The sequence below is a fragment of the Xenopus laevis genome, chromosome 1S, assembly GCF_017654675.1.
Source record: "Xenopus laevis strain J_2021 chromosome 1S, Xenopus_laevis_v10.1, whole genome shotgun sequence".
In the NCBI taxonomy this organism is placed as follows: domain Eukaryota; kingdom Metazoa; phylum Chordata; class Amphibia; order Anura; family Pipidae; genus Xenopus; species Xenopus laevis.
The window spans coordinates 191,633,682-191,705,770 of record NC_054372.1 but is presented as its reverse complement, the minus strand read 5'-3'; the positions used below and the strand labels follow the sequence as shown (position 1 = coordinate 191,705,770).

Below are 72,089 nucleotides of genomic sequence, written 5' to 3'. Positions count from 1 at the left end.
CTAGGAGCAGCAGATTAGCACACCAGTCCCACTCCCCAACACTGCTAGACTAATAGCACTGGCTCTTATAGTAGTAGTAGTAGTAAAACAACAAAAAAATAAATAAAAGCAGTCCTTACAAGGACTACTGTTATTGCAGCAGTCAGCAGATGAGATCAGAAGCAGGACAGCTGCCCACTGCAGCTACATACAGAGCACTGCAGTAGAAGGTAGATTACTAGCCAGCAAAGCTACCTAAGCTTAAATGTCCCTCAAACCCCTGCAGACTTCTGTCCCTCCAATAACAGAGCAGTATCAAAACGATTACTAGCCAGCAAACTTTCAACTGTCCCTGAAATCACTAACAGGCAGCAGCTCTCTCCCTACACTATCTCTTCAGCACACACAGGCAGAGTGAAAAAACGCTGCAGGGCTTCGGTTTTTATAGGGAAGGGGAGTGGTCCAGGGGAGAGCTTCCTGATTGGCTGCCATGTACCTGCTGGTCTGGGGTGAGAGGGCAAAAAAAAGTGCCAACAATGGCGAACCCAAAATGGCGAACGTCGCGCGACGTTCGCGAACTTCCGGCGAGCGCGAACACCCGATGTTCGCGCGAACAAGTTCGCCGGCGAACAGTTCGCGACATCTCTAATGATTAGGCTGAAAAATGTCCATCATGTCCATCTTGTTTAACCTTTGTATCTAACTGAAACCTGACTAATAATTTATCCAGAGGAAGGAGAAATCCCATCTCCACTTTACAAGGGAGGCAGGAACTTCAAGAGGGAAAATGGATCAGTCCCTGGATCAACTCTGTGCTAAAATGCTTAAAGGAGAAGGAAAGGCTGTATTTACGTGGGGGTGCCAAAAGTTAGGCATCCCCAATTGAGTGCCTAACATTTGTTAATGCTAATAGGCCTTTCCTTCTACTTTAAAACCCATCCAACCCTTGAAGCAATCTAATGTATCTGCCAGTAGAGCCACTTCAGGAAGAGAATCATGAAACCTCATAGCTCTCACTGTACATACGTCTTACTGCATCTTTAAACATATCCTTCTTGCTTGTAATCTGAATTAGTGTATTTGTGTCTATGTATGGTCATTTTATAAACAGTTATCATATCTTCCCTTTGCAATGGAGAATTTCCATAGATGAAACCAACTTGATCCCCAGAAGGACCAATCTTTTGTCAAGGGCAAAAGAAAGAAATTCTGGCAGGGTCAATGTTGATCTTAAGATCTAAGACTAGAGTTCCTTATTTGGATTTCCAAAAACCTGCCAAGCCTTTAGCCACACACTTGCAGGTTAATAGGAACCTACAGTTATATAGAACGATCCTCAGTCAGAGGGCCCAAATCTGTGGGATGATGGGAGCTGCTGATGGTTCACAGGGTGAACATTTCTAATGTATATCTGAATTAGGCTTTGAGGGGGAGATGTGCATGAAGAAATTGTGCCTGATCCATCAAAATATGCACAAATTGCATGGAAATTTTTTGGAGTCGGAATTGCATTTCTGCCACAAGGTCTCAATATGTAATTTTCTTTATGCACAGGTAAGATGCCCTTTTGACCTTGGCGGCTGTGGGAATCCCTGGAGCTACCTCCACCTTCAGGGTTTTGCAACATCAGTCAGTGTCAGACTGAAGTACAGGGGGACCATTAGGAACCCCAACCTCTAGGGCCCCCCAAGCACTGCAGATCATCCCACTCTTGATGCATGGTGCACCACTGCAACCTTGCCAACTGCTGAAGATCGCCCAATGCATGCCTCACCAAGCCCATGTGCTGTCAACTGCTATTAACAGCTACTAGCCCCTGCTACCCACAGCTACTAGCCCCTGTTACTCACAGCTACTAATCCCTGCTGCTCACGGCTACTAGCCCCTGCTACTCACAGCTACTAGGTGGTGGGCAAGCAGGCATCGGGACTAATGGGGGCATCAATAGGTGCACTTGTGCACAATTTGCAACTGGAGGCAGTACGGACACAAAGGCACCATGCACAACTATGGTGAGTACATTGAGTGCCTTTGGGTGCAAGTACCTTAAAATTGATTTGCACAAGCATTGCACCCATTTCCGTGCAACCAAAACTCATGCCTGTAATGAAACAATTACCGTTACTTCAACAAACAATGAACTTCACAAAGTAAGTTTAGATAGGTCAGTGCAAGAAGGAACAACCACAGGTTCAATTGCATTTACAACTTTAACACCAATTCATTTCTTTAATGAAATTACGACTGTAGAATGACATTTTGTTTTGTAAAAGATTAGTTTTGGGCTTTTCATTCCATCCCACCAAACTACAACTATATGAAACTCAGATGTTAAGTCCAACTTGTTCTGTCCCCTCTGGCATAGTGTAGAAGAAACTTCCGGACTGTTGTCCCACCGCTGACATGATGATGTCCCTGTATCTTTTATGAATACATTTTATTTCACTTCCAGATATCAGCTCTGTGCCAAGTCCCAAAATAGCTGATGGAGATGTCGGCTGTGAAGGACATGACCATAAGCAAGTCCCAGGGTATTCAAACAAGAAGCTCTATGAATCACTCTCAGAACTAAGGCCTCTTGCTTATATCTCTCTCTCTTCAGTACAGGCTGGAGACAGAGTTGCCGGCAAAATTTGCTGATTTATATACTTTTGGCCACAAAAAAAATTGTCAGTTACATCTAGACATACACAGACTTTATTCTGACACTTGTGTGCTGTGGAGGGACAACAATGGGGGCAGAATGAGCTTCAAAGAAATACTGATACATCGAAGCAACTTCATCAAGAATGCATGACTGTGACGCAGGTAAGTAAAACATTAAACAATTTAAAAACATTAAATAATTTATATTTATACATATATATATGACTGACACATTCATTTTCTACTAGAATTATATCTAAAATCTGATGAAGAAATGTTTGAATAGATGTAGAGGTACAATTTATTGTATCTGATGTATTGGTTTTGTGCCCACCACAGTATTAGCTTTGTGTGCAGTGTTAGTGCTGAATAATTACAAAAACCTTTATAGTTAGGTGGTCCAGGAGGCTGGAGTATGTTCCTACCTTTTAGTATGGTGGTCCCCAGGCCCCTGGTAAGCATCTCCACATGCACCCTCCATGCATCTAAATGAGAGTACATCTTGGTGGGCCCAGGCTAACTGTTACATTCAGTGAATTAGAAAGCAAGGGATCCATAAAGGATAAACCTCCCTCATTGGATTGTATTGGCCAGAAAATGAGAATTTTCTAATAAAACCTAGAAACTATACAGCAAATAGAATATAATATGTTGGACCAAGCACAGCCGTAAGCTTTAAGTCCACCCCTCCACCACCTTCCTCTAGAATGGTTTGACTATGATGGGTATCTATCATTTAAGAATAGTTACTTGTGAGGTCTTAAAAAAAATCCATGAAGCTCTTCTCTGGAAACATTTGCAAGTTGGACGAGAACCCCATCATCGAATGTTGACCCATACAGTAAAGAAATAGTTACTATGCTAAAAGTGGAACCTTTGTTTCACCACCTTCAAAAATCATCATTTCCTCCGGTGCCACGATATGGAAAAAGTTGCTAAAGGTATACTTTCAAGGGAAATTGTTTCTTTCAAAACGCGTCAGTTAATAGTGCTGCTCCAGCGGAATTCTGCACTGAAGGCCGTTTCTCAAAAGAGCAAAGAGATTTTTTAATATTTCATTTTGAAATCTGACATGGGGCTAGACATATTGTCAGTTTCCCAGCTGCCCCCAGTCATGTGACTTGTGCTCTGATAAACTTCATTCACTCTTTACTGCTGTACTGCAAGTTGGAGTGATATCACCCCTCCTTTCACCCTGCCCTGGCAGCCAAACAACAGAACAATGGGAAGGTAACCAGATAACAGCTCCCTAACACAAGATAACAGCTGCCTGGTAGATCTTAGAACAGCACTCAATAGTAAAATCCAGGTCCCACTGATACACATTCAGTTACATTGAGTAGGAGAAACAACAGCCTGCCAGAAAGCAGTTCCATCCTAAAGTGCTGGCTCTTTCTGAAAGCACATGACCAGGCAAAATGACCTGAGATGCACCTACACACCAATATTACAACTAAACACACTTGTTGGTTCAGGAATGACATTTTATATTGTAGTGTGAATTATCTGCAGTGTAAACAGTGTCATTTAGGAATAAAAACTACATCATAAAAATCATAACATAATCACAGTAGATTACAAGTCAGGGGCTGCAAAAAGACAGTAATTTTTTTTGCTGCTGGATTGACAAGGATCCTACACACAGCAGAGATTGAACTGCTAACATAATACAGATGGGGATTGAAGTGTAACAAAATAATTTTTCCAAAGGGGAAAAGAAAAACACCCCACAGAAACTTGTAAATCGTCGGTCACACGTCACCTTCTCCTCTGCCCACCACTAAAACATACAAATTACAAATAAGGGATCAGTGAATCTTATTGCAAACTAAACCGTGGTATCGATTAAATCGTTCCAATCAGCAAGGATCCCATGAAGTTAGGTTTTGATTGGATTAGCATGATTGAGCTATGAGGTGTTATTAAACCTTCGAGGACGAGGTGGCGAACAATAGATGTGGCATCCCCTCGCCTCTATTCAAACTTGGTTTTTCTGTTTTACATATATGGCTTTACTAATTCCAAAATTCATTCTGAATTGAGAAAGCCAGTTGGATGACTGGTGAAACGTCTTCAAGAAAAACACTCAAACAGGACATTATTGTATTAGAGAGGGTACAGAGAAGGGCAACTAAGCTGGTAAAGGGAAAATCTTAGCTATGAGGAAAGACTGGCCAAATTGGGGATGTTCACGCTGGAGAAGAGGCGCTTAAGGGGTGATATGATAACTATGTATAAATATATAAGGGGATCATATAATAATCTCTCTAATGATTTATTTACCAGTAGGTCTTTCCAGCTGACACAAGGTCACCCATTCCAATTAGAAGAAAAGAGGTTCCAGCTAAATATTGGGAAGGGGTTTGTTACAGTGAGAGCTGTGAAGATGTGGAATTGTCTCCCTGAATCAGTGGTACAGGCTGATACATTAGATAGGTATAAGAAGGGGTTGGATGGTGTTTAGCAAGTGAGGGAATACAGGGATATGGGAAATAGCTCATAGTCCAAGTTGATCCAGGGACTGGTCCCATTGCCATTTTGGAGTTAGGAAGGAATTTTTCCCCCTCTGAGGCAAATTGGAGAGGCTTCAGATGGGTTTTTTGTCTTCCTCTGGATCAACTGGCAGATAGGTAGTTAATAAACAAAAAAAAAAAAAAAGGTTGAACTCGATGGACATGTGTCTTTTTTCAACCTTACTTACTATGTTACTATGTTACTATGTTACTATGTTACTATGTTACCTGCAGTCCAGTTGATTTGACTTATTACTACAGATATTCCTGCAGAATGGTTTCACTATGATGGACATCAGTCATTGAAGAAAAGTTACCTGTGTGGTCTTGAAAAAATTCAATCCAGAAAGTTCTTCCCTGGAAACATTTGCAAGTTGAACAAGATAAAGCAATCACCCCGCCTCTCATAGAGAGAAAAACCAGCAATCAGTTCTGTAAAATTTCTTATATTTGTAATATTACAAGTTCTGATTGCAAAATGCCATTCTTTTTTGGATTTATCTTACTTACTTATGTGCTTCCTTATTGTCATGTACAACGAACAATTTTCCTTGCAATCTGCCGACTATAACTAACCCCTTATAAGTATTAAAAATAACAAATCAGACAATGTTCTGACGATGAAAGGGCAGACAGCAAATGTACAAAAGTTATGTCTGACAAATAGAAGTGACAGTCACCCATTGGTATGGTTATCCGACAGAAATCTTCTAACCTGCCCAATCGACGAGAAATATCAGGACGTGCCACGCATAGGGGCAAATTCACTAACCTGCGGAGCTGCGCTAGCGCAGGCTTCGCCACACTTCGCCAGGCGAAGTTTCAGCATGGTGCCGCTAATTCACTAAAATCCGTAATTGTGCTCAAGGAGGCGAACGGTAGTGAAGTTGCGCTAGCGTTAATTCATCAAGGAAAGCGCAGTTAATAAAAATAGTTGTTATATTGCCCTACACATGAGCCCAGTGTATAGTTTAGGTGCCATATGTTAGGAAATGTAGGGGGGAAGGAGGGTAACCCCAAAAAAATTTACGATCTTTTTCAGCCTATCACCCTTAAAAAAGGAAAAGACACCAGTGTTTTTTGGGACTTAGAAAGAATTTCAACTTTTTTTGAAGCAAGTCCTATCTACTCTATTGCAATTCGCCTGGTCTGAGGTGGTGAAGGCAAGTCTGGCGCAAGAGGTAACGTTCAGTAAAATGCGCAAGTTAGTGAATTAGCCTAGTTACGTCCCATCACCATAGCGCAACTTTGCCTGGCGTAAGGGTGCGAAGTAGTGCTAGAGTAGGTCTACTTCGCTAGTGAATTTACGCCAGCACCCGTTAGTAAATTGGCGAAGTAACGGAATGACGTCACACTGGCGAATTTGCGTTAGGCGCTTCGCACTTTAGTGAATTTGCCCCATAGTCTGAAGTAAAGCTGGTCATAAACGCAAAGATAAAGCCATATGAAAAAAAAAGGTTTTTACAACTTATCTTTGCGTCTATGGCCAGCTTTACTTACAAGGCTTCAAACCCATTGGGAACTCCATCCTGAAATCCTGGCAAGGAATTTCATAATAAATTGATTGCCAATACAATAAAGAAATACTTACTTTGCTCAAGGTGGAGCCTGTGTTTCTCCATAAAGAACGTCCTTTTCACCTTTGCCTTGATATGGAAGAAGTCTTCAACAAGTCTTTTCAAGCCTTTGATGGTGGAAGTCACCCATCGAATTTATTCAGTCCAGTCCATCAGGTTTACCTGAACATATTTTTGTAGATGAGGGAGTGACATCATATTACATCATGGGTCACAGCACCCAACTGGATTGTACAAAAACGTTGGCTCCAAAAGACCCAGCTATATTAATTTCATGATATGAATGGGTACAAGAGCTCCCAAGGAACACTTTGGGGGGAATTCACAAAAGCGGAGAGAGACCATTTTTGGAGTAAAAGTGGTGGTAAACTGGAGTAAAATACTTTCTCCATATTCACAAACAGAAATCCGTCTAAATCCAGACTCGACCACCACTTTTTATTTTTTAGTGAAAGAAAGACAGTTTTACAGACACTTTTATGAATTTGTCATTTTAAAAATTTTCTGCTGACATTTTAAAAATGGAGTAAAACTCAGTGTAACTATTCCCCATATGTCAGATCAATTCTAAGATAATCTGCTCTGCTTTGGTTCACACAATCTTCACTTCACATCTCTTGTAGTTGCCCCATTTGAGGGCAGAGACACACGCTGCTATTTCGGGAGATTAGTGGCCCATCGACAAATTGCTTCTTCTTCTTCGGGCGACTAATCTCTCCGAATTGGCTTCCCGCTGGCTAGAATGTAAATCGCCGGCGGGGCACTCAGAGCAATTCATTATCCGAAGTTGCCTCGCAAGGAAACTTCGGGCGACTTCGGAAAGCGCAGCAACCCGAGTGCCATCCTGACGGCGTTTTTTGTGTCTCTTATTTTATTTAAAATTGTTATTCTATTTTTTGTTTATCTACAATCAAACGGATTTCCTATCACAACCAAGTACAGGTTACGGGAGTTTTATTGATTTTTATTCATAGATCCTATATAGATATCATTTTATTTTTAACAGCACTTGAAAGCCCTGAATGTGCTGATCATTGGCCACAAAATTGTATTTATATATAAGTATTTACAGATATGGGACTTGTTATCCAGAATGCTTGGGACCTGGGGTTTTCCGGATATATAACATATATATACAATTTAGTTGAGCTTTGTGAAAGGCATTCTATGTATCTTGTGTTGGTATCTGTGTGTTTATCAGCAGGTACATTTCCAGATTTTATTGAGTGCTATTAGGATCTATTTAATATTTGATTTTTCTTAAATAACGATTTTTTTCCCTTTCTTTCCTTTTTATAAATCCGAATCTGAAACGTCGGCCTATAATCTTGTTGCGGAGTCCAGCACTTTGGTTATTCAGACCACTACCCCTGGTGAGCCTTTATATATATATTACTTGCTTCTGGACTTTAGATTTTTATCAAAGATGAGAAGGTTCTTTGCAGAATTCCCTCATTGCACAAATACTCTCCGTTCTCTCCTCCTGTTGTTAAACTCTGCAGTTTCCTTGCCCCACAGAGAGCCCTATACAAGTGTCATTTCTCATAGGGGTTTGAGAGACTGGATGATCACGTGGGGCATTTAGCATCGGAAGAGGGTTATTTCTCTAGGGTTTTCAACATCTATTTTTCACATGGGTCCAAATATAGTGACTGGAGTTCTACTGACTAATGCATTCTCTCTTTGTACAGATCAATGGCCTCTCATTGGGAAAATAGTCCTCGCAGTAGATCTACTCGTGGCTGTAGCAGCCTTCATACTCCTCTTCCATGGTGCTTGGTGAGTTTGTCATTAACTAAATTGCACGTTGTAATACAATGGAATCTCAGGGAACACAGGGTTTGATTGGTCTGAGCATTTCTATCATCTTCTGTTTAACAGGCAAGAGATAAAAAGCCAGAAAGAAGAGGAAGAGCGGCAGGAGAAACTAAAGAGCACAAACATTAGCCGTAAGTTAAAACACAGGGGTTTTTATAAATAGAAAAGTCTCCCTTTAAGCAGAAGGTGTTCATATATTGTGCATGATGGTAAATAGCAGTGAGAAAATACAGGAAAGACAGCCATATTGTAGCTCATAGGCTATTTATATATGTATAAAACAAACAAGGGAAAGTTGTGCTCACCACTAATATCTAAAACCATTAGGCGGGGGTGCAATGAGGGTGTGACCACAAAATACATATAGACAAATACAAGAGTCCTCTGCACTCAACCCATTATCAATATATTTAAGACAGAGACATTTTGTGCATGCTGCTACTGAAAAATGCCTTACCCTTTAAACAAAACAGGGATTGTTTGTCCATATATTGCAATATATTTAAGCTGGCCAACTACGTCAAAGTCATCCCATATCTGGCCAGTCCTACGCTTAATTTTCATCTGATTCATTAAGAATTCAATTGCTTCATTATACATTTTACACAGGGACTAAGTTTTACCTGCAACTTACTTGCTGCTTTCAAAGTAAAACTCCCAAACTTGGCTGCCCTTTTATTAGACACCAGTGGGATCACCTGACTATAGCTGGGAAGGGTGGGAGCTACTTTGACGTAGTTGTTCAGCTTAAAGGAAAACTATACCCCCAAAATGAATACTTAAGCAACTGATAGTTTATATCAAATTGAATGACATATTAAAGAATCTTACCAAACTGGAATATATATTTACATAAATATTGCCCTTTTACATCTCTTGCCTTGAACCACCATTTCGTGACTCTATCTGTGCTGCCTCAGAGATCACCTGACCAGAAATACTACAACTCTAACTGTAACAGGAAGAAGTGAGGAAGCAAAAGGCAGAACTCTGTCTGTTAATTGGCTCATGTGACCTTACATGTGGTTTGTTTGTGTGCACAGTGAATCGTACGATCTCAGGGGGCGGCCCTTATTTTTTAAAATGGCAATTTTCTATTTAGGATTACCCAATGGCACATACTACTAAAAAGGTATATTATTATGATAATGGTTCATTTACATGAAGCAGGGTTTTACACATGAGCTGTTTTACTCAGTATCTTTTAATAGAGACCTACATTGTTTGGGGGGTATAGTTTTCCTTTAAATATATTGCAATATATGGACAAACAATCCCTGTTTTGTTTAAAGGGTAAGGCATTTTTCAGTAGCAGTATGCACAAAATGTCTCAATGTCTTAAATATATTGATAATGGGTTGAGTGCTGAGGACTCTTCTATTTATTGTTGTTGTTGCAGTAACAAGGGGGTGATGCACCTGACACAGTTGTGGGTCACACATTAAAACACATGTAAATTGTACAGGCGGTTTAGTGTGAGTCAGACGCATTTGCACTGGAAATTTGTGTCGGATGATGTCATATCCAACTCCAAATTGATCCCTGCACCTCTCCCATTGATTCAAACAGCAATTCGGCAGGTTTGAGGTGGCGAATAGTTGAATTTGAATTCTTAAAGGGCCAGAGTATGATAAATCGTGAAAATCAAATTTGAATATTTTAAAAAACTCGAAATCTATTTTTAATAACTCCCTAGTCGAATTTGAAAGTTTTGACCATAAACCATTGATTCCTTATTTTCAATTCAACCTTTAATAAAGCTGCCCCATATATTTACATGATTTTCTTAATGTATGAAGATCCAAATTACGGAAAGATCCGTTATCCGGAAAACCCCAGGTCGCGAGCATTCTGGATAACAGGTCCTATAACTGTAGTCAAAGGGTTAATGGACTGGGAATACTCTGCTTACCCAGTGCTATTTATATTTGAGGAATTTAAACTGTTTTGGCAAAGATAATTTAAAAAAAAGTAAAGTACACACAACACACAGAAAGTGGTTTTAATTAGTTTTATTTTCCATTACATTCACCAGTATCAGCCGGTTTTGGTTCGATAATTTAAAAAAAAAAAAAAAAACATAAAACTTTCCTGGCGAGCAGAATATTTTATATACCTTATAATATTATGAGAGATGGAGTATAAATCTGAGTATTTATTTAAAAAAACATTTTTTTTCTTCCTATCCTACCGTGTGTTGCATTACATGTTCCATGATTGCACCTGATTCTTATTCTTCAAAACGGTACATAATAAAGTGCACCAAGACACAAAATAAAGGCATCATCTCTTGTACAAAGACTTGCAAGTGCTACAAAACGTGTACCAAAATCGTTGTTAAAAATATCACAAAGTTTAGCTTGCAGATATATCAAGGCTTGTGCAGTCTACAGTCACCCAGGCATTGGTGGGCTACAACTCCTAGTATGAAATGGCTTTTACTTTTAGAGGCACATTTATCAAAGGTCGAATTCATATGAGTTTTAAAGGAGAAGGAAAGGTTAAAACTAAGTAAGCCTTATCAGAAAGGTCCATCTAAATATACCAGTAAACCCCCAAAGTAATGCTGATCTGAGCCCTCTGTCAAAAGAAACATCACATTTCTTTCCTTCTTTTGTGTACACATGGGCTTCTGTATCAGACTTCCTGCCTTCAGCTTAAACCTCATTGCCCTGGGCAAGAGCATGCTCAGTTTGCTCCTCTTCCCCCACCCCTCCCTTCTTTGCTGTAATCTGAGCCCAGAGCAGGGAGAGACTCAGGCAGGAAGTGATGTAACACCATGTTAATACTGCAGCTCCTAACCTAAACAAAAAGAGAGTTTCTAGAGCTTTTTACTCAGGTATGGTAATACATTCTACAGAATAAATATAGCATTCTAGATTGCACTGTTGCAGCTAATCTATTGGCAATAAAATGCCTCTGTAGCTTTCCTTCTCCTTTAAAAAATTCCCCTAAACTGCCATGAATTCAAAATTGGAAACTTATTAAAAAAATTAAATTTTTTAAACTCGGATGAATGGAACCAACCCAAAAAGGGTCATGCTCTGGCCATAAAGGGCCAGAGTATGATACATTTTGAAAATCAAATTCAAATTTTTTTAAAAACTTGAATATAATTTGAATAAACCCTAGACAAATGTTACAGTTTTGACCATAAAAAAATTCAAAAATTTGAATTTTCAATTTGACCCTTGATAAATCTGCCCCTTACTGTTGTATGTAGAGACTGTCCAAACCAGTGCTGCCCAACTTGTCCCTTCCCAGTGTGCTGTATTCATTATAACGGGTCCATGAAAGTCGTACAGAGCAGTCTATAAAGGCCCTTGTGAAGTGTGGGGACCATAATAGTCCCGTGTACGGTCCACTGGGTTTCAGTTGGACAGTGTCCTAAACAGTCAACGGAATCTTCTCAAGTGAGCTATAAAAACGTATATGACACAAGATGATAATCTCTATAGAACTGCACAGCTATCTCTGCTAAGTACACAAATAAAATATTGGCTTTAGAATACCAGCTGACTGTGCTCTGATATCTAAAACGTAGTCTTCTTTTTACAATAATATTGCTTTATATTTAAAAATTGTGGACATTTTGGACACAAAATAAAGATTTCCACAGTCATAATAGTATAGCTATGTACAACATACATGGTATCCCAGGAAGGCATTGGCGTGTTGCTTTAAGACAAAATGGAATTGCTTCTCAGAAAGGCCGAGGGATGTCTCTCTCTTTGCATAGGAGACGTGTCGCTGTTCTTAACAGCTGAGGCACCTGCGTGTAACATAAAGACGTGTCAATAGCAAATCAAGTAAAACAGTTAATAAAAGTCAAATAACAGCACTGATTGAAGCCACAGATAAAAACTCAGGGACCACTATATGTGTTGCAACTGCTTCCATAAAGCTTAATTATAAGGCTAATGCCAAACAAAAAATGACGATCCGTTAACGATCTTTCCTGGAAAAGATGTTCCAAGAAAGATCATTTGTTTCAATACAAATGTGTAAAGCTGAATTGTCAGATAAACATATAGAAACAATAGAATTCTACCTGTATCTGAAGTTCACCACTTACAATGGCCGATGTTCTGGTGCCTTCAAAGGCTCCCGATCAAAGTTTTCCGGCCAATCCAACCAATATCCAAGTCTTCTGCCGATATCGGTTGGCTTGTCTCCCACCATACACGCACCGAATATCATATGAAAATGACCACCTTAAGGGGATTCTGTCACGATTTTAATGATGTAGTGTATGAAGTGTATTTTTTTAGTTGTAATATTGGCGTGTAGGTGCATCTCAGGTCATTTTGCCTGGTCATGTGCTTTCAGAAAGAGCCAGCACTTTTTGGATGGAACTGCTTTCTGGCAGGCTGTTGTTTCTCCTACTTCGGATCTGGATTTTACTATTGAATGCTGTTCTTAGATCTACCAGGCAGCTATTATCTTGTGTTAGAGAATTTACTTTTAAATTAGAGTGCTAATTCATTGATTTTTTTAAAAAAAAGGCAGACTTAAAGTGGACCTGTCACCCAGACACAAAAATCTGTATAATAAAAGTCCTTTTCAAATTAAACATGAAATCCAATTTCAATTTTTTCTTAAAGCATTCATAGCTGTTGTAATCTCATTTAAAAATCTCAGCTGTCAATCAAATATTGTCTGCCCCTCCTCTATGCCATGGGCATAGAGGTGGGGCAGACAATTACTTTCACTTTCCATTCAGCACTTCCCAGATGTCACAGCTCTTTCCACATTCCCCCGTTCTCTTAACCATTAAATTGTGTAGCCAGGGCATGGGGATGGACATCAGGTCCCCTATTCTGGTGCACAAACAAGATTGAGATGATACAAAGCTTGTCTTAATAACAGTGTCCACAAAATGGCTCCTGCCTGCTTGCTATCATTATGAGTCCCAGACTGATGGAAACAAGATTCAAATAATTGATATAGTGTAATTTAAGTTCATTTTGCTTGACTAATGTGATAAAATATGATTTTTAATAATTTTTTTGGGTGACGGGTCCCCTTTAATTTATTTAAATGTATTATAAGCCTACCATTTATTAACAATTAATTCAATTGCAATTGATCCACTACCTAAAGTGGATAAGTGTTAAAAATCTACAAAATTACTTATAAAGTGCAAGTGCATTAGTCCACCTTAGGACTTATGCGTAAATAAGAGTTAATTTGTAACCAAATTAATTAAGGATAAATAAATTACCCAGCAACTCGATATAAAAGTAAGAAAATTGATATACAAAGAGGTGGAGTTGTCCCAAATCTTTCTACCTATTGTATTAACTATCCCTGGGACATCACAAAGCAAAGAAAGGCAGGAAACCCTGGACTGTGGTCTTGATTTTTATGCTAGCCCAATCTGTTGTAAGAACTATCTAGACCTCACAAAACCACAAATCCCAGTGCGGGATACATTAGAAAGAGGAGAGAAGAGAATGGGGTTTGAGTGCCAAATTCCACAAAACAACCTCCCCCCTTGACCAATTCTAATAGTTAAATAAAGAGAGCATTAGGCTAATATTTAAAAAAAAAAAAGTTTAAAAGTTTAAATAGCACAGTTCGCCAATGCGCGTTTCACAAGCAAGGCTTTTTCAAGCCGAATTTTTTTGAAAAAATTCAATGAATTAGCACTCTAATTTAAAAGTCACAAATTCTGTAATTAAACAATGAATTTTTAAAGAATTAATATATTCACTATTATTCTTTTAAGATCACATAATAACATGGTTAAGGTGAATTCACGTTCATTTATATTTATTAAGCAAGTTGATTGATTGATTTGAAATTGATTATTAGAAATGGACCATAGGATTATCGGATAGAAGAGGGGTTATTTTTTTTCCTTCTCTGTTGTTACTAAGTTGTACTGATCTAATCAGACCTCTTTCTCTACCGGAGGGATATATCAGTGTTAAGGGTATCTTCTTATTCAATTAAGAGAATTTTCTTTATTAAATTTTTATTTTTAATTTTAAATTTAAATTTTTAAGATCCTTTGCCTTAATTACAAAGCTTTCCCTTAACATCGCATTGGCAGTATATTCAAAAGAATCTACATCTTGGCCTGTTGATTTCTTACAACGTAAATGCCACAAATAATACCTGATTATTGCAATTATAATATACAGTGTTTCCTTATTACACAAACAGTCCCAACTCAGTATCCTGTAGCAGTTTCAGAGAAATCTCTCTCTACCTTTTGGGGAACGAAACGTCGAGTTGTGTATGAATTTTATTCCGGCACAGGGGCAGCTACTAGGTAGCTTTTTTGGAGAAGAGGTGCTTTCCATCTATATCTATATCTATATCTATATCTATATATATATATATATATATATATATATATATATATATATATATATATATATACCGGCACTCTCAAAAAAGTTTATTTTCTGAGCTACAAATTGATGTTTCGGCCCCATCCAAGGCCAGTAAAGAGTGACTGAAATTTATCAGAGCACAAGTCACATGACTAGGGGCACCTAGGAAACTGAAAATATCTCTAGCCCCATGATTTAAAAACGAAATGTAAAAAAAATCTGTTGCTCTTTTTGAAAAATGCAGCACAATTAACCGATGCTTTTTGAAAAAATGTTGTCCATAGACAGTATCCCTTTAAAGCTCTAACCCCAAGTCTAGGCTTGCACGCTAAACTTCTGGAAGAAATGCAGTTGGTGAAAGCTAGAATGATGCTTACATCTACGAAAGGGCAATACACTTTTAAGGTACAAGGGCACATTGAATATTATTTAAAGAAAATGACAGCAGTTCATTTTTTTTTCAGTGATCTTCAACCTGTGGCTCTCAAGCTGTTTCTGAAGAAATCCCAGCACATTAAAGCACAACTTATTGATACAAGTGCTAAGTGCAAAGAACAAACACAAAGCACCATGGTTTTTTATCCATATTTCCATCAACTGCTCATAAATTGTTCATGCTTGATTTGTCCCTAGTCAATGTGCATGTGAATGATATTACTTTTGGTGCCGTGATTGTCCCCAATAGAACCATTACTTTTGAAACCAATATGCAAAATCTTATCTTTAGATATTCTCTTTGGGAATGGTGGCCATTACAACAACATTGTAGCCTCTGTGCAATGTTCATTGCAGGGCTCCCTTGCATCTGCGCACCCTGCATTTTGCATTCGTACTTGTGTTGGAGAATGAGCCTGTTGTACAAAAAGAGAACCACAGGGGGTAGGCTACCGGTTTCCAAGGTAAAAGCACACAGAGCACTGGCGTTACCTGATGAGACTGTTAATCATCCCTGCTGTCCATATAAATGTCTGAGTTCTGAGAGGCTTCCGAATCTCGTGCTAGGATATCAGCCATTAGGGCTTCTTCTAATCTTCTTCGGACATTCTGCACCTTGTCTTCCTGTTTCCTATGGGTAAAACAGATCTCTGTCAAACATACCATTTCTGCAAACAAACCAAATGATTCCTTAAAAAAAAGGAAAGCTACTGAGGCGGAGTATTGGCAATAGATTAGCCACAATAGTGCAAACTATAACTATATTTATTCTGCAGAATGCTTTACCATACCTGAGTAACCAGCTCTAGAAACTCTCTCTGTTTGTTTAGGATAGCAGCTGCCATATTAGCTTGGTGTGACATCACGTCCTGCTTGAGTCTGTCCCTGCTCATTCATAGCTATGGGCTCAAATTACAGCAGGGAGGGGAGGAGGGAGGGAGAGAGGAACAAACTGAGCATGCTCAAGCCCAAGCCCTGAAGGTTTAAGCTGAACACTTGAAGTCTGATACAGAAGCCCATGAGTACACAGTAGAAGGAAAGAAATGCAGAGTTTCTTTTGACAGAGGACTCAGAGCAGCATTAGGGTTTACTGGTGTATTTATATTAGGGATGCACCGAATCCACTATTTTGGATTCGGCCGAAACCCCGAATCCTTTGTTAAAAAAAATTCAGCCGAATACCGAACTGAATCCGAATCCTAATTTGCATATGCAAATTAGGGGTGGGAAGGGGAAAACATTTTTTCCTTTCTTGTTTTGTGATAAAAAGTCACGCGATTCCCTTCTCCACCCCAAATTTGCATATGCCAATTAAGATCCGGATTCGGGTCGGAGGAGCAGAAGGATTCGGCAGAATTTGAATCCTGCTGAAAAAGGCCGAATCCCCAACTGAATCCCGGATTCGGAGCATCCCTAATTTATATAGACCTTTCTGATAAAGCTTACTTAATTTTAACCTTTCCTTCTCCTTTAGCATCAGGACAACTGTCCAAGAAAACCTGCTAAATATCAGTGTATCAGTGCTAAAGTAGGAGGCTCTAGCCCAAAGGAAGGGAGGCCCATAGCAAACAACCTTCTGTTTCAAAGACCAATAGCCTTATTTAGTGTAGCCTTGCACATGATACATGTTGCTCTCAGCTTTCTTTCACCTCTGAGTCTGCAAATAACTACTCGAATGTCTGTCCACAACTCATTCAGCATTCCTGGAGCCCAGAATAGGGAGAAAATGGCACCTTTCCGGCAAGATTTGTTGCGCTGGCGAAGGTCCATGAATGTATTGATAAAATGACCAGGTTATTTGAAATACTAATGAGCATGATGTTCCATAAACTGCTGCAATCCTCACTGTGGGTGATCAAGTCGGTAAGGAAGGGATATTGAACGGCAGGTACCAGATACAACGTGAAGCTGCAGGAGTGGAAGTGAAGTGGAAGGAAACCTTCGGAGAAGGGGAATTCACTAGCAATTACGTGGGAATTATTTCCCCCAGCCGGTAGCTTGTATAAAATTAACTGCCAGAAATTAGTAAATGCATTTTATATTAAGTGGTCAGAAAGAGTAATGGGACTATGTGTACAGATGCCCTCATTTTGGGTCTGAGTACAAAATAATGGTCCCACATGCTGCAGGGAGAAATACTGCAAGTGATTACAAAGGTTGCCACTCTTAAAGGAGGCCATACACATTAAGATGCACCTAAATTCTGGGTCAATTTGGGCTGATCCAATAAATGGCTGCTGCTTTCCCCACCCAGTGGTGTTTTTGAAACCTGCCCATAGATATTTGGAGATCATTCAGCTATTTATTGATGTGGCCCCATATCAGTGGCATAACTAGAGTGTGCCAGGCCCCCTTGTAAAAAAAATCTTCAGAGGGGCCAGGCGCACTCCAATTCCCATCCTCCCACCCACTTCCATCCTGCTTCTGCCCTCCCACATCCCGCCTCTGTCCTGTCCACACCACACCCTAACTCCGCCCACTCCCGCCTGAATTGCATCCCCCCTTCCTCGGCGCAGGTAACAGAGCGGCTGGGGAGGATTTTTTTTTTAATTAGCTATAGAGGAATCAAACCCATAGTCCAGGCCCCCCTGTTCCCCGGGCCCCCCTGCAATTGAGGGGTCAGCATGGGCATATTATAATGAAGGCTTGGGGAGGCTTAACCTTCCCAAACTTGCAGGGTGGTTTACAAAACTGAATATAAGGTATCCACCTTGAAAAAATCCTAGCAAGAACAATAAACCTGCAACCTAAGCATCTGTACCGTCCCAAAGCAGCAGGATTGAGGAGGAGGGAACTCCAGGGAGCTTCAGATAATCGTTCAATGAGTTCAAGTGAGTGTTGCAGCCCATGTGTCTGTATGTATATTACTTATGTATAATAATGTGAGCCGTTTGCTATGCAGTCAGCAGGTCTAAAAGTTATTCATAAGCCTCAAAAAACCTCAGCAATGTTTCAATATAATGTTTGTTTTTTTAAGTAAATATAAAGATATACATGTGCTTGTGTTCCGTTGCCCAAATGATTTAGCCTTTGTCCATTTGATTTAGGTCTGTCTATAACAAGGTGAAGGAGCAGAGCACTGGGGGTAGAGAAGCTGCCCCTGGGGAAACTTGAGGCATCAGTTGTGGATATTTGAGAGATACTGGTATATTTCTGGATGTATAACTACAAATCTCTTCTGAATCTGTGTGCCGAGTCTTTATCTGTGGTTGTGTATCTTTATATCTATCCGAGTCCCCAGTTTAGTTAAGATTTGGATTCTTGTAGAACCTCTGAACTTGGCTATAGCACTAGTCTACAAAAAGCAAGATTTTATTACACTACATCTCCAGGATTTCATTACTGTTCAACCTAAAGTAAAGGTGGCCAGACACGGGCAGATTAAATCTGCCGATATGGGTCCTTTAGACAGATTCAGCATCTTATCTGCCCATGTGGGGGCTTCCGACGGGTCCCCCCGATCGATATCAGGCCAAAAATCGTCCAGATATCGATCGGGCAAGTTTGATTTTTTCATTCTATCCAGGACCACATCGGCTAGTGAATACGGTCCTGCGACCTGACGGCGCCCATTTGCAGGATAGTAATCCGATCGGGCACATCGGGTTAAGATCCGCTCATTTGGCAACCTCACCAAATGAGCAGATCTAATAGTGTAGTATATAGGAAAAAAACAGGCGGGTCTCTGCCCTCGTGGGCCCGGCCAGCCCAGAGTTACGGCGGGCGAGGGGTACCCTATAGTTGTCTCACAATGCAGCTAGTTCCAATAATTCCAACATCACTGTGTCCATAAGGGGGTGTCATCAGCTTTGGAGGTGGGAGTAACTCCAGGGTTCCCCTGTGTCAAAATTTATTACAAAAGGCCGAAGCCCCAAGTGCAATTATTTGGATGTCACAACACTACCTTAAATTAAACCTCTCTAAAACGGAAATGGTTCTCTTCCCTCCAACTAACACCATTAACATCCCGGAAGTATCCATCATAGCTAACAATTCCACTATCACCCCATCTCCCCAGGTGCCTTGGGGTTATCCTAGAAGCTGCCCTGTCCCTCACTCCTCATATCCAGTCACTTATTAAATCATGTCACTTCCACCTAAGGCACATATCCAAAATACCATCATTTATCACCCAAGATGCCAGCAAAATTCTTTTTCACTCTCTCGTCACATCACGTCTAGACTACTGTAACTCTCTTTTAATTGGCCTTCCCCACCAGAGACTGTCACCTCTCCAGTCCATAATGAACACTGCTGCGAGGCTCATACACCTCAGCAACCGCTCCTCCTCTGCCTCGCCATTCTGTCAATCCCTGCACTGGCTTCCGCTACATTTCAGAGTAAAATTCCAATGAATGACCCTGACATTCAAAGCACATTCATAACTTTGCCCCACCCTACATCTCTGATCTCATCTCTAGATACTCACCCAACCGCTTGCTACGCTCCTCTACTGATGTGTAAAAGAAAACGGATCCGCACACACACTGATTAGTGCAGTCGGGGATTATCCCCCTTTATTCAGCCACCAAACATCAACGTTTCGGGGGGGAAACACCCACCCTTCATCATCAGATCCTGATGAAGGGTGGGTGTTCCCCCCCGAAACGTTGATGTTTGGTGGCTGAATAAAAGGGGATAATCCCCGACTGCACTTATCGGTGTGTGTGCGGATCCGTTTTCTTTTACACATTGGTTGCTAAGGGACCCGGCCGGGTCAACGGAAGGAACGCACCACCAGCTTGCAGGAGTGGTGAACTACAGGTGTGCGGTAGGAGAATTACATTGTAATCAAGCTCCTCTACTGACCTGCTCCTCAACTCTTTTCTCATTACCTGTGATTTACTTGTATAAACACATTGGGGCAAATTCACTAAGCGCCGAAGCGCCGAACGCTAGCGTCAATTCGCTAGCGTTAGGCATTTTCGTTACTTCGCAAATTACGCCAGGCGAATTTTCGCTACGGATGTAACTACGCAAATTCACTAACGCGTGTAGTGTACTGAACGCTACCTTTCACGCTAGACTTCCTTCGCCACCTCAGACCAGGCGAAGCGCAATAGAGTAGATAGGGATTGCTTCAAAAAAAGTTCAAATTTCTTCTAAGTCCCAAAAACGCTGGTGTTTTTTCTATATCATTGGTGATAGGCTGAAAAAGATTGAAGTTGGCGAAGTTACGCCTGGCGCAACTAAGAATCTTAGTGAATTTGCCCCATTTACTTTACAGCGCTACGAAATATGCTGGCACTATATAAATAAATGTTAACAATAAAATGTGGAAATTCAAGGCACGGCACAAGTACAATAGAGAACTAGCTGCACTTACTGTGTAAAATGACCCCTTATATCTAATTGCACACAAGTACAAATCACGTTACATATTTTCTAGTCCTTTAAATAGTGTGGCCCATAAATAACCATTGTCAAAGAGCAAATGTACATCTGATTTCTAATCATAAAGATAGACTGACAAACAGACTAACAGAACACTTTGCAGTGAAGAAATCGCTGATACCAGCTGGGTTCCCTCTGTCAATGGCACCACCTGCGATCACTTGTGACAAAAATACATATTTGAGCATTTCAGGACAAAAACTGCCTGTCGTTAACATAGAGATATATTTCACTGATGCTTCTCTCTCCCTCGGCACAAGCTTCTCTGCTGAGAACAGGTTTGGCAATCACAGAGTTAAGCTCATTAGTACCCTGGGATGAATACCATCCAGCCCGAACCTTTGTTTATCTTTATATTTTCTAGTCTCTTTTGAATTTCTCCTTGCTTGAACCATGCATCATTTGTTGAATTAATAGAATTGGGGCTATTTAGAAGGAAACCTTCATTACTTGGTTCATCATTTGCATAGACACAAATTATAATATCCTTATCATTTACAGTAGGGGGTACATTATGCTTTATAATACATGAGTGATACTCAGAGTTCCCTGTATAACTCAGCCTGCAGCCTTGTGTCTTTATATGGTCACAGAACAACCCCTCAGTGACTTCTAATATCCTTATCATTTACAGTAGGGGGTACATTATCCCTTATAATACATGAGTGATACTCAGAGTCCCCTGTATAACTCAGCCTGCAGCCTTGTGCCTTTATATGGTCACAGAACAACCCCTCAGTGACTTCTAATATCCTTATCATTTACAGTAGGGGGTACATTATCCCTTATAATACATGAGTGATACTCAGAGTCCCCTGTATAACTCAGCCTGCAGCCTTGTGCCTTTATATGGTCACAGAACAACCCCTCAGTGACTTCTAATATCCTTATCATTTACAGTAGGGGATACATTATCCCTTATAATACATGAGTGATACTCAGAGTTCCCTGTATAACTCAGCCTGCAGCCTTGTGTCTTTATATGGTCACAGAACAACCCCTCAGTGACTTCTAATATCCTTATCATTTACAGTAGGGGGTACATTATCCCTTATAATACATGAGTGATACTCAGAGTTCCCTGTATAACTCAGCCTGCAACCTTGTGTCTTTATATGGTCACAGAACAACCCCTCAGTGACTTCTAATATCCTTATAATTTACAGTAGGGGGTACATTATCCCTTATAATACATGAGTGATACTCAGAGTTCCCTGTATAACTCAGCCTGCAGCCTTGTGCCTTTATATGGTCACAGAACAACCCCTCAGTGACTTCTAATATCCTTATCATTTACAGTAGGGAGTACATTATCCCTTATAATATAGTGAATAAAGTACCCCCTCTTGTAAAATATAAGGATATTATAAGTCACCGAGGAGTTTCATGACCATATAAAAGTACGAGGCCGAAGGCCGAGTGTTTTTATACAGGTCATGGAACTCCGAGGTAACTTCTAATATCCTCATATTTTACAACTGGGGGGACTTTATTTATTATAATACACAAATTTCAATGAGTCATGTGACTGAAATGACATCAGAACTCACCGTTTACTGTATATATGATGACATCAGAACTCACCGTTTATAAGGATATCATTTACAAGATATTCATGGCTTTTGTGTATTATACATATATAAAACATTTTATATAATGTGTGAAAGTTACTATGGAGAGGTGTGCAAGGAGGAATCATAATACAGACAGTTTTAGCATATCCGTCTCCATGTACAATATATAATGAATAAAGTACCCCCTTTTGTAAAATATAAGGATATTATAAGTTACAGAGGAGTTTCATGACCATATAAAAGTACGAGGCTGAAGGCCGAGTGTTTTTATACAGGTCATGGAACTCCGAGGTAACTTCTAATATCCTCATATTTTACAACTGGGGGGACTTTATTTATTATAATACACACGTTTCAGTGAGTCATGTGACAGAAATGACATCAGAACTCACCGTTTATAACTGATGACATCAGAACTCACCGTTTATAAGGATATAATTTACAGGATATTCATGGCTTTTGTGTATTATATAAATATATATATATTTCTCTAGTGTGTGATGCATTTCATGTTACAAATTCAGCATCTCTAAATATATTTCTTTGGGAGAAAGCTTTGGATCATCAAAAAACATTTATACATTAATAAAAAATGTCTTTACATTTGCCTTTACAGCCCAAAAGAACATTTATAGCAGTTGTATTTGCCTCTCTTACGCTTCTCATAAAATGTCTACGTTCCACTGGTGTTTTTATCTGATACAGTCGGCTTCTTTGTTTTTGGGCAGTAGGAAACTGCCAGCGTTTGTATTCAGTGTTCGACTGGAACAGCCATATAATGCCCAGAAGATTCTGCTGAAAAAGCTCCATATATGGGAGACTTATCGCTGGCATAACATTCTGCAACAGGAGCAGCGACCAGACATAAAAAAACTTCTGCTTTAGAGAAAAATCACAAAACTTGGCAATATTTAATTACTGTGAAATGAAAGGATCGCTGTACATTCTAATTCATATTTCCTCTGCATTTGTCCAAAGGAAACATTACAAGATGGAGGTATAAATAATCTTATATGTGTCTTTAAATAAACTTCTGGTTTTTGCTTTCATGTTGTGGCACAGGTAAGGGACCTGTTATCCAGAATGCTCGGGACCTGGGGTTTTCTGTAATTTGGATCTTCTTTCCTTAAGTCTACTAGAAAATCATATAAACATTAAATAAAGCCAATAGGCTGGTTTTGTTTCCAGTAAGGATTAATTATATCTCAGTCGGGATCAAGTACAGGTATGGGACTAGTTATCTAGAATGCTTGCGACCTGGGGTATTCTGGATAAGGGATCTTTACATACTTTGGATCAGTATACTTTAAAGTGGTAGTTCACCTTTAAGCTAACTTTTAGCATGTTAGAGAATGGCTGATTCTAAGCATTCAATTTCTCTTCATTATTTTATTTTTTTATATTGTTTTAATTATTTGCCATGTTCTCCTGACTCATTCCAGCTTTCAAATAGGGTCACTGACCCCATCAAAAAAAAAAAAAGCTCTGTAAGACTACAAATGTATTGTTATTGGTACTTTTTATTGCTCATCTTTTTATTTAGGCCTCTCCTATTTATATTCCAGTCTTTTATTCAAATTAATGCATGGTTTCCAGGGTAATTTGGACCCTAGCAACCAGACTGCTGAAATAGCAAACTAGAGAGCTGCTGAGTAAAGATCTAAATAATTCAAAAACCACAAATAATAAAAAAATAAAGACTACTTGCAAATTGTCTCAGAATATCATATTAGAAGTTAATTTAAAGGTGAACAACCTTTTAAACCCCCATATGTGATCTAAGGAATAGGGATGGGCGAATTTTTTCGCCTTGTTTCGCCGAAAAAACAGCGCCCATAGACTTGTATGGCGTTGTGCGTCAAAATAAAAAGACGCGCGTCAAAACATTTCGCCGCGATACAAAATTTTTGACGCCCACAGACTTTAATGGGCGTCAGCGACATTTCGCCGGCGGCAAATTTTTGGCGAAGCAAACAGGTAAAATTCGCCCATCCCTGCTAAGGAACTATCTTTGCCCAGGGGCAGTAACCCATAGCAACCAATAGGATGTTTGCATTTAAACAAGTGACCAATAAATTCTACCTGTTGATTGGTTGCTATTGATTACTGCCCCGGGCAAACTTAGTGCCTTTTATTACATATTTCAGTCTACTAAAAAATCATTTAAACATTAAACAATCCCAATAGGATTGTTTTGCCTCCAATAAGGATTAATTATATCTTAGTTGGGATGAAGTACAAGCTACTGTTTTATTATTACAAATATTATTACAAATATAAAGGAAATCGTTTTTGGAGTCTATGGGAGATGGTCTTCCCGTCATTCAGAGCTTTCAGGATAACAGGTTTCGGGATAACCGATCCCATGCCTGTATTAACCATACCAGCATTGTTTCAGCTTGCAACTCCCAGAGGGTAGGCTGCAGAATGAAGGCTTCCAGGAAGGGGAATTCAAAACAGATTGCAAGCTCAGTGGGCCCTTTTTTAAGCAAAGTACCACTCTCTGAGTCAATAATTTGCACTAACATAAGACATAAAAGAGTGTGGTGGTAAAGGAAGCACCAAGAATTTCATCAAATAAAACTGCTATGTTGTCTGTACTTTTGGTGGAAACATGAAGAAGATATGGAAAGGTCGCCATCTTGTGATGGACTTGCAGAATAACAGAGCAGATATTGTGAATAAACAGTATTGGGATAGAGAATGATTTAGCCTCTCTGAGCTGATACTATACAGGAAACATGAAATATAAGCTGTAAATAGAAAGACTGCCAACTCACATAGACTGAACAGAGAATGTGAAGTGTTATCATGTCCTATGATGGGGCAGACAGGAGTAGAGAGAGCCATATAAACCCATTAGCGTACGGAGATGTCTAGGGCTGCCACCTGTCTGGATTTCACCCGGACAGCCCGGTTTTTGGAAACCAAATTATGAAATCCGGACAGGACATTGAAGTGAATGAAATGGTGATCAGCCAATTGCTGATCACCATCAAGTGCCGTAAATAGAGGGGAGCGGGCCCTGGTGCGTGACACACAACCGGTCCCCGCCCCCTCCGTACACACCGGTTTCAGTGGCGCGCAGGCTGCCGGGGGGCCCGGAGGGGGTGCGGACCCTGGCCCGCTTGCACCCCCTGCTCCCCCGGTAGTTCCCCACTGTCACAATGTCATCAGTCCCTCCCCTGAAATCACCCACCCTGCCCCCATCAAAGGCCCACCCTCCTGCCCGTTTTCACACACAAAAAAGTGTCAACCCTAGAGATATCAAATAAGCAGTCAACCACATGCTGGCCCAGAATAGGGAGACCCAAATGCCTGGCCCCCAGGGCAGCATCAGATCATATTGTGGGCCTATGATGACCCATTAGGAAAGGATACTATCAGCACACTGTATGGTGCTTATCTGACAGGGTTTTCTAATCTACCCAATAGATATTGGGCTGATTTTCGGACGGAAATTGGTTGGACAGGCTGTGGAAAAGGCCCCAAATACTGGCCAATAAGTTGCCAACACAGTCTGAGGAGACTGAGCTTGTTTATAAGCCCTTCTATGTGCCCCTTAAGGTAAAACTAAAGCTTAACCAAAAGAAAGTAGGCTAGAAATATTGTATATGATGTTTTGTGCTTCTGTACCAGTCCAAGGCAACCACAGCCCTTTAGCAGTAAAGATCTGTGTCTCCAAAGATGCCCCAGTAGCTCCCCATCTTCTTTTCTGCTGATTCACTGCACATGCTCTGTGCTGCTGTCACTTACTGAGCTTAGGGACCCACTCACAATATACAGTACACATAGAATAGAAATGTCACAATATAAGGCTGATTAGTAATTAATACACATAATTACTACATGGCAGCACAGAAACCAGTGCAATTAGCATCAGAATTTAATAATCAGCAAACCTGTAGCATCAGCTTATATTACAGCCAGGGAAGCTGATTTTCTGCTGGATAATTAGTGACGAGCCCTAAGCTTAGCTTCTCAACAGCCAATCAGAGCCCACTGAGCATGTGAGTGTCACAGACACTTTCCAAGATGGTGACCCCCTGTGACAAGTTTGAAGTCCTGGATCATTGCTGCTATTGACAAGCTCAAACTTTAGCCTTGTGCAATAAGTTCAGTATTTAAAATAGGGATGCACCGAATCCACGATTCGGTTCGGGATTCGGCCTTTTTGAGCAGGATTTGTATTCAGCCTGAATCCTTGTGACTGGCCGAACCGAATCCTAATTTGCATATGTAAATTAGGGGCTGGTAGGGACTTTTCGTCACAAAAGAAGAATTTTTTCCTCTTTTTCCTTTCCTGCCCCTAATTTGCATATGCAAATTGGGATTCGGATTCGTTCGGTATTTGGCCGAATCTTTCACCAAGGATTCGGGGATTCGGCTGAATCCCAAATAGTGGATTCGGTGCATCCCTAATTTAAAATATTGCATTTTTAGCCATAATCATTTTTAGGGTTTAGTTCTCCGTTAAGTCTGGTGACAAATCAGTCTAAATGGGAATGTAAAAGCCAGGCAAGACTTACCGTATATCTTCATCTGTAACTAAAAAAGCTTTGCAAAGTGGCTGGAATGTGTTTAGCCATACGGATGGGTTCTTTTCTACAGCTGCAGAGAGCTGCCCCGTGATTGGTGCAGAGCTTGTGTGTAAAGCACTTGCGATTGCTGCAAGGAGAGTTTCCTCATTATTTCTGGGCCCAACACCTACAGCAAGAGCACAAAATAAAGATTTTACAGAAATATCCTTCGTTACATCAAATGATCCTTTCAGTAAATATAAAAAGACCCCAGCACTCCAGATTCCTCCAAACCATTTAATAGACACCACATCAAACTGAGCCTAGGTCGCCTCCTGACACATTTCAAACTGGAGGCAGTTACAAGCCTGGTGGAGCACAGAGTAGAGTTACACATTTTATAACCTTACAAAAAAAAACTATTCCTGGAACAAAACTGAGATGTTGTTATTGCACCACTGGCCAACACTGCTTTATAACATTTTTATGGTTTCCTCTTCTGACTCACGCAGTTGCCTTTTTGTCAGGGAAGAAATCATGACTTTGTAGTCTCTGTACACAACAATGAACATAGTATTTGTAATTGGATCTGTTACTGGCTAAAAGATAGATTACAAAGAGTGGTGGTAAATGCAACTGTGGTGCCTCTATTCAAAAAAGGATCCCGTTCTCATTTTCAAAACTATAGGCCGGTTAGTCTGATATAAGCGGTAGGAAAGATTTTCAAAGGGCAATTAAGGGATAAAATACTTGACTTTATTGCAAATCATAATATTATGAGCAAGCATGCATGGTGTTATGGGTAATAGATCTTGACAAACAAATGTTATTACCTTTAATGAGGAGGTAATCAGGAACCTTGACTCTGCAATGGCAGTGGATGTGATCTACTTAGACTTAGCTAAAGCAGTGCTACAAAGAAGGTTAATGGTTAAATTAAGGAATGTTGGCTTGGAACTTAGTATTTGTACCTGGATAGGGAATTGGCTAAAAGATAGACTACAGTGGTGCTAAATTGAACATTTTCTAATTGGACCAGTGTTGTTAGTGGAGTACCGCAGGGCTCTGTACTAGGTCCTTTGCTTTTCAACTTGTTTATTAATGACCTGGAGGAGGGTATTGAAAGTACTGATTCTATTTTTGCTGATGATACTAAATTGTGCAGAACCAGAGCCAGATTAAGACTAAACAGGGCCATAGGCAAGGTGCTTCCCCCCCCCCGAACCGCCTAAAGTTACAGTTGTTAAAGAAGCACTGCTATGCAAGAGCATCAAAAAAAATTTTGACCATGCCCATTTTTGTGGCCACACTCCCTAATTATGATGTTCATTTTATAAAATTTGTAAAATAATTCTGCCTTTTTATAGGTCCCTGGTGAAGCCTCATCTGGAGTATGCAGTGCAGTTTTGGACTCCAGTCCTTAAGAGGGATATAAATGAGCTGGAGAGAGTGCAGAGACTAAGTGCAACTAAACTGGTTAGAGGGAGGGAAGAGTTAAATTATGAGGGGAGACTGTCAAGGTGGGGGTTGTTTTCGCTGGAAAAAAGGCACTTGCGAGGGGACATGATTAGACTTTACAAGTACATTAGAGGACATTATAGACAAATAGCAGGGGACCTTTTTACTCATAAAGAAGATCACCACACCAGAGGTCCCCTCTTCAGACTAGAGGATAATAACTTTTATATTATTATTTTTTATTTTTTATTATAACCTGCCGGGTGATGTTGTGATGCTGATTCTGTTAATAAGAGGGACTTAATGATTTCTTGGACAAGCAGAATATCCAAGGCTATTGTAATACTAAACTCTACAGGTAGTATATGAGTATATATGGTTTATGTGAAGGTATGGAGAGGTGTATGTATGGATGCTGGGTTTCATTTGGAGGGGTTGACCTATTTTCAACCCGATCTAACTATGTAACTATGATAAAATGAACTATTTTATCATACAACTAAGCATTGCAACAGTTACCATTACAGCAGCAATAATAGCAGACTGCCTGTTCTAGTTTTCGTTGCTGCTCTTAAGGTGGCCATAGACGTTCTGATTTTTAAAAGATCTTTTTGTTATCAGAAGTCCAACCTTATCCTAAAACGATCATTTAAATGTATGATTTGTCCCTCAACTAGGGATGTAGCGAACGTCGGAAAAAAAGTTCGCGAACATATTCGCGAACTTGCGCAAAAACGCGAGCGGTTCGCGAACGGTTCGCGAACCCCATAGACTTCAATGGGAAGGCGAACTTTAACATCTAAAAAAAAAATTTCTGGCCAGAAAAATGATTTTAAAGTTGTTTAAAGGGTGCAACGACCTGGACAGTGGCATGCCAGAGGGGGATCAAGGGCAAAAATGTATCTGAAAAATCTGCCTGTGTGTGCTTGGAAGAGATAGTGTAGGGGGAGAGCTGTTAGTGATTTCAGGGACAGATGATAGTAAGTTTGCTGGCTAGTAATCTGCTTGATACTGCTCTGTATTGGAGGGACAGAAGTCTGCAGGGATTTGAGGGACATTTTAGCTTAGGTAGCTTTTTTTACGTCGTTGACCTTGTAGGCATTGTTTGCCCAGTTTTTTTGGCCGCAGCCACTGAAGCACAGAGGCCAGAAAAAATATGCCATATAAATGCTGAAAATAGTCATTTTTTGCCATACATTGACTCAACGTATATGGCAAAAAATGACTATTTTCAGCATTTATATGGCATATTTTTTCTGGCCTCTGTGCTTCAGTGGCTGCGGCCAAAAAAACTGGGCAAACAATGCCTACAAGGTCAACGTCGTTGACCTTGTAGGCATTGTTTGCCCAGTTTTTTTGGCCGCAGCCACTGAAGCACAGAGGCCAGAAAAAATATGCCATATAAATGCTGAAAATAGTCATTTTTTTGGTCGCAGCCACTGAAGCACAGTTGCCAGAAAAATTATGCCATATAAATGCTGAAAATATGCATTTTTTTGGTTGCAGCCACTGAAGCACAGAGGCCAGAAAAATTATGCCATATAAATGCTGAAAATATGCATTTTTTTGGTTGCAGCCACTGAAGCACAGAGGCCAGAAAAATTATGCCATATAAATGCTGAAAATATAAATTTTTTTGGTTGCAGCCACTGAAGCACAGAGGCCAGAAAAATTATGCCATATAAATGCTGAAAATATGCATTTTTTTGGTTGCAGCCACTGAAGCACAGAGGCCAGAAAAATTATGCCATATAAATGCAGAAAATATGCATTTTTTTGGACGCAGCCACTGAAGCACAGTTGCCAGAAAAAATATGCCATATAAATGCTGAAAATAGTCATTTTTTGCCATACGTTGACCTTGTAGACATTGTTTGCCCAGTTTTTTTGGTTGCAGCCACTGAAGCACAGAGGCCAGAAAAAATTAAACCAGTAGGGTTTGCACCCTAGTTTGTAACGGTGGCGGAGGGAGGAGGAGGACGCTAAAGGACAGCTGTGTGTGGAGTCATGAGGCTTGAAGAGAAGGACAGCTGCATAGAAGTCAGAACAAGTCTTCCGGCGTGCAGTAACCCTCCGAGATCCACCCCTCATTCATTTTAATAAAGGTCAGGTAATCGACACTTTTGTGACCTAGGCGAGTTCTCTTCTCAGTTACAATCCCTCCTGCTGCACTGAAGGTCCTTTCTGAGAGCACACTTGAGGCTGGGCAAGACAAGAGGTTCATGGCAAATTGTGACAGCTCTGGCCACAGATCAAGCCTGCGCACCCAGTAGTCCAGGGGTTCATCGCTCCTCAGAGTGTCGATATCTGCAGTTAATGCCAGGTAGTCCGCTACCTGCCGGTCGAGGCGTTCTTTGAGGGTGGATCCAGAAGGGTTGTGGCGCTGCCTTGGACAGAAAAACATTTGCATGTCTGACGTTACAGACTGGCCAAAGGGCTTTGTCCTTGCAGGTGTGCTCGTGGCAGGATTACTGGCACCTCTGCCCCTGGAATGTTGATGAGTTCCTGAAGTGACATCACCCTTAAAAGCATTGTACAACATGTTTTGCAGGCTGGTTTGTAAATGCCGCATCTTTTCGGACTTGTGGTATGTTGGTAACATTTCTGACACTTTATGCTTGTACCGAGGGTCTAGTAGCGTTGCGACCCAGTACAGGTCCTTCTCCTTAAGCCTCTTGATACGGGGGTCCTTCAACAGGCATGACAGCATGAAAGACCCCATTCTCACAAGGTTGGATGCAGAGCTATCCATCTCCGCTTCCTCATTATCAAGGACTGCATCATCCACGGTCTCCTCCCCCCAGCCACGTACAAGACCAGGGGTCCCCAAAAGGTCACCACTAGCCCCCTGGGAAGCCTGCTCCTGTTGGTCCTCCTCCTCCTCCTCCACAAAGCCACCTTCCTCCTCTGACTCCACTTCTGGCACCTCTCCCTGCGTTGCAGCAGGTGCCTGGGTTCGTTCTGGTGATTCCGACCAGAAATCGTGCGCTTCCAGCTCCTCGTCACGCTGGTCTACAGCCTCATCTGTCACTCGTCGCACGGCACGCTCCAGGAATAAAGCGAAGGGTATTAGGTCGCTGATGGTGCCTTCGGTGCGACTGACCATATTTGTCACCTCTTCAAAAGGTCGCATGAGCCTGCAGGCATCGCGCATAAGCACCCAGTAACGGGGGAAAAAAATCCCCAGCTGTGCAGATCCAGTCCTACCACCCAGTTCAAAAAGGTACTCGTTGACGGCCCTTTGTTGTTGCAGCAGACGTTCCAACATAAGGAGCGTTGAATTCCAGCGAGTCTGGCTGTCAGAAATCAAACGCCTGACTGGCATGTTGTAGCGCTGCTGAATGTCAGCAAGGCGTGCCATGGCTGTGTAGGAACGTCTGAAATGGGCCGACACCTTTCTGGACTGGGTGAGAACGTCCTGGAATCCTGGGTACTTGGAGACAAAACGTTGGACTATTAAATTTAACACATGTGCCATGCAGGGCACATGTGTTAAATTGCCTAGTCTCAACGCTGCCAACAGATTGCTTCCATTGTCACACACCACTTTTCCGATCTGCAGTTGGTGTGGGGTCAGCCACCGATCGGCCTGTGACTGCAGAGATGACAGGAGTACAGATCCGGTATGGTTTTTGCTTTCCAGGCACGTCATCCCCAAGACAGCGTGACAACGGCGTACCTGGCACGTCGAATAGCCTAGGGGGAGCTGGGGGTGCACAGGTGTGGAGGAGGAGAAGGAGGACCCAGCAGCAGAGTAAGAAGAAGAAGAAGACGAGGTAGAGAGCGATGGAGGAGTAGAGGTGGTGGCAGAACCGCGTGCAATCCGTGGCGGTGACACCAACTCCACTGTTGTTGTTGAGCTACCCATTCCCTGCTTCCCAGCCATTACCAAGTTCACCCAGTGGGCAGTGTAGGTGACATACCTGCCCTGACCATGCTTGGAGGACCATGCGTCAGTAGTCATATGGACCTTTGGCCCAACACTAAGTGACAGAGATGCGGTAACTTGGCTCTGCACATGTTGGTACAGGTGTGGTATTCCCTTTTTAGAAAAAAAATTGCGGCTGGGTACCTTCCACTGCGGTGTCCCAATTGCTACAAATTTGCGGAAGGCCTCAGAGTCCACCAGCTGGTATGGTAAAAGCTGGCGGGCTAAGAGTGCAGACAAGCCAGCTGTCAGACGCCGGGCAAGGGGGTGACAGTCAGACATTGGCTTCTTACGCTCAAACATGGCCTTCACAGAAACTTGGCTGGTGGCAGATGACTGGGAATGGGAACAGGTGGTCAAGGTGGAAGGCGGAGTGGAGGGTGGTTCAGACGGGTCAAGGAGAGCAGAGGTAGAGCAGTAAGATGCTGGACCAGAAGGAGTGTGGCTTTTAGTTTGCCTGTTGCCTTTGAGGTGTTGCTCCCAAAGTGCTTTGTGCTTGCCGCTCATGTGCCTTCGCATAGAAGTTGTACCTATGTGGCTGTTGGGCTTACCAAGGCTCAGTTTCTGACTGCACTCATTGCAAATTACAATGCTTTTGTCAGAGGCACACACATTAAAAAAATCCCACACTGCTGACTTTTTGGAAGTGTGCGATCTGGCGGTAACAGTAGAAGTTGGCGGCATTGGCGGCAATGGCGGGTGCGTTGGCCGGCTGAACACAGGTGCCGATACATGTTGTTGCCCTACTGATCCCTGCGGGCTGTCCTCCCTGCTTCTTCTAAGTCTTATTCTCCTACTGCCTCTCTGACTCTCCGTCTCTCCATCTGAACTACCCTCCTCTTGCTCTCTTCTACTAGGCACCCACAAAACATCAATCTCCTCATCATCATTCTCCTCAGATGCATCAATTTCTTCTGACACATCACAGAAGGAAGCAGCAGCGGGGACCTCCTCCTCATCACTCATTATGTCCATCTCTGTCGTGTTCTCTGCCAGAATTAAATCTGGTGTAAGGTCCTCATCTCCTTCATCTTCTTCTGGCAATAATGGTTGCGCATTACTCAGTTCAAGAAACTCATGGGAAAATAACTCCTCTGACCCCAGTGAAGAAGGGGCACCGGTGGTGGAGGAAGTGTTACGTGGGGTGGCCATAGCAGTGGAGGATGAGGAGGATGTTGTGGTAAAGTTAGAAACGGTAGAGGATGGGGTGTGCTGTGTAAGCCAGTCAACTACCTCTTCAGCATTTTGGGAGTTCAGGGTCATTGGCTTTTTAAAACTGGGCAATTTGCTAGGGCCACAGGATTGCATAGCAGCACGGCCCCTAGCACGGCCTCTGCGTGGCGGCCTGCCTTTGCCTGGCATTATTTTTTAAAAAACAACAACAACAACAAAAACTCAGTTGGTTTTTCTGGAAACGATAATACACACAGCTAGATGGCGGGTTGAAGAAAACAGTGTGCAAATAATGCCTACAAGGTCAACGTATACACTACTACAGCGGTGGATACGGATTACGTAAAATATATTATGGCTGCTTGAAAAAAGTCACTCCGGTGTTTTTCTGGAGACGGTAATATTATGGATATTTAGACAGAATGTGAACAAGGTCACACAGCTAGATGGCAGGTTGAAGAAAACAGTGTGCAAATAATGCCTACAAGGTCAACGTATACACTACTACAGCGGTGGATACGGATTACGTAAAATATATGAATGCTGCTTGAAAAAAGTCACTCCGGTGTTTTTCTGGAGACGGTAATATTATGGATATTTAGACAGAATGTGAACAAGGTCACACAGCTAGATGGCGGGTTGAAGAAAACAGTGTGCAAATAATGCCTACAGGGCAAATAATGCCTAAAAGGTCAACTTATACACTACTACAGCGGTAGTAAAATAAAAAAAAGTAAAATAAAAAAAAAATGAATATTAAAAAAAAAAATTAAAGTTGGTGCTGCTGAACTACTAGGAGCAGCAGATTAGCACACCAGTCCCACTCCCCAACACTGCTAGACTAATAGCACTGGGCTCTTATAGTAGTAGTAGTAGTAGTAGTAGTAAAACAACAAAAAAATAAATAAAAGCAGTCCTTACAAGGACTACTGTTATTGCAGCAGTCAGCAGATGAGATCAGAAGCAGGACAGCTGCCCACTGCAGCTACATACAGAGCACTGCAGTAGAAGGTAGATTACTAGCCAGCAAAGCTACCTAAGCTAAAATGTCCCTCAAACCCCTGCAGACTTCTGTCCCTCCAATAACAGAGCAGTATCAAAACGATTACTAGCCAGCAAACTTTCAACTGTCCCTGAAATCACTAACAGGCAGCAGCTCTCTCCCTACACTATCTCTTCAGCACACACAGGCAGAGTGAAAAAACGCTGCAGGGCTTCGGTTTTTATAGGGAAGGGGAGTGGTCCAGGGGAGAGCTTCCTGATTGGCTGCCATGTACCTGCTGGTCTGGGGTGAGAGGGCAAAAAAAAGCGCCAACAATGGCGAACCCAAAATGGCGAACGTCGCGCGACGTTCGCGAACTTCCGGCGAGCGCGAACACCCGATGTTCGCGCGAACAAGTTCGCCGGCGAACAGTTCGCGACATCTCTACCCTCAACTAGAAAGACCATTTCAAGTGATATTGTCTAGTTGAAGCTGTGGGTTGCTGCCTGCTTGGCCCTGCAAACAACTGGACAATGGATAAACTTCAATGTGAGCGAACGCACTACAACAGGTCGTTAGAGAGAAAAAAATCTTAACGTCTATGGCCACCTGGTATTTAATTAATTCAGCTTTTACCCAATACTCCATGTAATATTTATTTGATAATAATGACACACTGTGCGTCTTTAATGTTTCAGAATCAGACTCTGGGACAGAATGATCTATTATAAAGACAGCTACAATGTGAGCCGTAAAGCTAAGCAGGACTGCTGATTACAGTGGGTTCAGATTTAAGAGCCCATTTAGTCTGCACCCCTTTTGGCCCAAGCGCCCTGTCATTTTGGGATGTGGGCTATTGTGGTGAATTTAAAATTAATAAGGTATAGAGTCATGATGTTAGGATAAAAATTAGCCTTGTAGTTCACCTTTGTTACCTTTAAATATGTTATAAAATATCCTATTCCTATAGTTTTGAACTCTGGTTGTAGTGTCTGGTCTCTGACAATTCTATTGTTAGTATTAACTCTCCATTTAGGCCCTTTCTCAATAAAATATTACTGTAAATTGCAAGAGCACTCTGAGCAACTGTACATAGTTTTATATTATAATGTATATATCCCCTTTAAGAACCTTCAGTTGTTGTCGAACTCCCCCTAAATACAATTGCTCCACATAGCATACAGGCCAGAGTAGCCCCAATCTGAACCCCTATAAAATCTTTTTGGGTTGCAGTTGATTTCACCCCTGGGAAAATCCAAGTTCTCTATCAGCATTGCAAGTCCCAATATGGAATGCATATCTTGAAAGCACTATATAAATAAATGATGATGATATACAGGTATGGGACCAGTTATCCAGAATCCGCGGGACCTGGATAAAGAACCTTTACCGAATTTGAATCTTCATACCTTAGGTCTACTAAAAAAAATGTAAATATTAAATAAACCCAATAGGATTGTTTTGCCTTCAATAAAGATGAATTGTATCTAAATTGAGATCAAGTACAGGTATAGGATCCGTTATCCGAAAACCTGTTATCCAGAAAGCTCAGGATTACGAAAGACATTTTATCCAAATAATCTAAATATTTTAAAATAACTTCCTTTTTCTCTGTAATAATAAAACAGTAGCTTGTACTTGATCCCATCTTAGATATAATTAATCCTTATTAGAAGCAAAACCAGCCTATTGGGTTTATTTAATGTGTACATGATTTTCTAGTAGACTTGAGATATGAAGATCCAAATTATGGAAAGATCTGTTATCCAGAAGTAACTCCAGGTCCCGAGCATTCTGAATAACAGGCCCCCTACCTGTACAAGGTACTGTTTTATTATTATAGAGAAAAATATATATTTTTTTTGATTATGAGTTGATTATGATGGAGTTTATGGGAGGAGGCCTTCCTGTAATTCAGAAGTTTCTGGAAAATGGATTTCTGTATAACGGATCCCATACCACTGCCATCAACCAAGCAGTTCTACTGGTATCAGTGAGGGCAGCAATCAGTAGGATCTCTGCATAATGAATGCTTCACTGAACTCATGGGATCTACATGGAGTCAGATACATCATACAGGGCCTGTCTGGGCACCTTTTGTAAAAGGAACTCGCAATTTAGATTTCTGCTGAGAAAGTCACCACTGTAGGAAGTAGTTTCCTCCCTTTATCACAAATGGAAACTCTTATCTCCTCTGTGCGATTTGTATTATTGCAAATTAATGTTCTTAAAGGATGAGTAAACCTTCAAAATAAGTGAATGCATAATTGACGAGGGGGCTATTCTAAGCATTTTTGTCATTTACAATCATTGTTTATTTTTCTTTAATTTCAAGATATTAAGGCAGTGGCTTGGAGGCAAGTTTTGGTTGCATAAAAACCAAGCGTTCTGCCAAATAGAGCCTCCTGTAGGCTACCAGTCCATATAGGGGCTACCAAACAGCCAACAACAGCCCTTAATTGACATTTCCATGGAATTTTTCATGCTTGTGTTGCTCTCCAACTCTTTTTTACATTCAAATGTGGCTCACGAGTAAAAAAGGTTGGGGAACCCTGTATTAAGGAATACATGTACTGTTAATATGAATGGTGTTTCAACAGCGCCACCTGCTGGTCAGTTTCTGACCAGTCTGACCACCAAGTAGTCAAGGAAGTTGTCAGGAGAAAGAAAGAGGCTGCTCTGATGTTCTTCTGCTTAGAAATAAAATAAAATTTCTCACATCTTTCAGCAGCCTCTTTCTTTCTCCTGACAACTTCCTTGACTACTTGGTGGTCAGACTGGTGGGAAACTGACCAGCAGGTGGCGCTGTTGTAACTATATTCATTCATATTAACAGTACATGTATCTCTCAATATCTGTGAATTAAAGAAAAATAAATAATGAATATACAATGCAACAGTGCTTAGAATAGCCCCCTCTTCAATTTTACATTCACTTTGTTTACTTATCCTTTAATAGGCACGGAACAGTTTGTACTCGATCCATGATCCCCACAGCAAACAATGCCATGAACATAAGTGTGAGTGGGATCAGGAAGCAAAACAAACGGCTGTGATACAAATTGTGCTTCTGTGTTGAGGAACACTGGCTTCACATTAACAGAGAAGTTGATCCCTGTGACTCATGATGACTACGTGGCTTTAATTCAAGCCTTTGTGTATGGCTTCATTCTGGGAAAGACTGGCGGTTGCCAGGAATTCCTTTGATATGATCTATAAAAGGTCATTTCCAGCAATGCTCAGCAGATACTGGAAGTAATGTTCTTCCATGACACCCTTTTGGTCTCCAGTGGGGGATGGACAGTCACCTAGCAATAATAATGCTCTCAGTCTTGCAGCTTGGGCCACTCAGATTCAACCTGGAGCTCTCCAGCCGTTTCTGAACTTCAACTCACACCAGATCATATTTGGAGTTGTGCTTCAAAACCAGCTGAAGAGCCACATAATTTGAGGAAGAAAAAGAAAATTAAGCTACAGTACAAATGGCACACTTTTGTTTTGGACTTCCGAACCAGCCAAAGGAGCCTGGGAAATGTTTTTTTTAAAGGCAAGCGCTAAAAAATTGATTTTCTGGCATTAAAAAAAGAAATACTTATTAACTTTTTTAAGACAAAGTCCTGGGAGTGCGCTACTGTTTGTTCTACGATTGTGTGAGATTCCCAGGACAGCGTCCGGGTATTAATGCAGAAGCAAGGCCAGATTTCTAAAAGATGACATGCTCGAACACCCCCTCAGTGTTGGACTGGCCCACCGGGATACCAGGAAAACTCCCAGTGGGCCCAGGTGTCAGTGGCCCCTCATGCTGCTAAACATTTGGCCTATTTCATGGCCATTCCCTATTTCTTTATGGGAACAAAGAGGCTAAATAGATGGAATAATTTATTATAGTATGTAAAGAATAGAGATTAGGAGAATAGAGGTTGAGTGAGGAGAGGAATAATAAAAGTACTGAGAGTGGGCCCCTGGTTTAATGTTTTTGGTGGGCTCCTTTAAAGGTTTTTGGGTGGTCCTCTAGTGTCCCAGTCCAAAAGTGCACCCCCTGCACACCCTGATTTGCGTGCAACCCTTCAACCGCCCCCCCCCCAACTCTGTGGGGGTTATTTATTAAATTCTGAATGGAAAAAATATTCGAGTTTTATTCACTAGAAAACATGAATTTTTAGAGAAAAAAAACCCTCGAATTTTTCGTGATTTATTTTACCCGAGGCTGCTAAAAGTCTGAATCCGTTCATACATCTCCGAGTTGTCGGGGTCCTGTAGAAGTCAATGGAAAAGGTCCCATTTCAAATTTGAAGACATCATGGTCTGTGCTGAGTTTCGGCCACAAATTCAAAACATTCCTGGGGTTAGAGCAATCTCACACAAAATCCGAGCAATTGGGCATAAAACCTGAAAAATTTGGGCTTTTTTTCCCACAAAAACCCAAGTTTTTGGAGTTTTTTTCCGCACCAATTTTATCATGTTTTTTTAATGATAAATAAGGTCGGACTTTTATTACTTAAAAAATCAGAAAAAATAAGTCACCAAGAAGTTCCATGACCATATAAAAGTACGAGGCCGAAGGCCGAAGTTACCTTAGAGTTCCATGACTTATACAAGTCATGGAACTCTAAGGTAACTTCTAATATCCTCATATTTTCCAACAAGGGGTACTTTATTTATTATAATACACAAGTTTTAGTGAGTCATGTGACAAAAATGACATCACTACTCACCGTTTATAACTGATGACATCACTAGTCTCCATTTATAAGGATATCATTTACAAGATATTCATGGCTTTTGTGTATTATATTGTAGAGATGCACCGAATCCACTATTTTGGATTCGGCTGAACCCCCGAATCCTTTGCGAAAGATTTGGTTGAATACTGAACCGAATCCAAATCCTAATTTGCATATGCAAATTAGGGGTGGGATGGGGAAATGTATTTACTTCCTTGTTTTGTGACAAAAACTCACGTGATTTCCATTCCCACCTCTAATTGCATAGGATTCGTTTCGGCCGGGCAGAAGGATTTGGCCGAATCCGTGATTCGGTGCATCCCTATTATATTGTCATTACTTTAAAAGACTTTCATTTTTTGGTGTTACTGTTCCTTTGATAAGGAATTCAATGGATGAATAACCCTTAATCCAGTTTTTAGAAATCATACCTTGAAGGCCTTTAGGAAGCTCCATGGGTTTCAGGACTTGTTCTGTTACATCTGAGGCACTGAGTCCCTCCAGCCTCTTTTCCCAGAAAAGCTGAAATACATTAAAAGCAGAATAATTAGTGTAAAATGACAAATCAGCAATAGAAATGTTATGAAGAGCCACTCTTCATAACTTAAAGTGACACAGTTTGTTTAGACAAAATTTGCCTTTTTTCATGTCTTAATTTTGTGTTCTGGGTGAACTTCCCCTTTAAACATATCAGTGGACATTTTAGCCCAGGGGTCCCCAACCTTTTTTACCCGTGAGCCACATTCAAATGTAAAAAGAGTTGGGGAGCAACACAAGTCCCTTGGGGTGCCAAATAAGGGCTACTATTGGCTATTTGGTAGCCTCTATGTGAACTGGCAGCCTACAGGAGACTCTATTTGGCACTATACTTAGTTTTTATGCAATTAAAACTTGCTTCCAATCCTGGAATTTAAAAATAAGCTCCTGCTTTGAGGCCACTGGGAGCAACATCCAAGTGGTTGGAGAGCAACATGTTGCTCACAAGCTACTGGTTGGGGATCACTGTTCTAGCCTTTGGTAGTCCCATGCATTTAATAAGCCACTTTCATTAACCCATGTTTAGCAGTGTCTCTGTGTTACCCGTTAATACCTTCCCACCAATAGTGATGAGCGAATCTGTCTCACTTCGTAGAAAGATTTGTGAAACTCTGAAATTTTTTTCGAAATGGCGAAATTTCGCGAAATGAATTGAAGTCAATGGGCGTTTTTTCTTTTGGCGACTTTTTTTTTCCTAATGTATTAAAGTTAATGGGCTTTTTTTTCTTATGGTGACTTTTTTCTACAAATGCATTAAAGTCAATACGGATATCACCTACAGTGGGCAGCTGAGCAGTGCAGCTAAATGCACGATATGAATCCTGTAGGTACAAACCACAGAGAGACAGACGTACTTTCAGTTCTACAGTGGTTTTCTACATGCTCAGTGGTGAATGCATTTCCTTTTCTCTTATGGGAAATTCTTTTTATTCTCATGGGGAACAGCCATTGAGCAAGGTGGGGGGGCGATTGCATGTGTAGTTGTGCAATGTCAGGAGGTGTTGGCACAGGCACTGAGCTGCTTCCGGCTTATCTCCATTTATTACTGCGTGGGAAGGAGAGGAACACAAGCCATCCGTTACCATGGGTGGAATTTGCTCTGACACCACCATATTGCAGTCACCAGCTGAAGTCAGATGCCAGTGCTTGAGCGGAGAGAAACTGACCCATCTGTGTTTAAAGGAGAACTAAAGCCTAACTAAAGAAGTAGCTAGAAATATTGTTCATGATGTTTTGTGCTTCTGTACCAGCCTAAGGCAACCACAGCCCTTTAGCAGTAAAGATCTGTGTCTCCAAAGATGCCCCAGTAGCTCCCCATCTTCTTTTCTGCTGATTCACTGATTCACATGCTCTGTGCTGCTGTCACTTACTGAGCTTAGGGACCCACTCACAATATACAGTACACATAGAATAGAAATGTCACAATATAAGGCTGATTAGTAATTAATACACATAATTACTACATGGCAGCACAGAAACCAGTGCAATTAGCATCAGAATTTAATAATCAGCAAACCTGTAGCATCAGCTTATATTACAGCCAGGGAAGCTCATTTTCTGCTGGATAATTAGTGACGAGCCCTAAGCTTAGCTTCTCAACAGCCAATCAGAGCCCACTGAGCATGTGAGTGTCACAGACACTTTCCAAGATGGTGACCCCCTGTGACAAGTTTGAAGTCCTGGATCATTGCTGCTATTGACAAGCTGAAACTTTAGTCTGGTGCAATAAGTTCACTATATAAAATATGGCACCTTTAGCTATATGAATTTTTAGAGTTTAGTTCTCCTTTAAGATATCAATGGGTATTGCTATATGCACAACAGGCGGCCATGGTTTCTAACATGAGCCTGTTATAGATGGTGCACTTCAACTTTTCATTATTTTTTAGCCTACAGCTAAGAATGTCACATGGCTGTGGGCTGGGGGAGTCGGTGACCCCTGGTAACCAAACAAACAAGCTGACTGTGAGGGTTACATGTTATTGCAGTTCTTATTTCTAATTGCTTATCTTTATGTTACGCTCTTCTCTTACTGATCTTACATTTTGACTTCTAAATGATTGTTGCTAGGATAATCCAGCCCTAGAAACCAGACAGCAGAGGAAATTCCTGTCCTGAGTGCTGTACACAGATCATGCATATCCACAAAAATAAAGCAAACATCCCAGTTGGCAGCATGATGCCACCATTTTTTTCTATATATATTTTTTTTTTGCCTTCCTCTTTCTATTTCTACTGCTTCAGCAAATCAGGGAAAATAACCACAGCCGCATAAAATCAATGAGAGACTACAATTTTATTGTTACTTTTTCTTACTGACCTTTCTGTTCAAGCCCTGTCCTACTGATCATTCAGTCTCTTATTCAACACAATCCTTGGTTTCTAGGATAAACTGAACCCTAGCAACTAGACAGCTGCTAAACGTTCACACTGAAAAGCTGTGAGAACCAAATCGTTTAAAAAAATTGCAGTTGCAAATAGTCTCACTGTCTGCATCACACTTAAGGGGATATATATTAAAGTCTGAATGCCAAAGACTCAAAAAATGTGAGTTTTTTTTACTATAGAATCAAATTTTTTGGGGAAAAAAAACCTTGAACTTTTAGAGATTTATTATACCCCGAGGCTGCAAAAAGTCTGAATCCGAAAATCCACCATCTCAGACCTGCTGAGGTTGTATAAGTCAATGGGAGAGGTCCCTATCCTATTTGGAAGTTTCCTGGTCTGCACTGGATTTAGCTAAAAAAAAAATCAATTTTTTCTGGCAAAAATCTGAAAAATTCAGGCTTTTCGCGAAGAAAACCAAAAAAATATATAGCGTTTCTGGGAAAGAATCTGAAAAAATTGTACGATTCAGATTTTCACGCAATTTTATTAAGTTTTTCCCCGATAAAATCGAGCTTTTTAAATAATAAATAAGGTCAAATCATGGATTCTAGTTTGGTCAGACTTTTTTTAATAATATAATCAGAAATATTCAGATTTTGATTAATAACCCCCTAAATGTTACTTTAAAGGTGAACTAAGCCTTTAATGTCTACAAAATATCGACCCATAAAATGCTTTTAGGTATTTTTTTTCCAAAACTTTGAGTTTTTTTTTACTATAGAATCCAAATTTTTAGTGGAAAAAAACTCAAAGTTGTCGAGCTCTATTATACCCCGAGGCTGCAAAAAGTCATAATCCGAATATCTTCCATCTCAGACCTGCCGAGGTTGTATATAAGTCAATGGGAGAGGTCCCTATCCTATATGGAAATGTCTATTTCTATTTAGGGCAAAAATCTAATCTTTTTCAAGAAAAAGCCCAAAAAAATTGAGCGATATATAGTTATAAAATATGAAAGAATTGTACGATTCAGATTTTAGCTCGATTTTATTGATCCAATAAAAATCGTGCTTTTTTTTAACAATAAATAAGGTCAAATCGTGGATTCTAGTTTGGTCGGACTTTTTTTAATCAGAAAGATTCCGATTTTGATTAATAACCCCCTAAATGTTACTTTAAAGGTGAACTAAGCATAGTAATATAGTAACATAGTAAGTTAGGTAAAAAAAAAAGACACAGGTCCATCAAGTTCAACCTTTCAACTATTTTAACCTGCCTTACTGCCAGTTGAACCTTTTGGGGCCCATTCACTTAGTTCATGTGAAGGAATAGAAGAAAAAAAACTTCGAATTTCGAATGTTTTTTTTTGGCTACTTCGACCTTCGACTACGACTTCGAATCGAACTAAAAATCGTTCGACTATTCAACCATTCGATAGTCGAAGTACTGTCTCTTTAAGAAAAAACTTTGACCCCCTAGTTCGCCACCTAAAAGCTGCCGAAGACACAGGTCCATCAAGTTCAACCTTTCAACTATTTTAACCTGCCTAACTGCCAGTTGAAAATTTTGGGGCCCATTTACTTAGTTCGAGTGAAGGAATAGAAGAAAAAAAAAACTACGGATTTCGAATGTTTTTTTTTGGCTACTTCGACCATCGAATGGGCTACTTCGACCTTCGACTACGACTTCGAATCGAACTTAAAATCGTTCGACTATTCGACCATTCGATAGTCAAAGTACTGTCTCTTTAAGAAAAAACTTCGACCCCCTAGTTCGCCACCAAAAAGCTGCCGAAGTCAATGTTAGCCTATGGGGAAGGTCCCCATTGGCTTAGCAATCTTTTTTTGGTTGAACAAAAATCGTTCGATCGATGGATTAAAATCCTTCGAATTGAACGAATAGCGCTAAATCCTTCGACTTTGATATTTTAAGTCGAAGGATTTAACTTCAACAGTCGAATATCAAGGGTTAAGTAACCCTCGATATTCGACAATAATATATCGACCCATAAAATGCTTTTAGGTTTTATCAATGCAAAGAGAAACTTTTTTTTTTTTTTACTTTCACCATTTGATACATTTGTCGCATCGTGTTCTGTCAATATGGGGGGCCACGTGGACAACCACACAGAAGACAGGGACAAAGGCAATAGTTTTGGGGTACCCCGTAGCTGCACAATTAAGCCCCTAACAAACAGATGGGACTGCTTCCACAGTGAGGATTGTGCAGTCCAGGAAGAGTATAGTGAAACAGCTGAGTGTAAGGAATAGAAAGAGCAGCAGCAATACTATTAATGCTCACACTTTGCCAGGAATAAACTGTTCCAAAGTAGAATTGCACTGAGAATGTTCATCAGATCATTACCCGCCGTGCTCTTTATTCTTCTTCTGTTCTCACCCTCATTACTGAGCGCAGTCAAAACCATTTCCTGACAGTGGCTATTACACTGTTGCACCTTGTAAGGGGAATAGCATAGAAGCCAGCACTATGATAGCACCGATGATTTCTTAAAAACATTCTATTAATAACATGATCATTTTTTAAAAAATGCCATTTTTTTAAAGGAACAGTGTAAAAATAAAAACTGGGTAAATAAATAGGCTGTGCAAAGTAAAAAATGTTTCTAATATAGTTGGTTAGCCAAAAAATGTAATGTATAAAGGCTGGAGTGACTGGATGTGTAACATAATAGCCAGAACACTACTTCCTGCTTTTAGGCTCTCTAACTCTGAGTTAGTCAGCGACTTGAAGGGGGGCCACATGGGACATTTCTGTTCAGTGAGTTTGTAATTGATCCTCAGCTTTCAGCTCAGATTCAAAAGCAACAGATATGACCCATGTGCCCCCCCCTCAAGTATCTGATTGGCTTCTGCCTGGTAACCAATCAGTGTAAACCAAGAGAGCTGAAAAGCAGGACTTGTGCTGTTAACCAATCAATGGAAACCAAGAGAGCTGAAAAGCAGGACTTGTGCGGTTTTGATAATTTATGATGATCCCGAAGCTTAACCTCGGAACTAAAACCCAGACTACACTGAGCATGTGCACAGTCTTGGTCTTGCAAATATGTATAACAAAGTTACAAGATGGTGACCCCCTGTGGCCAACTTTGAAAGCATAAATTATTTGTTTGATTAGGCTTGTGGTGCAGTAAGTTCATGTTTATGTTTAGTATACAAAATACAGCATTTATAACCTCATTCTATTTTAGACTTTACTTCCCCGTTAAGGAGACCCTGGCGATGACTGTAAATGTAATTTACAATGTAGTTTAAATGCAAACTGCTCTTTAAAATGACTTTTCAGGCAGAAAAAACACCTGTGCCAGAGGTGACATGTTTCTATTAAACCAATCTCTTTATAACAAAAAACAAAGTTCCATGTAAGATAAGTAAGGTTATGTTTAGGGATGAACCAAATCTATCTTGGATTCGGCCAAACCCCCGAATCCTTTGTGAAAGATTCGGCTCAATTCTGAACCTAATCCAACTTCTATATGCAAATTAGGGGTGGGAAGGGGAAAAATGTTTACTTCCTTGTTTTGTGACAAAAGTCAGACTATTTCCCTCCCTGTCCCTAATTTGCATATGCAAATTAGGAGTCGGGTTCGGCGTGGCAGAAGGATTCGGGTGAATCCAAATCCTGCTGAAAAAGGCTGAATACTGGCAGAATCCTGAACCGAATCCTGGATTTGGTGCATCCCTAATTATGTTATCGTCACTTAAGGCACCAAGGCTAAAAGTTTTTTTTTAATTGTTCTTCCTAAAAATGATCCAAAAATTAACCAAAAGAGCTTCTAAACGGAAAAGGGGGTATGAAACACAAGGTATATAAGGATGGGCAAGATCAAGGGGCAGATTTATCAGGGGTCAAATTGAAAATTTTTGATTTTTATTAATGGTCAAAACTGTCAATTTCGACTAGGGAGTTATTCAAATTTGATTCGAGTTTTTCAAAAAATTAGAATTAGATTTTCAAGATTCATCATACGCTGGCCCTTTAAGAACTCAAATTCGACTATTCGTTTTTAAAATCCAAATCTAATTGGATTCTAATTCGATTCGAGTTTTCGGATCGATTACATTCATCCAAGTTTTGAAAATGTGATTTTTTTTTAAATAAATTCTGATTGGTGGAAGTTATGGGAGTTTATGGGAATCTTAAATAACTCACATGAATTTGAAATTCGACCCTTGATAAATCTACTCACAAGAGTCAGCAATATCAGAGATGTGGCACTGAGCTGTGAGCACTGAATTTCATAGGTGGTAGTAGCATATGGTGCATTTAGAAGAAAAGATAGGTTAGGATAGACTAGGTTAGGGTAGACTAGGGTAGGCTTCGATTCGCTTTCTTACAAAAATTTAAAAACTCTACTATAGGTATGGGACCTGTTATACCTGCTCGGGACCTGGAGTTTTCCAGATATTGGATCTTTCCGTAATTTGGATCTTCATACCTAGTTCACACGAGGAGATTCGGGGAGATTTTGTCGCCTGGCGACTAATCGCCTCGTCTTTTGAGCGACAATCTCCATGAACTGCCTCAGCGTGTCTTCCCATAGGCTATAATGAAAAGTCGCCTGCGCTAAAGCACACGCGGCGATGCGTTTTCAGTAGTCGCCAAAAGTTGCCTCATGGAGGATATTTCGGGTGACTTCAGAAAACGCATTGCCGCGTGTGTTTTAGCGCAGGCGACTTTTAACGAAGAAGAACTGAATCATATGAACACTATGGGGGTTATTTATTAAAGTCCGAATGCTAAAAACTCTAAGATTTTTTTTAACTAGAAAATCAGAATTGTTAGTGGAAAAAAAACTTTTTCGAAGAATTTTTCGAGATTAGATACAAAAAAAATCAGAATCCGAAAATCCGGCATCTCAGACCTGCCGACCTTGTGTATAAGTCAACGGGAGAGGCTCCTATCCTACTTGGAAGCTATTGTGGTCTGCACTGGGTTTAGCCTGTAAATCCGATCATTAAAATTGTACGATTTCAATTAAGGAAAAAGCCTGAGAAAAAAATGAACATATGATTAGGGGAAAAGCGATACGATTTTTCATGCATTTTTTGGGGATTTTTCCCAGAACTGATTAATTTGTGCCTTTTAAATAATAAATAAGGTCAAATTGTGAATGCTGGTTTGGTCGGACTTTTTTTATTTAAAAAATCCGAAAAATTTGAATTTTGATAAATCACCCCCTAACAGTGCAGTCTAAAACATAGTGCCTGAAGTTTAGATGTTATTCTGTTTGTAGCTTGGGTGTTTTTCTTTATTCTATATAAAAACATAACCTGCATGACGGGAATCCTTGGGTGTGGTTGTACAGACTCATTATTCTGTGACCTGATGGGAAGGCAGGTTACTCACAGTTTTATATTAGCCTTATTTCAAGGCATACGGTATTGGAGAGCTAATGGAGCAAGTGTTGGGGTATCAAGATAATGTGCTGGGCAATTTAGGTGCTGGGCCAAGTATTATTGCTTTGGTTGTAAACACTACTAGTCCAGTCTCTGCCTGAAATGATTTCATGGATAAGTCTGCCGTGTAGCTATTGTATTCACTGTAAAGTAACACCAAAAAATGAAAGTGCTTAAAGTAATGAAAATATCATGTAGTGTTGCCCTGCACTGGTAAAACTCATGTGTTTGCTTCAGAAACACTACTATAGTTCATATAAATAAGCTGCAATGTAGCAATGGCGTAAATTAAAAAACGGCTATTTGGCACAGGTTAAAAGTGGATAACAGATAACACCATTATGTTCTACAGAGCTTATATGTTATCTGCTGTGTATCCTGAGTCTTTTCTCCTTTGAATAGCTGCCCTATGGCTACACAGCAGCTCGTTTATATAAACTATAGTAGTACTTATCTTTTATCTACTGTGTATCCTGTGCTTGAATGGCTGCCCCCATGGCTATATAGCAGCTTGTTTATATAAACTATAGTAGTAATTATCTGTTATCTACTGTGTATCCTGTGCTTGAATGGCTGCGCCCATGGCTACACAGCAGCATGTTTATATAAACTATAGTAGTACTTATCTGTTATCTACTGTGTATCCTGTGCTTGAATGGCTGCCCTCATGGCTACACAGCAGCTTGTTTATATAAACTATAGTAGTACTTATCTGTTATCTACTGTGTACCCTGTGATTGAATGGCTGCCCCCATGGCTACACAGCAGCTTGTTTATATAAACTATAGTAGTACTTATCTGTTATCTACTGTGTATCCTGTGCTTGAATGGCTGCCCCCATGGCTATATAGCAGCTTGTTTATATAAACTATAGTAGTACTTATCTGTTATCTACTGTGTATCCTGTGCTTGAATGGCTGCCCCTGTGGCTACGCAGCAGCTTGTTTATATAAACTATAGTAGTACTTATCTGTTATCTACTGTGTATCCTGTGCTTGAATGGCTGCCCCTGTGGCTACATAGCAGCTTGTTTATATAAACTATAGTTTATATAAAACGAAAGTTTTGGGGCACACAGGGCCCTTTATCAAGGCTTGATAAAGGGCCCTGTGTGGCCTGAAACTTTGCCATGTTTTTAAGTCTACAATGAGCCAATAAAATCACCTTTTGCATTCACTAAAACAGATCAGTGTGCTACCGCGATTTTGGATTTTGTTGCAGAATGGGTAACTCTGGCATGATCCTGCCAGAAAATGCACTGTGTGTGTGTATATACATATATTTAGGACACACACAGATATCTATATATCGACTTAAAGAAGAAAAGGCTAAATTAAATAAACTTTATCAGAAAGGTCTATATAAATACACCAGTAATCCCTCAAAGTAATGTTGCTCTGAGTCCTCTGTCAAAAGAAACAGCACATTTCTTTCCTTCTATTGTGTACTCATGGGCTTCTGTATCAGACTTCCTGTTTTCAGCTTAAACCTCCAGGGCTAGGGCTTGAGCATGCTCAGTTTGCTCCTCCCTGCTGTAATCTGAGCCCAGAGCTATGAGTGAGCAGGGAAAGACTAAGGCAGGAAGTGATGTCACACCAAGCTAATATGGCAGCTGCTATCCTAAACAAACAGAGAGAGCTTCTAGAGCTGTTTACTCAGGTATGGTAAAGCAGAATAAATACAGTGTTATAGCTTGCACTATTGTGGCCCATCTATTGGCAATAAACTGCCTCGGTAGCTTTCCTTCTCCTTTAAGATAATATAAAAATAAAGACAGTAATGAGGCATAACAGGTGTCTGGAAATACCTCCCAGTAAAACCGACTCTCGTCTGCTTTTATGTTGAGATTTCACCTGCGAGCAGATGAAATATATATATACAGTATATACTGTATATCCTGCACGGAATCACTTGTTCCACCTAGTCATCGGTAAAGACATAAACATCATTTCCAATGCACTCCTCCATTAAAAGGGGCTGGTTCAATTTAAAGTTAACTGTTAGTATGTTATAGAATGGCCGATTCTAAGCAACTTTTCAGTTGGCCTTCATTTTTTATCGTTTTTGAATTATTTGCCTTCATCTTCTAGCTCTTTTCCAGCTTTCAGATGGGGGGGGGGTCGCATGACCCAAATCTAAAAAACAAATGGTCTGTAAGGCTACAAATCTATTGTTTTACGTACTTTTCATTACTACTCTTTTTTATCCAGTCCTCTCCTTTTCATATTCCAGTCTATTATTCAAATCAATGCATGGTTGCTAGGGACATTTGGACCCCACCAACCAGAGTGCTGAAATTGCAAACTGGAGAGCTGCTGAATAAAAAGCGAAATAACTCACAAAAACCACAAATAACAAAAAAAATTGAAAACCAATTGCAAATTGTCTCAGAATATTCCTCTCTAGCGGGTGTCTGTAAAGCCACTTACCTGCCGGGGTTGTTCAATCACCCTCTGGGGGTCTGATTTCACTTTGTTACTGGGGTGGTTGGTAATTTTGGTTACTGGCTGTTTAAAGATTGAGGCAGTTTGTCGAATAGGCAACGTCGTGTTTAAGTCTGGTTTACTCTGCAAGACAAAAGCCACAATAGTGTAATTGGTATAAAAATACATCACCACTAACAGTATTGGATAAAAGAGGGCAATAGCATTACAGTTCTTAGTAGGATGCACCGAATCCATTTCAACACGATTCGGATTCGGCCTAATCCTTCTCCCCGGCTGAACCGAATCTGAATTTGCAAATGTAAATGAGGGGCAGGGAGGGAAATCGCGTGACTTTTTGTCACAAAACAAGGAAGTAAACAATTTTTTCCCATTCCCGTCCCTAATTTGCATATGCAAATCAGGACTCGGATTCGGTTCGGCCGAATCTTTCGCAAACGATTCGGGGGGTTCGGCCGATTCCAAAATAGAGGATTCGGTGCATCCCTAGTTCTTAGAGAAGTGGTTTACCCACACAATCCAATGACTGACACATGGGGCAAATTTACTAAAGGGCTAAGTGACTAACGCTGACGTGACGTCATTTCGGAACTTTCACGATTTACTAACGGCCGCAGGATTCACATCGCTAGTGAAAGAAACAGACGCTAGCGATCATTCGCATGCTATCACCAGGCAAATTTTCGCTCTCGTGAATGGACGTAACCACGCAAATTCACTAAAATGCGGATTTTACTGAACGTTACCCGTTTCGCCAGACTTGCCTTCACCACCTCAGACCAGGTGAAGTGCAATAGAGTAGATAGGAGTTACTCAAAAAATTTAGAATTTTTTTCTAAGTCCCAAAAAACGCTGGCGACTTTTCAGGTTTTCGGGGTGATAGGCTGCAAAAGATCGTAATTTTTGGGGTATCCGGCTTCCCCCCTACATTTCCTAACATATGGCACATAAACTATACACTGGGCTCATGTGTAGGGCAATATAACAACTCTATTTTATTTTATTAAGGTTCCCTGGACTTGTGTAGTGTAATGTATTTGCTGCAACATATACGTCCATTAAATTTAACTTCTTGGCGTATGCTAATTAGCCAACGCTAGCACAACTTTGCTTTGCTTTTTCGGCGCCCTGGACGCAACTTCGCATTTTAGTGAATTAGCGTTGTCCTGGCGAATTTTCGCCTGGTGAAGTGTTGCGATGTGAGTGAAGCCATCGCTCGAATTTTCGTGGGTTAGTGAATTTGCCCAATAGGGATGTCGCGGACTGTTCGCGCGAACATCGACCGTTCGCGTCCGCCGAATGTTCGCGAACGTAACGCAACGTTCGCCAATTTGGGTTCGCCTTAGCTGGCGCTTTTTTTGCCATTTCTCCCCCAGACCAGCAGATACATGGCAGCCAATCAGGAAGCTCTCCCTCCTGGACCACCCCCACACCCCCTGGACCACTCCCCTTCCATATATAAACTGAAGCCCTGCAGCGTTTTTTCATTCTGCCTGTGTGTGCTTGGAAGAGCTAGTGTAGGGAGAGAGCTGTTAGTGATTTGAGGGACAGTTGATAGTAACTTTGCTGGCTAGTAATCTACTTGATACTGCTCTGTATTGTAGGGACAGAACTCTGCAGGGATTTGAGGGACATTTTAGGTTAGGTAGCTTTGCTGGCTAGTAATCTACCTTCTACTGCAGTGCTCTGTATGTAGCTGCTGTGGGCAGCTGTCTGTCCTGCTGCTGATCTCCCATCTGCATCTGTTCTTCAAACCACTGCCACCTAGCTGTGTGAGCTTTTTCACATTCTGTCTAAATATCAATAATAATACCGTCTCCAGAAATGCCACCTGAGTGACGTAGTGTGATTTCTGCCCTTTACAGCACAAAACGCAGCGCTGTGTCAACAATGGATTCTTTAGAAACATATTTGCCCTTGATCCCCCTCTGGCATGCCACTGTCCAGGTCGTTGCACCCTTTAAACAACTTTAAAATCATTTTTCTGGCCTTCGCCTTCCCATTGAAGTCTATGGGGTTCGCAACGTTCGCATTTTTGTCCGGACGTTCGCGAACATGTCCGCGAACATTTTTTCCGACGTTCGCTACATCCCTATTGCCCAATGGATGGGAGATTCCCAATGGAATACAGGCAGTCCCTGGGTTACGTACGAGATAGGGTCTGTAGGTTTCTTCTTCAGTTGAATTTGTATGGAAGTTGAAACATATACATTTACTTATTAAATGCAGCATAAGGTGGCCATAGACGTAACAATTACGAAAAGATCGTTCCAAGAAAGATCGTTAGTTTCAATACACACGTGTAGAGCTGAATCGTCAGATATACAGGTAGATATACGGGAAGAAACAATAGAATTCTACCTGTATCTGACGATTCAGCACTAACAATGGCCGATGTTTGGGTCCCTTCAAAGGCGCCCGACGAGCCGACGGATATCCAAGTCTTCTGTCGATATCAGCCGGCTCTTTTTCCACCATACACACACCGAATATCGTACGATAATTTGTTTCGTACAATATTATCTGTGCGTCTATGGCCACCTTTAGACCGATGTTTGTCTTAAAGGGATACTGTCATGGGAAAAATGTTTTTTCAAAATGAATCAGTTAATAGTGCTGCTTCAGCAAAATTCTGCACTGAAATCCATTTCTCAAAAGAGCAAACAGATTTTTTTATATTCAATTTTGAAATCTGACATGGAGCTAGACATATTGTCAATTTCCCAGCTGCCCCATGTCATGTGACTTGTGCCTGCACTTTAGGAGAGAAATGCTTTCTGGCAGGCTGCTATTTTTCCTTCTCAATGTAACTGAATGTGTCTCAGTGAGACATGGGTTTTTACTATGATGATCTAAATTCTGTGATTAGATTAAAAAACAACCCTGATCATTTTTCATTTCTACCATATGAAGATTTTGTTTCAAAAAACGTAGTCATAGTCATAACTAAACATGACAGCAGTCGTTTTATTTTCTCGGAATGGGACTGCCCAGCTTGCGGCTGTGGGTTTCTATACTGATATGACAAAATAAACTAATTTTAGTTCTTCATTTCACGGACTCTCTGTCCTTTCACATTTGTGTGATGAGGAAACTCTGACACAATAACCACAAAAGTAGCTGACACTGGTTTTCTGAACAGTGCTGGATAGGAATGGCCACATTATCACTGTTGCTGAACTACACCTTCCAACTTGTCACCATTTGCTTCAGGGTTTGGAAAGTTGTAGTTTAACCACCAGAGCTTGAGACCCTACACTTTAGAATAGAGATGCGTCTTTGCAGAAGATTTATAGGGGTTGTTCCCCTTTCTGACACTTTTCTTCAGTTTAGTTGTTATTAGATTGTTTGTTTGCTTCCCATCTTTATTTTTTTACCGTTTCCCAAAATTATAGTTTAACAATGGCCAAGCTCTAGGGGCAGATTCTGAACTGTTATAATTTGTTACATATAGTTGATACAATTAGGGGGTTATTTACTAAACTCCGAATGCAAAAATCACGAAAATTTCATGATTTTCTTTTTTTATACTTTTAAAAAGTCACGAATTTTCGGGAATTTATTAAACCCAGAGGACGGAAAAGTCACAATCTAAACATCCGACATCTCAGACCTGTCGAGGTTGCATATAAGTCAATGGGAGAAGTCCCAATGATTTTTTGATGTGCGCTGGGTTTCGTGCAATAAGGGTGAAAATTATGAAAAAAAAAAAACACGAAAATCGGATGGAAAAAAATATGAGAAAATCGTGAAAATCTGTTTTTTTCCAACAAAGCAAATTTTCGGGAAAATGTAATAATAAATAAGCATAAAAAACCCGAGTGGATTTGATCCGAGTTTGTAGCAGAAAGTGTTGAGACCAATTCGGACTTTGATAAATAACCCCCTTGGTTGATCCATTTCTCAGCAGTATCTGTGGAATATCAATTATTGTATCAATTCTAACAGCTGCCTTTAAAGGGGTAGTTCACCTTTAAGTTAACTTTAGTATATTATAGAATGGCCAATGCTTAGCTACTTTTGAATCGGTCTTCATTATTTATTTTTTATACTTTTTGAATGATTTGCCTTCTTCTTTTGATTCTTCCCAGCTTTCAAATGGGGGTCACTGACCCCATCTAAAAAACAAATGCTAGGTAAGGCTATACATTTATTGTTGTTTTTATTTCTCATCTTTCTGTTCAGGCCTCTCCTATTCATATTCCAGTCTCTTATTCAAATCAAAGCATGGTTGCTAGAGTAATTTGGACCCTAGCAACCAGACTGCTGAAAATTCAAACTGGAAATCTGCTGCATAAAAACAAAATATCTCAAAAGTCTCATAGTATAATAAAAAATTAAAACCAATTGCAAATTGTCTCAGAATTTCAACCCCTTTAATGAAACTCAGGGATTTGGCTCAGCAGGGCCAAGAGAAGAAATGTCTCAACTAAATGTATCCCCCTCCCAGAGCTAAACCAGAAAGACATAAGAAGGTGAAAAATGAAACTTGACATTTTGGGGGGTTATTTATCAAAGGTGGAATTTTGAAAAAAATTTTTAAACTCTAATAAAAAGTTTATTCACAAGTCTAATGGTATGTTTTTAATGAAAAAAACTGTGAGCATTTAAAATTCGATCAAATAGTTCTGACCCAAAAACTGGAATCAAATTCGAATTGCGGTTTCATCCGAAAAAAAACCCTCAACTTTTGTGCGTACATTTTTTTTTTTGTTGGTGGTTTTAAATTTGAACTTTATAATAATTATTATATTATCACATGCCTATGATAATTAGCCTTTTTATTTCATTATATTAGTAATGTGGTAAATATACACAAAGTGGTTGTTTACAGCTTGATCACTTTTGCCTTTTTATTCACAGTATAGGGGAGTACACAGGCTTAAAATTAGGCATGCGAAGAATCCACTGATCCGGTCGAACACCGAATCCGTATCCTAATTTGCATATGTGGAGGTGTGAAGGGGAAAACATTTTTTACTTCCTTGTTTTTGTTTTGTGAAAGTCATGTGATTTCCCTCCCCGCCTCAAATTTGCATATGCGTTTCGTGTCCCCAAAGGACACTTAATCCTAGGCCTATGATTAAGTGTCCTTTGGAGACACGAAACGCGTCAGGCTTTTAATTTTTATACATGATGTAAATAAAGACTTTTGTATTATTTCACAAAAAAATTTTTGATACATTTTGTGCAGTTGATTACCTCTCATCTGCATGAAACTGCATTGGATACTGTTACTCCAAAGTTAATGGGCAATATGGAGTGTTTTGTCCCCCATGTCCCCAGAGCTACAAAATCGGCCCATTGTTACCCATGGGAGCAGTCAGTTGTACAGAGCAGAGCCCAAAACATACACACGATACAACTTGCTAGAAGTTCATTGACACTGAATGGCTACAGAAGGAAACTTGCACAGCAGCCCTAGAGAATAAGTAAAATGTGTGAAAAGTTAGTTGCTTTAGCTGACCTTTAAAGGGGCTGTTCAACTTTAAATTAACTGCTAGTATGATGTAGAGAGGGATATTCTGAGACAATTTGCAATTGGTTTTCATTATTTATTATTTGTGGTTTTTGAGTTATTTAGCTTTTTATTCAGCAGTTCTCCAGGTTGCAATTTCAGCCATCTGGTTGCCAGGGTCCCAATTCCCCTAGCAACCGTGCATTGATTTGAATAAGAGACTGGAATATTAATAGGAGAGGCCTGAATAGAAAGAGGAGTAATAAAAAGTAACAATAACAATACATTTGTAGTCTTACAGAGCATTTGTTTTTAGATGGGGTCAGTGACCTCCATTTCGAGAGCTGGAAAGAATGAGAAGAAAAAAGCAAATCATTTAAAAACAACCAATTGAAAAGCTGCTTAGAACTGGCCATTCTATAACATACTAAAATGTAACTTAAAGGTGAACCACCCCTTTAAAGGAGAAGGAAATAAAGGAGAAGGAAATGAAGGAGCTGGAAGAGGATTGCTCAGTCGTGCTCACTGGAATAACCCCCGGGCCGGTGCAGTTTTCTGCTGTAAGGAGCATCATCCCGGGGTTTCAGGTAAGTAAATGTGATCACTTGGGGGTGCCTAACTTTTGGCACCCCCAAATAAAAAATACTTTCCTTCTCCTTTAAAGGGGTTGTTCACCTTCCAACACTTTTTTCAGTTCAATTGGTTTCAGACAGGTCACCAGAAATAAAGACTTTTTCCAATTACTTTCTATTTTCTATGTGTGACTGTTTTTCTAATACTGAAGTGTAAGTCTAATTTTTCACCTTTCTAAAGCTGCTCTGGGAGGTGGGGGTCGCCGACTCTCTAAATTGTTCTAAATTGATACATTTAGTTGATACATTTCTTATCTTTGTCCTTGCTGAGCAGAATCCCTGAATTTCATTACAGTTGTTAGGGTTAGGCCACACTGGGCGTTTTGGGGAGATTTTGTCGCCTGGCGACTAATCGCCTCATTTTTGCGGCGACCAATCTGCCCAAACGCCTTCCCTCACTCTGCTCTGGCGACCAAATTTCCCCAAAACAACCAGTGTGGCCTAACCCTTAGAATTGATACAATAGTTGCCAATACTCCAAAGATAATGCTGAGATATGTATCAACTAATTGTATCAACTGAATGTATCAACTGAATGTAGCAACTAAATGTAGCAACTAAATGTAGAAACTAAATGTAGCAACTAAGGGCAGTGACACACCAGGAGATTAATCGCTAGCGAAAAATCGCTGCTTCTCTGGGCAACTAATCTCCTGCACTCTCCAGTAAAAAGCTTTCCCATAGGCAATAATGTGAATCCCTGGTAGTAAAACCCATGCGTCGCTCCAGTCTCCCAAAATCGCTTGAAGTTTCCTCTTGTAGTTGCCTTCGGGCGACTTTTGACAACGCAGCGCCGCGTGTGCTTTAGCGCAGGCAACTTTTCATTATAGCGGATGGGAAGACACGAGGAGGCAGTTCGGGGAGATTGTCACCCAGAAGGCGAGGCAATTAGTCGCCAGGCGACAAAATCTCCCCGAATCTCCTCGTGTGAACTAACCCTAAATGTGGCAACTAAATTTATCAACTAATTGTATCAACTAGGAGGCAGATTTATCAAGGGTCCAATTTCCAATTTGAAAAACTTCGAAATTCATATTCAAAAAGAACAACCGAAATTAAGTCAAAGTTTTTTTTTGGCCGAATACGTCAAAAAAACCTTCGAATTTTCAAAGTTCACCAATTGACTCCAAATAGGTTATAGGAGGTCCCCCATAGGTTAAAACAGCAATTCGGCAGGTTTAAGATGGCGAATGGTCGAAGTCGAAGAGACAGTACGTGATAAATTTTGATATTCAAATTTTCACATTTTTTTCAAATTGGAATTGAATTTGGACTATTCCCTAGTCGAAGTATACAAAAAATAGCTCGAAATTAGATTTTTTTTTTTCATTCGAAAATTCACCTCGACCTTTGAAAAATTTGCCCCTAAATGTAGCAACTAAATGTAGCAACTAAATGTAGCAACTAAATGTAGCAACAGTGCAGAATCTGCACCTGAATTACTGAGCTGCCAGACTCAAGCACCAGAGACATTAAACTTAGATTTTGGAAAAACGGTAAAAAAGTAAAAAAAAAATGGAAAGCAATTTAAAAAAACTCTATTTCTGGTGAACAATCTACAAACAAGTGAAAAAGTGTTGGGAAGGTGAACAAGCCCTTTAAGGGAAAATCACCATGAGATGTAAGCAGCTTATAAATCGGGTTTATAGTATATTTGGAAGCAGCTGATGGAAAGGAGTTTCAGAAAAGAGAATTAGTGCAGAGAATCTTATTGAGGCTCTATATGAGCAGCAGGGCTTCTAACAAACCTTATTTTGATTGAGAGGATCATTTCTTAGTCTCTGTTTGTTCTTCTGCAATTTACTGGGCATCATCTTTCCCGTTCTGAAGTCAAAACTGTTGAGATCAACACTGTTTCCCAGGTACCTTGCCAACTGAGGCTTGCTTCTGAATTTCTTACCATTTGGACTAAAAAGAAGAAAATACTTTTACAACTCTTGGAAACCGGAGAACCTGCTTTCAGCTACAAACTTAACTATTTCAAAAAAAATCAAATTTGGCTGAATCTGGACCTATTCCATCCAAAACTGATCTATTCGGCCAAAAAAAATTAAATTCAGTTGGTCTTTTTGAATTAGAATTTCAATCTTTTCAGATTCAGAATTCAACCCTAGATAAATATGGGCAGATGTATCAAGAGTCAAATTTCGAGTTTATGGGAGTTTCTAAAAACTCCCATCAACTCCCATAAACTCAAAATTTGAAAAAAAAGAATGAAAAAATGGGTGAATATGTTTGAGCTGCAAATTTGAATCATATTTGAATCGAATTCGATCAGATTCAATTCAAGATTTTTTTTAAAAAAAATGTTTTTTTTCCAAAAGTCCACCAAATAACTCCAAATTGATTGTAGGAGGTCCCCCATGGGCTAACGCACCAATTCGGCAGTTTTTAGATGGCGAATAGTCGAATTCAAATTCGTAAAGGTACAGTACATGATAAATGTCAAAATTCGACTAACAATTTTTTTTTAAATTCAAAACGAATTTGGACGATTTCCTATTTGAATTACACTAAAATAAACTCAAAATTAGAATTCAAAAATTCTAATTTTCAATTGGACCCTTGATAAATCTGCCACTAAATAAAGCCAATAGGCTGGTTTTGCTTCCAATAAGGATTAATTATATCTTAGTTGGGATCAAGTACAAGGTACTGTTTTATTATTACAGAGTAAAAGGAAATAATTTTTTGATTATTTGGATAAAATGGAGTCTATGGGAGATGGCCTTTCGATAATTCAGAGCTTTCTGGATAATAGATCCTATACACGTATCTGTCTGGCCCCCTTCTATTATCTGCCCTGGTGGATCAGTCAGATGTCCGTTAAAAGGAATGTCAACCAAAAAATTATTATTTTTTGCCTAATAAAAGAAAATAGGATCCTAAGCAACTTCACAATATATATTTATTACAAGTTTGTGTGTACAGGTATGGCATCCGTTATCCAGAAAGTTCCGAATTACAGAAAGGCTCCCATAGACTCTTTTTCTCTATAATAATAAACCAGTCTCTTGTACTTGATCTAAACTAAGATATAATTAATCCTTATTAGAAGCAAAACCAGCCTATTGGGTTTATTTAATGTTTATATGATTTTCTAGTAGACAAAGTATGAAGATTCAAATTATGGAAAGATCCGGAATACCCCAGGTTCCGAGCATTCTGGCTAACAGGTCCCATACCTGTATATGTGTCCCTTTTTATTATTTGCACTGGTGGTTCAGACTGTTGAAACAATGTAAGACATGGCAGCTGACTTTGCTGGGAAACTAAGACTTTTGCAAAATGGTTTAAAAAGTAACAGCCAGGAGTTAGGCAAATGCTGCTTTCAATAGCAATTGATTTTATAAATAACTTTAAAAGCACTAGAACATTTTAAATAAATGTATATTGGAACGTTGCTTAGAATTTTGTTTTCGTTTATTTGGCAAATTTTTATTTTGGGGTTGACTTGCCCTTTAATTAAAGGGGCTGCACACCTTAAAACAAATTTTTAAAACTGAATATAAACTGCTATAAAAATATTTTTCGTGTCAAACTTTTTTTTTTTTTTTGGAAATTACGTCTTTTCAAGAAATCTACATTTCTCAGAAAACTTAAGTGGAGGCTTTTTTCAGATTTGCCTGAAGATGAAGTCCATTTTAATAGCCCTGGGAAGAAATGTGCCAACTTCTGCTACAACATTTAAAACGATTGATTTCCTTTTAGTTTTTGGTTAGTATGATGTAGAGAATAAGGGTAGGACTCCACGAACGATTTTGTTGCGATGCATCACGTGCGTTTTGTCGCAGCGCATCGGATCGCGACAAAATCGTTCGTGGAGTCCTACCCTTATAGTCTGATACAATTTGCAATTGGTTTCATGGTTTATTATTTATGGTTTTTCAGTTATTTATGGCAGAGTTCCCCTGCTTTAAAGGGGTTGTTTACCTTTCAATTAACATTTAATATGATGAGAGTGATATTCTTAAACAATTTGCAATTGGTTTTCATTTTTTATTTGTGGTTTTTGAGTTATTTAGCAGCTCTCCAGTTTGTAATTTCAGCCATCTGGTTCCTAGGGTCCTAATTCAACGCTGCAACACCATCATACATTTCTCTCTTACCTTATTTCTGTCGCATGCGATTTGCCACCAGCGTCTTGTTGCAGTGCGTCGGATCGCGCTGAAAAAGTCCATGTAGTCCTACCCTTACACACGGCCATTTTTTCCTGCGCTCCCCTGCGTTGTGCTTTCTTCCATTCAGGAGTAGAATCAGTCAATTATTCTGAAGGGGGCTGAACTCACACAAACGCATGTATGCGCCGAACACAGGTGAAATGCAACATGCTGCGTCCCAATTTGTGTTTGTCGCTTACATGCGTCTGTGTGAGTACAGCCCCCTTCACAATAATTGACTGCGTCTACTCCTGTGCTCCCCTGCGGCTGAACGGAAGAAAGCGCAACGCAGGGGAGCGCAGCAAAAAACGGCCGTGTGTAAGAGCTCTAAAGGGGGTGTTCACCTTCCAAACACTTTTTCCAGTTCAGTTGTTTTCAGATTGTCCACCAGAAATAAAGACTTTTTTCAATAGCTTTCCATTTTTTGTTTTTTATTGTTTTTCCAAAATCTAAGTTTAAAATTTAATGTTAGAGTCTGGCATCTCAGTGATCCAGGAGCAGATTCTGAACTATTACAATTTGCAACATTGAGTTAATACATTTCTCAGCAGCATCTCTGGAGTATTAGCAACTATTGTATCAATTCTAACAGCTGTCTGTAATGAAACTCAGGGATTCTGCTCAGCAGGGACAAAGATAAGAAATGGATCAACTAATGGATCAATTTAGAACAGTTTAGAGGGTCCTCCCAGAGTTGCATTAGTGCTCTTACACACTGCAGTTTTTTCCTGCGCTAACCTGCGTTGCACTTTCTTCTATTCAGCCACAAGGGAGCGCAGAAATAGACGCACTCAATTATTGTGAAGGGAGGCTGTACCCACACAGACGCATGTAAGAGCCAAATGCAGGTGGGACGCAGCATGTTGCATTGCACCTGCGTTCAGCTGCAGGGGAGCGCAGAAATAGACGCAGTCAATTATTCTGAAGGGGGCTGTACTCACACAGACACATGTAAGCGCCACATGCAGGTTGGGACACATCATGTTGCATTTCACCTGCGTTTGGCGCTTACATGCGTCAGGAAAAAACACGGCCGTGTGTAAGAGCCCTTAGAAGGTAAAAAATTCAATTTACACTTACACTTCAGTATCAGAACAGTCAGTCATAGAAAATAGAAAACAGTTGGAAAAAGTCTTTATTTCTGGGGAACTATCTGAAATAGGGATGCACCGAATCCACTATTTTGGATTCGGCCAAACCCCCGAATCCTTCGCGAAAGATCCTAATCCTAATTTGCATATACAAATTAGGGGTGGGAAGGGGAAAACATGTTTTACTTACTTGTTTTGTGACTAAAAGTCACACAATTTCCCTTCTGCCCCTAATTTGCATATGCAAATTAGGATTCGGATTCGGTTCGGTTGGGCAGAAGGATTCGGCCGAATCCGAATCCTGCTGAAAAAGACAGAATCCCGAAACAAATCCTGGATTCGGTGCATTCCTAATCTGAAACCAACTGAAATGAAAAAAGTGTTGGAAGGTGAACAACCCCTTTAAGGACTGCAGCAGCGGAGGAGCAGATTCGTGGCCTGCATTTCTCTGGCCAAGATCCACAACACCTGAGTCCAGTCTATGAGTAATTTCCAAAAATTCTCTTAGGGCTCTTACAGACGAGCGTTTTTAGCTGCGCTAATGCATGTTGCATTGTTTTCCTGTGTTCGTCGCTTACATGCGTCTGTGTCAGTACAGCCCCATTGAAAAGAAGTCAGTGTGTCTACTCCTGCGCTCCCTGCGGCTGAACCGGAGCACAGCTAAAAACGCACGTCTGTAAGATCCCTTAGACACCATTACCTTGCTCGAGAAGCGACATGAAGTCCCAGAATCCATCACTTCACAAGGGAACAAGGCATGGGTGGGGTTACATTGCTGTGTAAGATTAGCGGGTGGTGGGGAACAGGGATATATTATCATGGTTTCCTTTCAATCTGTGGAATCAGGTAAGTTTGTATGGAAAAAAATATATATTTATATTTAGATCTGAAAGTTAATTTAGTATTTATACACCTTTTCTATATAAGCCCAACTGAATAAGCTCATGTAAATATATTTTCGCTTTAATTTATACTGGAACTTTGAATGAGGGCTTTTTATTATTGGGTTTACATTCAGTTAATTAACTTTCCTCCCTCTGGAGTTTCCCAGTGGCCGCTCCCCTATATCACGTTGCCTTCTCTGAACAATGTTAAAATCTGCTACTTAGATGCATTTCTCTCCTGCATCAGAGGATGCAACAAAAGTTTAAACTGCTTTTTATGGCTGAAACTGCTGCTGATACTAAAGTAACTAATGTATAAAATTGTAAAAGTTTGAAGAGTCAGCGACCTACTCACCCTAGTGAGCCGCTCCTGGGGGAAATGAGGGTTAACAAAATTACACTTTAAAGGGTTGTTAAAGCAGCTGGGGGGGGTCGTCGACTCTGTAACTGTTCTAAATTGATACATTTAGTTGATCTATTTTTTCTCTGTCCCTGCTGAGCAGAATCCCTGAGTTTCATTAAAGGCAGCTGTTAGACTTGATACAATAGTTGCTAATGCTTATGGGGTTGTTCGCCTTTAAATGAACTTTTAGTATGATGTAGAGCAGGATATTGTGAGACAATTTAGAATTGGTTTACATTTTTTATTATCTGTGGTCTTTGAGTTATTTATATGTATTTATTACTCACACGCGACTGGTCCGCATCTATCCTCGTGGTGGCCCTCAGTCAGCCGGACTCCGCACCTGGCAAATTGGCAACATCCAAGAAAGTGAGATAGACTGGAGCCAATAACCACGGGATATTAGAGTAAAAGAAAAAAGTCTTTATTTCCAAGCATCTTTAAAAACACAGACAGGCATTCTCCTGAGGCTGTACAACTAAACCATGACGTGTCTAGTCACCTGACGCGTTTCGTGCCTCTCTTTGGCACTCTGATGAAGTGCCAAAGAGAGGCACGAAACGCGTCAGGTGACTAGACACGTCATGGTTTAGTTGTACAGCCTCAGGAGAATGCCTGTCTGTGTTTTTAAAGATGCTTGGAAATAAAGACTTTTTTCTTTTACTCTAATATCCCGTGGTTATTGGCTCCAGTCTATCTCACTTTCTTTGAGTTATTTAGCTTTTTATTCAGCAGCTCTCCAGTTTGCAATGTCAGCCATCTGGTTGCTAGAACCCACATTACCTAGCAACAATGCATTGATTTGAATAAGAAACTGGAATATGAATAGGAGAGACCTGAATAGAAAGATCCGTAATAAAAAGTAGCAATAGCAATATATTTGAAGCCTTACAGAGCATTTTTTTTTTTAGATGGGGTCAGTGACCCCCATTTGAAAGCTGGAAAGAGTCAGAAGAAGGCAAATAATTAAAAAAAAAAAACGATAGAATTGACCAATTGAAAAGTTGCTTAGAATCGGCCATCCTATAACATTCTAAACGTTAACTTAACATTAAACTTAAATGTTGGAAAAACTATTAAAAAATAAAAGATGGAAAGCAATAGATTATTTCTAAAAACAGCTGAACTGAAAAAAACTGTTTGGAAGGTGACCTTCCCCTTTAAACTTAAATTTTTGGAAAAATGGTAATAAAAATGTTTCTTTCGTTTGAAAGGTGAACTACCCCTTTCTACAGTGGGGCATTAATAACCTCTGGGAATTCCCCCCTAGCAAACAAAGATTTTGAGCAACACCCACTGCATTCAGAATTTCAGACCACTCCCCCACTCTTCCCCAGCTTCTCTCGTGGCCCTGGAGTGAACTGTTAGTATGACGTAGAGAGGGATATTCTAAGACAATTTGCAATTAGTTTTATTTTTTTATTATTTGTGGTTTTTGAGTTATTTAGCTTTTCATTCAGCAGCTCTCCAGTTTGTAATTTCAGCCATCTGGTTGCTAAGGTCCAAATTCCCCTAGCAACCATGCATTGATTTGAATAGGAGAGGCCTGGGTAGAAAGATGAGTAATAAAAAGTGGCAATAACAATACATTTGAAGCCTTACAGAGCATTTGTTTTTTTTAGATGGCGTCAGTGACTCCCGTTTCAAAGCTGGAAAGAGTCAGAAGAAGGCAAATAATTCAAAATCTATAAAAAATTGAAAAGTGTCTTTGAATTAGCCAGTCTATAACATACTATATGTTAACTAAATGGTGAACCGCCCCTTTAATACTAAAGCTTTTCCCTCAGATTTGGGACCCAAAGTTTCTTGAGGTAGAACAGAATAACTGCTTGTTTAATAGGTCCCAAGAAAAGGAATTTAGCGCTGGTATGATACAGCTTTGTGGTCACATGTTGATGCATACCTCCCAACATTTTGGAAATAGAAAGAGGGACACCCTTTGGCCACGCCCAACTTTGTGACCACACCCCCTAATTACCATGTTCATTTTACAGAATTTGGCAGGTTATGAAAGTTTGAACACATTTCTCTGGTTTTTATGTGTTATTACAGTTTTGCTAATGAAGGTGAATTGCCCTTTAAGCTGCAAGTCACAGTTTCCCCAAGAGACCTGCTTATCTTAAATAGTAACAATTGTTTCTTTGCTTATCTTAAATTGTTACAAAAGTATCTAAGTGTAGCTGCCACGTATTCTCGGTTCTCTGCCAAAAGCCAATTAGGAAACCAATTTAGAAACTTTGTATATTTTTCTGGCTGTTCAGTGCAGGACATCAAAGAGAAAGTCAGGACATTACGGTAACAATCCGGGACTGAGGGTTGAGCTGTCAAAATCAGGACTGTCCCACGAAAAACAGGACAGTTGGGAGGTATGTTGATGCACCTTCCCAATATTCTTATCTTTCTCTAGCTTCAGAAAAAGAATTATGGATTAAATTAGGAATGCACTGAATCCAGGATTGAGTTCGGCCTTTTTCAGCAGAATTCGGCCAAATCCTTCTACCAGGCCGAACCGAGTCTGAATCCTAATTTGCAAATGCAAATTAGGGGTGGGGAGGTAAATCACGTGACTTTTTGTCACAAAGCAAGGAAGTAAGAAAAGTTTTCCCCTTCCCAAAATCCAAAATAGTGGATTCGGTGCATCCCTAGATTAAATAAAATCAGGGTTGGACTGGCAGAAAAGAGCAGCAGAGGACTTCCCAGGGGGCATAGGCCATAGTCTTATCACAGTTCCCAGCAATCAATCACTGTGTTGCCTGCATAAAAACCTATATAAACCATATTTACATTACAGGTATGGGACCTGTTATCCAGAATGCTCGGGACCTGTGGTTTTCCGGAAAACAGATCTTTCTGGATCTTCATACCATAAGTCTACTAGAAAATCATTAAATAAAGCCAATAGGCTGGTTTTGCTTCCAATAAGGATAAATTATATCTTATTTGGGATCAAGTACAAGCTACTGTTTTATTATTACACACAAAAAGGAAATCATTTTTAAATTTGGTCTATGTTGATAAAATGAAGTCTATGCAAGATGACCACTCCATAATTTGGAGCATTCTGGATAATGGGTTTCCAGATAATGGATCCTATACCTGGGGGTAAATTTACTAAGCGGCGAAAATTCACCAGCGATGGCTTCCTAGCCAGCGCAACACTTCTCCAGGTGCAAATTCGCTAGGACAGCGGTAATTTATTAAAATGCAAAGTTGCGTCCAGGACGCCGGCCTCTGGCGAATTTTTGCTAGCATTACGTCGGCAATCAAAGATAATATGCGCTAGCGTTCAATTATGCCTGTCCGACAGCTACAGAACTCCACAACAGTACTCGACCAAGAACACAACTACACCCTAGATCAGTGCTCCCCAACCAGTGGCTCATTAGCAACTCATGTAGGCGGCCAGTCCACATAGGACAACCAAATAGATAACCCCAGCCATTATAAGAGAAGGAAAGCTACCAAAGCAGTTTATTTCTAATAGATTAGCCACAATATTGCAACTATAACACTGTATTTATGCTACAGAATGCTTTACCATACATGAGTAAACGGCTCTAGAAGCTCTTTGTTTGTGTAAGACAGCAGCTGCCATATTAGCTTGGTGTGACATCACTTCCTGCCTGAGTCTCTCCCTGCTCACTCATAGCTCTGGGCTCAGATTACAGCAGGGAGGGGAGAGGGCGAGAGGAACAAACTGAGCATGCTCAAGCCCTAGACCTGGAGGTTTAAGCTGAAACAGGAAGTCTGATACAGAAGCCCATGAGTACACAATAGAAGGAAAGAAATGTGCTGTTTCTTTTGACAGAGGACTCAGAGCAGCATTACTTTGAGGGTTTAATGGTGTATTTATATAGATCTTTCTGATAAAGCTTACTTACTTTTAGCCTTTCCTTCTCCTTTAAGTGGCACCCCTTTTGGAACTATTTTCATGGCTGTGTTGTGCCCCAAATCTTTTTACAATTAAATGTGGCTCACAGGTAAAAACAAGTTTGGGGACCCCCACCCTAGATTCCCAGAACACGAACAAGCCAAGCTGGCTACACACAAAGGAAGAAGGTGACTCACTTCAAATACGGGAGCACCAGCCAAGCATTCAAAGCTATTACTGCGGAAATCCAAATTAGATATCCCACAGAGGTAAACTACTTACATGAACCTGCTAAACTGGCATTGGGTATAGATTAACCCACTCGGTTGCTGTATTGTGCAGTCTACTGTTAAATGGGGTTGTTAAATTTAAATTAATTGCCAGTATGATGTAGAGAGTGATATTCTGAGACAATTTGCAATTGGTTTTCATTTTTTATTATTTGTGGTTTTTGAGTTATTTAGCTTTTTATTCAGCAGCTCTCCAGTTTGCAATTTCAGCCATCTGGTTGCCAGGGTCGAAAACACTCTAGCAACCATGCACTGATTTCAATAAGAGACTGGAATATGAATAGGAAAGGGACTGAATAAAAAGAGTAATAACAAGTAGCAATGACGATAATTGTATAGCCTTACAGATCATTTGTTTGTTAATGGGGTCAGTTAGCCCCCTTTGAAAGCTGGAAAGAGCCAGAATAAAAATTTTATAAAACTTTTAAATCAATAAATAATGAAGACCAAGGGACAGATTTATCAAGGGTCGAATTTCGAAGTAATGGGAGTTTTTTTAAATTCTAAATTTATCAAAAAATCAAAAGGGTTTTCTTTTTTTGGGCGAATAGGTCCATTTTCGATCGAATTTGAATCGTCAAAACTTCCAAAAATAACTTTTAATTTTACAAAGTCCACCAATTGACTCCAAATAAGTTCTAGGAGGTCCCCCATAGGCTAAAACAGCAATTCGGCAGGTTTTAGATGGCAAATGATAGAAATCAAATTTTTAGTCGGAGTGCAATTCGGATCTGCGGCCCGGTTCTGGGCCATGGGCCGGCAGTTGGGGACCCCTGCTTTATTGAATGTTATGAGGAATCAAAATTAATAGAGATAAAAACCCAAATATATATTTTTCCATCATGAAGAAAAATGACATTCTAAAAAAGTTTTCTGACTACATATACAACTGGGACAATAGAGCAAGAATAAATTCTTCCCCAAGCACGTTGCCAACATACCTCCCAACTGTTCCGATTTTCGCGGGACAGTCCCAATTTTGACAGCTCAACCTGCAATCCCGGATTGTTACTGAAATGTCCTGACTTTCTCTTTGATCTCCTGAACAGCCAGAAAAAGATACAAAGTTTCTAAAACTCAATTGGCTTTCGGCAGAGACCCCAGAATACGTGGCAAGTGTACTTGGATACTTTGGTAACAATTTAAGATAAGCAAAGAAACAATTGTAACAATTTAAGACAAGCAAAGAAACAATTGTAACAATTTAAGATAAGAAAAACCAATTGTAACAATTTAAGATAAGCAAAGAAACAATAGTAACAATGTAAGACAAGCAAAGAAACAATTGTAACAATTTAAGGACAAGCAAAGAAACAATTGTAACAATTTAAGACAAGAAAAACCAATTGTAACAATTTAAGATAAGCAAAGAAATAATAGTAACAATTTAAGACAAACAAAGAAACAATTGTAACAATTTAAGATAAGCTGGTCTCTTGGGGAAACTGTGACTTGCAGTTTAAAAGGCAATTCAACTTCATTAGCAAAACTGTAATAACACAGAAAACTGTAAAACCACAGAAATGTGTTCAAACTTTCAATAACCTGCCAAATTTTGTAAACTGGACATGGTAATTTGAGGTGTGGTCACAAAAATGGGTCCTCTTTCTGGGAGGTATGCTTCAATTTGCAGTTGCCAATTCTCCTTGTTTACAGATGAGCAACAGAATAACCAGAATGTATGAGGCTGTTTTATAGCTGTGAGCAAGAGAATGGAATTTTATCATTAAAAAAAACAGCATTCTGTCTAAGTTCTTCCTCTTCGACACCAAATTCCTTTTAAACTGCCCTAAGAGGTCAAAAGTACATTCCTTTTAGGGATGCACACAATCCAGTATTTTGGATTTGGCCGAATTCCCGAATCCTTCATGAAAGATTCGGCCGAATACCGAATTTGAATCCTAATTTGCATATACAAATTAGGGTTCCTTGTTTTGTAACGAAAATTCACGTGATTTCCCTTCCCTCCCCTAATTTCCATATGCAAATAAGGATTTGGTTCAGCCAGGCACAAGGATTCGGCCGAATCCTGCTGAATAAGGCTGAATCCCGAACCGAATCCTATGTTCGGTGCATCCCTAAATCCTTTAGGCACCATAAGTGGAACTGGTGTGTATACAAGTAAGGTAGTGTGACCTACAAGTGTGCCGTTCCCCTTTAAATAACACAGGCTCACAATGCCTTTAAAGGAACAGCTCAGTATAAAAATAAAAACTAGGTAAATAGATAGTCTGTGCAAAATAAATAATGTTTCTAATATAGTTAGTTAGCCAAAAATGTAATGTATAAAGGCTGGAGTGACTGGATGTGTAACATAATAGCCAGAACACTACTTCCTGCTTTTCAGCTCTCTTGCTTTCCACTGATTGGTTACCAGACAGCAACCAATCAGAGACTTGAGGTGGGCACATGGGACATAACTGTTGCTTTTGAATCTGAGCTGAATGCTGAGGATCAATTGCAAACTCACTGAACAGTTATGTCCCATGTGGCCCCCCTTATAGTCACTGACTAACTCAGAGTTAGAGAGCTGAAAAGCAGGAAGTAGTGTTCTGGCTATTATGTTAGACATCCAGTCTCTCCAGCCTTTATACATTACATTTTTGGCTAACTAACTATATTAGAAACATTATTTATTTTGCACAGACTATCTATTTACCCACTTTTTATACTGAACTGTTCCTTTAAGCAAAGCAGAACAAGTACAAAAACTGCCACCTACAAATGAATAAATGTGGGTCCACCAAATCTAAAAAATTTATAATTTACTGATACAGACTGACCTACTCTGAGCAAAGTTGTGATTGTTTGGTCATAATTTCATTTTCATATTCTGCCTACTTTTAGTCTTCAATTAAATATGCAGCCTAATTGAATCCTTTGCGAAAGATTCGGCCGAATATCGAACCAAATCTGAATCCTAATTTCCATAAATGCAAATTAGGGGTGGGAAGGGCACAACATTTTCTAATTACTTGTTTTGTGACAAAGTCACGCAAGTTCCCTCCCTGCCTCTAATTTGCATATGCAAATTAGGATTCGGATCGGCCGAATCCTGCTGAAAAAGGCTGAATCCTAAACCAAATCCTGAAATCAGTGCATCCCTGGTCTGTGTATGAGATCTATGGCTGAGATTTGAGGATTTCTCATTTTATGGGAACATTTCAGAGGGCCCTGCAAATGTACAATGTGCACAAGTATGTTACACTGTGGAAGGTAAAGAAGTAGCCAGACACACACACTACACACTGATACAAGGCCTCGGCACTGATGATCCAGTTAAACACAACTCAAGGGTACAGAGACCCCAATAGTACAGACAGTTCCCAGTACTGAGTATATATCATGGAGCAATCCAATAGTCAGGATAAAAGTACATTTCCTTTGATTATTTATCCATTTAAAAACAGAGGCAGCTCTGGATCACATTCATATCACAGAACCAAATGATTGATGTGTATCATAGGCTAATAGCCAAGTGACTCTTATGTTGATACAGTCTCCCCAGTACAGACACTTCCCAGGTACAGACTCCCCAGTACAGACTCCCCAGTACAGACTCCCCAGTACAGACTCCCCAGTACAGACACTTCCTCAGTACAGTCTCCCCTCCCCAGTACAGTCTCCCCAGTACAGACACTTCCCCAGTACAGTCTCCCCAGTACAGTCTCCCCAGTACAGTCTCCCCAGTACAGTCTCCCCAGTACAGTCTCCCCAGTACAGTCTCCCCAGTACAGTCTCCCCAGTACAGTCTCCCCAGTACAGTCTCCCCAGTACAGACACTTCCCAGGTACAGTCTCCCCGGTACAGTCTCCCCAGTACAGACACTTCCCCAGTACAGTCTCCCAGGTACAGTCTACCCAGTACAGTCTCCCAGGTACAGTCTCCCCAGTACAGTCTCCCCAGTACAGACACTGCCCCAGTACAGTCTCCCCAGTACAGTCTCACAGGTACAGTCTCCCCAGTACAGACACTGCCCAGGTACAGTCTCCCCAGTACAGTCTCCCCAGTACAGACACTGCCCAGGTACAGTCTCCCCAGTACAGTCTCCCCATCACTAGTCCACAGTAACACACTGGCCCCAAGTACAGAGTCTCCCCAGTACAGACAATGACCCAGGTACAGTCTCCCCAGTACAGACAATGACCCAGGTACAGTCTCCCCCCAGTAGGGACAGTGATTCTCAGTAGAGCGAGTGACAGAGTTGAGACATTGGTTCCCGTCGGTTCCGCCCCGGCGCGTCTGACAGGAGTCAAGGGGAACTGTCACTCACTGTCTCTCACACACACACACAGTTACACTCACTGTCACACACTGTCACTCACACACAGTTACACTCACACACACTGTCACTCACACACAGTTACAGGTGACTGACATGTCCCAGACTCCCCCAGTCTCCCCGTGTCCCCACTTTGTACCTATAGTAATAGACATCGCTCTTGCCAGCGCTGAGACCGGACTTCCTGATCACCTCCTCCTTCTTCCATCCCGCCGGCAGCGCCGGACACTCCAGCCTTCGTTTCTCCATGGAGCCGTCAGTGTATGTGGGGGTTCATAGGAGTAAGTACTGGGGTGAGCTCCTCTCGCGGCCCGGAGCCGCCCACTCTCTGCCTCTCCCCCTAGCGGGCGGTGTGTGAGTGTGTGGGACACGCCTATGGGAGGAGCCGGCGCTTGAGTCTGTCTCCAACCTGTTACACCACCCCTTGACAACGGATCACAATCCTTCCGCGTAAAGTAGTCCTTCCTCCCACATATCAGCCTATTCACTTCATGCCAAGGGCAGCCTTAAAGTGGTTGTTCGCCTCTGATATAACTACAAGTATGATGTAGAGAGGGATATTCTGAGACAATTTGTAATTGGTTTTCATTTTTAATTGTGGTTTTTGACTTATTGAGCTTTTTATTCAGCCGCTCTCCTGTTTTCAGCAATCTGGTTACTATGGTCCAAATTCCCCTAGCAACCATGCATGGATTTGAATAAAGACTGAAATATGAATAGGAGAGGCCTGGATACAAGCAATAAAAAGTGATAAGTGATAAAAATGAAAAGTAATAAAAAGTAGCAGGAACAATAAATCTGTAGTCTTACGCAACATTTCTTTTTTAGATGGGGTCAGTGACCCCCACTTGAAAGTTGGAAAGAGTCAGAAGAAAAAAACAAATAATTAAAAAACTATAAAAAATAATAATAATTACAACCAATTGAAAAGTTGCTTAGAATTAGCTATTCGATAAAATACTAAACGTTAACTTTAAGTTTACACTTTTTCCAGTTGAGTTGTTTTCAGATTGTTCACCATAAACAAAGACTTTTTTCAATTGCTTTTCATCTTTTATTCTTTACCGTTTTCCCAAAATTCCCAAAAAAAGTTTAATGTTCGTGTCTCTGGGATTTTAGTCTGGCAGCTCAGTGATCCAGGAGCATTTGATACATTTAGTTGATACATTTAGTTGATCCATTTCTCAGCTGTATCTGTGTAAAATTAGCAACTATTGTATCAAGTCTA

The 72,089-nt window shown here is 40.3% G+C and overlaps 1 protein-coding gene across 2 annotated transcripts; it reads right to left on the bottom strand.

The window, feature by feature from the left end:
- Nucleotides 1-11,751: 11,751 nt before the first annotated feature.
- Nucleotides 11,752-71,217, bottom strand: mbd2.S (methyl-CpG binding domain protein 2 S homeolog). Of its 2 annotated transcripts, XM_018234748.2 has the most exons (7): nucleotides 71,001-71,217; nucleotides 57,629-57,788; nucleotides 49,776-49,913; nucleotides 39,496-39,586; nucleotides 26,810-26,987; nucleotides 15,805-15,943; nucleotides 11,752-12,305 (listed from the first exon to the last, which is right to left on the bottom strand). In XM_018234748.2, exons 1-6 carry the CDS (start codon nucleotides 71,108-71,110, stop codon nucleotides 15,817-15,819), a joined length of 804 nt encoding a protein of 267 aa, XP_018090237.1. In that variant the 5' UTR covers nucleotides 71,111-71,217; the 3' UTR covers nucleotides 11,752-12,305; nucleotides 15,805-15,816.
- Nucleotides 71,218-72,089: the final 872 nt, after the last annotated feature.

Bases quoted from the DNA above. Each gene is read 5' to 3' on its own strand.
- mbd2.S (XM_018234748.2), bottom strand. From the start codon at position 71,110: ATGGAGAAACGAAGGCTGGAGTGTCCGGCGCTGCCGGCGGGATGGAAG. The intron at 57,789-71,000 runs GTACAAAGTGGG...TCTTCTTTTTAG, and splicing joins AGCGATGTCTATTACTATAG to TCCAAATGGTAAGAAATTCA. The intron at 26,988-39,495 runs GTATGATTTCTA...CTCTTGCTGTAG, and splicing joins GCTTCCTAAAGGCCTTCAAG to GTGTTGGGCCCAGAAATAAT.